We start from the raw sequence: 69,223 nt of genomic DNA, 5'->3' as shown, positions 1-69,223 counted from the left end.
GGCCGCCGCGGGCGCCTTCCTCTTCTTGGCATTGGCGTCCCTCATGGCTGACGCCGGGTCAGACACCGACGACGCCTCCCGGGAGCCGGCGAACTCGCCGTTGCTCGCGGCGGGCGCCGGCGGCGGCAGCCCGAAGAGCCCCGCGGCGGCCGCGGCGGCGCCGGCGAAGCGCTGCCCGCTGAAGCTGGACAGCCGCGCCGCGCGCTCCGCGAACCCCGGGTCGCCGCAGAACCTCTCGAGACAGTCCTCCCCGCCGTCGGCCCCCGCCGCGGCGCTGTCGAGCATCGCCGGCACGGCTCCGAGCGCGCCGAAGTCGAGCCTCGGCGCCGAGCTCAGCAGGCTGGCAATGTAGTCCCTACCACCGCCGGCCCTGCCCTCCATCGCGGCCGCAAGAAAGAGCAGACTAGAGTAGAGTAGACTGGCCGGAACGGGAACACCGTCCGAGGAGCGGGTCCTCCCTTTCTCGGCGGTGGATTTGGGGAAAGGCGCCTCCTTTAGGTGGCGAATCGGAGGCAGAGGAGATTTTATAGGGGAGGGGAGGTGGGGGATGGATGCTTGGGGGATTGGGCAATGGGCTGGATGGAGGTCAAAGCGTGGTGGTGAACTGGTGATGCCCCGCTGCAGCTGGAGCTGGAAGTGGAAGCTTTTCGGTTTGGGGTGGGAAGGAGGATGCCTTTTCAGGCTGCGCCATTGCTCTGCTCCCTTTTCAGCCTCTCTCCCGCCGGCGCCGTAACAGGTACTAGGAAGTAAAAAACACCTCGACCCCGGTGGCTATCAACCTCAATCTTACCGTGTGGTAGATTTTGATTTTCTTTTCTCGAATTTTTTTTATATGGACAATCCGGAGTTTGGTTTCCTGAACTTTAGGAGAATTTGACTCATGTAATTTGTCACTTGGACACCAGAAAATGTTAGAATTCATTGCTTAACGCACAAACTTTTTGATTTATGGGCACAACAAAATTCAGTGCAAATCTTCCATAGATATAACATGATTGGCAGTGTCACCGTGAATTTTCAGGACTAAGCAATTACCAGCTATATTCGTTATTGCAAAATCCATTAGCTAAGAATCCGTGGCTTTTTTGGAGCCGCTATATCTTGCAACAGTTGATACTGTTTGATACCTTTGAAGTGAGACCTTTTCATCGATACTAATGATATTAGAAACTTTTTCATTTGCGGCGAGGATAGCCACGGGTGCCTGGTAGGATGCCGATCGATGATGAGATGATAATAATTGTGACAAAGAGAGGAAGTGAAAAAAAAGAGAGAGATGGTTTTGTGTGAGTCTGACAAGACTATTCACCACATGTCAATTTTGATTGATACATGGAGCCCATTTGTCGAGTTCTTGTGGGTTTTATGAGTACTTTGCTAGTCAGCCTAAGCAGATTTGACACCTTATCCTACTTAGGTCAAGCCCCTTCACATGTGGCTTTGTGTTGTAGGTGAAAAGGATGCCCCCCTATTTTGAGTAATTTGAGCTCTTTAACAAATGCCTTATGCCCTCATATACCTCTTATGCACATTCAAAAGTAGGGTGCCCATTGGAAACTCTTGTGCCTAAATCCATAGCATAAACCAAACTTCTTCTTCTTTTGCTTTATGATGCACTGCTCCAAATTTTCTAATGAAAGTTGCAGTCATATGCAAGACTATGTGGATGCATACCGGTAGGCAATAGGCAACAGGCATTGATGCACGCTAATCGGGGGCACTAGGCCATAGTCCCTGCTCTCAAGGATAAGGCTTGTTCAGTCGAGAAATTGGATGAGCTCTGGATGCCTACTGCCTAATTGCTTACCCAAAAACGGCAATGGCGATTACTTCTGCAGAGCCAGCTGCGTGCGTGGGCCCACATCCTCCAGAGAGATTATCCTCGTGGGATAATCCGAGCTGCCTAACACTTCATCGCCATTTCCGGCTGGCTCCTTCCTGCTGAAGAGATCGACGTTCCCGTGCTTGCATGGTGTTCAGATTCAGAGACCTGCCGAGATCACTTCCACAACGGGAACAGAGAGGCCAAAGCCGGGGCCCCATGCTTGCTTGATCGATGTCACTGCTGCAACCACTTCCTTGAGCTCACAAGCTGAATTCATGAGTTCATCCATGGCATGGGGCTTCAATGCAAGCTAGCCAAATCTGCAGAGACAGGATGCTGCACTACCAACTTGCCATGAATGTACTTCATCGCTCAAAACGGTGAGCATTCCTTCGGCTTCAAAGGTACTCCTATCCTATGAGTTGTAATTCTAGAGGCCTGCAATGTGTTGTGGATTTGAAGTGAGATTCAGGATGTTTTAAAAATTGCCAGAACTGCGCGTTCAAACCAAGTTTAGCTGTAGGCGTTACATACGCGAAACTAGCAAGAATTTGACAGCTCACAAGTGGCGTGCATTTGAATATTTGTCCCTCGAGGCATCGCATACACATTCTCTTCTTCGTCAACGGGCGCAATGAAATGAAGAGAGAGCCGGAAGAATAAACATATGGACTGACAAGTAGAATAATCTGGCTGCCAAGCCAATCAACGGTTTTCTCCAATCAGAGCTCGCATTATTCTAGCTAATCCCTGGCTGTATCTCTGAACAATCTCCTCGGCCGACCCCATTTTATTCTACTCGCCTCGGGATCGCCGCGACGCTCACATGCATCACGTCGTTAAACAACTCTCTCCAACTCTAGCCGTGTTCTCATCTGCAGTATTCCGCCAGAAATCCGAAAAAAAAGTTAGTTCATGACCATCATCAAAGAAAAGAAAGTTAAGGGAATGGTCGGCGTCGAGCTATACATAGAATTTGGCGGATTTTGAAGAAAAAACTCCAAACTCAATTCTACCGTTTCTGCAAGATCATACAAATAACCTTAGCCTGAACTTGGAACATTTTATAATATGAATAATTCAATGTAATAGGAATAACTCAATGTCACCGGCAGATTCATGGATAGCATTATAGCCGGTCCGTGTTTGTGCACAACCGTGTGGCAAAATTTCTACCACCAGCTACTATACTGCCAGTGCCAGAACCAACAAAAGACTGTCTCGCATTGCTCGTTGCTGCTGCCTGCCTTCTCAGCAACTACCCGTCGACAAAGCTGGACGACGAGTAGGTGAAGTGAAGCCTGCAAAGCACACACGGTTCTTGACCATAACTCTCTCTCTCGCTCAACGGACTTGATGATGATCTCTCTCTCTCATAATCGCGTCTCCGGGGACAGAATTAACCACCGAGGCGTACGAATGGACAGATCTTCTAGGAATATAGAGCAATAAAAGAGTAGATTAGGTGGTGGCGACAGTACTGCTACAACATCTATTAAGGGTTAGTTTAGTACAAGCAGGATGTACTTGTTTATTCGTGGAGCTATGGAGAAAAAGGGCTGGCTGGCCCTAGGGTTTTTAAAACTTCCCGTCTTCTTCGTCAGGGCTCAATCATTTGAGCAGGAAAGGGGAATCCATCGGCGTCCATCCAAGAAGTGTCTCCGAATTCATTTTCTTTTTCAGGTGAGTTTTTCGGTGCAGCGACGCGGCAATGGCGACACGGCGTGGACCCTTCCTACGTGGCGGCCGACGTGTGGGCCTTGTCAGTGACTGGAGGGAGAGCCACGCTGGTTGCCACGTCGGATGAACCTGCTTGTGTAATCTCCAGCGGCCGTGTTGCTTTAGGAAGGGTGATTGTTTTGTATAGTTGATTAGTTGTTGGATCTGAACTTACAGCATAAGTTTGGTGGATCTGAACGTATAGAAAAATCAAGGGGCTCGTTGTTGTTGCCTCTGCCTCTCGTAGAGATATTCTCCTTCCTGGGGTCAATCATTGCTGCTATTTCTAACCTATCCCGGCGCTTACTTTCCGGTTCTTCTGTCGGGCTCATGAACTGACCATTATCTCTGCATACTGTGCACCGTGCCGTTAGTTAATCCCAACACATTCTTGATTCCTGTCATCTTTACTCAGATAACAAACGTCTCTGCCTTCCAATCACACTTTTGCAGATGTGGTGCTTGAATTGCACGTAGAGTATCGATCGATCACAAGGCAAACACTTGAAGGATGATGCTACGCTCTACTTGAGCAGTTATACGCTGCTGCCTTGCCCGATCGGTTCATCAGCAAAGGTTTAGCGGCAGTGGCAGCAGGTAGGCTTGGCCTTGTTCGTCCCCGGCACGGCGGCGTGAATGCGCGGCGTTTTTAGGGCGGCCGCTAGGACTAGGAGGAGCACGGTAGATTCTGATCGATGGCCGGCCTTGACTTTCGCTGCCGAGTCCGTCTGTCCGTGCGCCGCGCGGGTCGTCAGATTCAGATCACCGCCGAGACGAGGAGAGAGATTGGGAGAAAAATTCGCCGCCGTAGACGTCAACTTCGTTCCCGGGTACGGGAAAAGGATGAGCGGACGGCGTGGGTTAAAGCCAAGTAAAGGTCACCTGCTACGTGCTAGCCTAAAAGTTACTGCTAGTGCTAGGAAGAAATTGGTGCCTCGCCATAGGAAGTTACATCATATGCATGTGTGCGTCGTCGTAGGATAAGGCAGGTAAATCCAATCATAGAACTGTTTAACAAGTTAACAAAAGATTGCAAGGTGATGTCGGTTAACCGGTTAAACAGGTCGCTTATACTTTGACCAGATCAAGGTGATGCCTCGGAAATGTCGCTTCTTGTTCTGAAGAAAAGGTACGTAACGAAGCTACCGGTTAAGTCCGGTAAACAGCAGTGTGTATTTTTAGGCTGATGAGCAGCGCTACCACTTACAGTACATAATTGAACAGCTTTACAAGCGAATTCCGCACTAGTCTCTTTGTTGGTAGCTAAAAGCCTCGACGCACACGGACTGGTCATCTTCTCTCGTTGTGCTCGGCGGAATCCCAAGCAGCTGAGGTGCTCCATGCATGGCCGGACGGAGCTTTGAAGCGAAGCTTGGAACAATGAACAGTTCGGAGACTTTGGGGGGTTCGGGTCACAAGGTTAAAAGCGCGGCGAACAAAGGGGAGAAGAGAGAGAGAGAGTTGGGTAGCTTCGAGTGCAGCACCGGCACTGTGCGGCTAGGGAGGGATGGGTCACTTTGTACGATGGAGAAGGAGCGACGCTGTAGTGTGCGTGTGGCCGGCTTTACAAGTGTACGCTGTAGCATCCGCGGGACGCGTCCGATCGATAGGTGGGGTGGGGTGGTGGGGGAAAAGCTCGCCGACCTAACCAACCTGCAACCGACGAGCGAGGGGATTCTTGCCGTGGTGGAACAGTGGCGCCGGCCCGGCCGGCACTGTGCGTGAGCCCTTGGACTGGAGGGTGGTGGACCGCCTGACGGGTGACAGGCCGAGGCCGGTGGCGAGACACACAGACGGAGAGAGACGGGGGAGGGGACGGCGGCGGAGAGGAGAGCTCTCAGCCCCTGGACTGGGCCACTGGGGGAAGAAGGGTCGACCGAGCCATGGACTACCATTGCACAGAGTCCGGCAACGGTTACTCCTCGTTGGGCCAGAAAGAAAGCTGACCAAGACCCAAAAGGCCTGAAGGCCATCTCGACTTGCATATTGAATCCACAAGGCCGAGTGTTTCGGCCCATGAAGCTCAGTTGCTAGTTACTGGGCCGTGGAAAGCGCAAACCTAAGCACAAAACTGAACTGCCAGCAGCGGAGTTGTTCCATCTCCTCTCCCGGTTCTAGTTCTACAAGCTCTTGCCGCTCACAGGAGCACATCTCCTACGATCATCAGCATACTAAAGGAAAGGACACATCGCAAGATGATCTTTCAGAACCTAAAGAGTAAAGACAACCTGTTAATCGTTTTTTTACAGAGCCTACTGCTTGTAGACAAAAGAGGAAAGAAGGCATCATTTTGCGTAAAGATACACACAATAGCCGTATGCTTGGCTTTGGCTCTATGATTTGGTCGTGTTGGTGGGTTGTTTCAATGCACACACACCGTAATGCTTTCTTTATTTCAAGTCTTTAAACACGATGAATATTGGAGACGTACGACGTCAAGCAAAAAATATTGGAGTAATAACATGTCACCGCACAAGAAAGAGTACAATTCAAACAAATTCAGCATAGAGGGGGCTTAAGTCCATTCAAAAATGAAAATCTGTTTAGGGGCATGTGCCCCACGAGGGCTTTCCTGTGTACCCCATGACTAGAGCTTGCGGAGAAAAAGGATCATAACGCTATGACACCAAAAACTTGTCATTATCTTTCTTTGTGGATAAATGAATTTAACAACAAATCTGTTTGATTCAAAAGGAAGTGAACCAGCAGTGTAAAGACTCTTCCTTCCATCATAGCCCTGAGACTTGTCACCACATGCTCTAGCTAGTTTTGATTATGAGATAACTTAGGACAAAATTGTAAAAGTACTAAATGCACATCCTAGTACATGCAGAAACATTTCTAGAATTTATGGTTGAAGAAAAATTAGAGATAATATATAAATAGGATGTTCAAGGCGTACCCCTTTGGTTTGGTTTGCTGGCAAAGTTCAAATGTCCATATAGGTTCCTCACACAATATTGATTTGGAAGTTTATTTTCGCAACATTGTTCTAAAATCACGCCGATAAAATTTCTTTTGTCGAACTAAGTTGTCGAACTTAAATTGATTTGGAATATTTGTCGAACTAAGTTTGGCTCAATTACAAGTACAATGCTCTCATAAAAAATATAAATCTACCTAGTTTACTAACAAGTGTTGCACACACCAAGTTAAAAAAAATGAGGCACATATTAATAAGCGCATTGCGACATTGATGTTACTATGTTACAATTCCAAAATACTCGTGACAGACAAACCATCTGATACGAGCTCCCATGTAGCAATTTAACACTTAACAACAGGTTCATGGCCCCAACAGGACATGTTATGGTGTGATGATAGCAAGGGAACCGAGACGCTGATAGCACGCCGCCCAACCTCCGCCCAGGAATCATGCCAGAAGGAGGAGGTGGTCAGCCCGTCGCCGATGGCGACCGTGGTGAGCGCGCGATACTCGGGGATGAGGCGCTTGAAGGCGGTCCAGCAGGGAGTGTCTTCGTCGGCGTAGCCCCCATCATACCATAGTCCGCCCACGGATTCCTGTCGTCGGTGAACAACTTGTGGACGTGCTTCAGGAGGAAGCTCTTGTTGAGGGTGGCGAGGTGCTTAACCCCGATACCGCCATCGTCGCAGGAACGGTAAGCCAATTCCCATGCCACCTGACAGTCCCCGCCACTGCATGCATTTGGTCTTGCCCTTCCAGAAGAGCCCCTTGCGCAGTAGGTCCAGCCGCTCAATGGTCCCCCGGGTCCTATCTTCAGAGCCGCCCAGATGTGCAGCATTAGGTCCGTGGATTAGTGACACGTTGCGGAGAGAAATAGAGAATGAGTATGTCAATTCGGAAGAAAATTCGGTGCAGCCCGGATGCAAAAGCATCCGGTGCACACCCGTCCGCTCGGCCTCCACGCGTCAGCCGCTTCAAATCCAATGGAAGCAATCGCGCATCTGGTCCAGCGGCTCGGCTCCGACGCGGTTCGGCTCCAGGATATGACAAAGCTCGGGTTAATGGCTCCAGCGACACGAACACGGACTCTGCGCCGTCAAGGGTTTGGGGAACGCAACGCAGTTGCCGCCGCCGTCTCCTCCTCCATCTGACCCGCCGCTACCGTGATCTCGATGCACCACCGGCGACCTTCCGCGGCGTGCGACCTTCCGCGAACCGCGACCTTCCGCTGGAAACGGGTATACGAGAGGGCAGCGGCGACATCAAACAGGTCCCACCAAGACCACCGCTCCTCGCTTGGTTTCGAGCTGCTGCTCGCCTTGTCGCCGCCGCCGGCGTCTTGCTGTTCGTCCAGCTTGAGGCTCGCCTTGTCGTCTCCGCCGGCGTCTTGCTGTTCGTCCAGCTTGAGGTAGTGCAAGCCTCCCACGCAGAAGTCGCCCTTGTACTCGCTCCACTCTAGCAGCGACCTGTTCTCGATCACATACAGCATTGTTCCCGATGGGCACGGTGGCCTCGATACGGTGCTGGCGAACACCTTCGGGGAGATCAGGAATGATGTCCAGCGCCGCCGTCCGGGTGTCGAAGGTGAGGGTGTCAGCTTCATCGCAGGTATCGTACATGGACCGCTGTTGCTGTTGCCTGGGAACTGCGGCGGCAACTGCGTCGCGTTCCCCAAACCCTCGACGGCGCAGAGTCCGTGTCCGTGTCGCTGGAGCCATTAACCCAAGCTTTGTCATATCCTGGAGCTGAACCGCGTCGGAGCCGAGCCGCTGGACCAGACGCGCGATTGCTTCCGTTGGATTTGAAGCGGCTGACGCGTGGAGGCCGAGCGGACGGGTGTGCACCGGATGCGCTTTGCATCCGGGCTGCACTGAATTTTCTTCCGTCAATTCGCCCCGTGCTTTTTTGGACCCTTGCACATGCATGCGGTGGGCGGACCCACAGAGGGCGCGTGCATAGGCGACGATGCCGGCCGCCGGGAACAGCAGGAGTAATTTTTTTTAAGCAGGAACAAGAGTACTACTGGCAAAACAACCTGCATCGTGAAATTTCTGTGAATATTTTGCTTGCACAAAAAAACGTGCAACGACGTATTTGTTCTATACTATATACATTTTCATATATTTGATTTTGGAGAACACTGGTTCATACAAAAGTATGTGTATCATAAAAAGTTTATTTACTAATCTATTAAATTTTATGATAAGATGCACGTACTTATGTTCACGTGCTATTGCACAAATGAAAACTTGAATGACAATGAACTTTTTAAAAATTTTGCAATGTTCATTTTCTTCAATATAAGATGCATGACATATTTTTAATTTTGTGATGTTAGGTGCATAAGAAGGTGTGCATCTTCGTGCATAAACCACATTTGAGTTCTGTTGTTTTCGAAAAGTATGTGGTTGGATATTTGCTTCATCTGTTATTAGACATTTGTTGTAACATTTATGGAAGCATTTTCAAGGATCATTTTTTAACAAATTTTGATCTGTGCATTGCGATCTGTGCGGGAAGAACGAACAGCTATGGAGTGGAGATGAGGGCCGGGGAACACGAGTTCCGGAGTTGATTTAGGTGTGTTTTCAGTTCCATCAGATATTAATTAGGAAGACTAAATATGAGCTAATTATAAAATTAATTGCACAAATGGAGGCTAATTCACGAGACGAATCTATTAAACCTAATTAGTGTATGATTTAACAATGTGATGCTACAATAAATATGTGCTAATCATGACTTAATTAGGCTTAATAGATTCGTCTCGTGAATTAGCCTTCATCTGTGTAATTGGTTTTATAATTAATATAAGCATTCGATGTGACAGGAACTAAACTTTAGTCCATGAAACCAAACACCCCCTTAACCTCGTAAAGGCCCACCGATCGAGTAAGTGTACAACGGCTCGCTCGAAGCATTTTGCATAGATTCCTGGGGGTGGAGGCAGGACGAAGACGAAGACAGTTCCGTTCCAATTAATCCATAAGACAATTCCCTATTTGACATCAGAAAAGTTACTCGTTTCTTTATTGGCTCTTAACATTTTTTCGTTCCCTATTTAACACCAGGTATAACTTTGGTTCCTTTTACGACACTGTTAGATTTTCCATCCGATCGCCGTTAAATACCCTGTGAAAAGATAATTTTGCTCCTCTGGAAGAATGTAGGTCCCACCGCAGCCACCCTCCTTCCTCTCCTCCCCTTCCCTCTGGATATTGGATTGCGTGGGGTAGGAAATTTTGGATGCCCAAACTTTCTTAACACAGGCAACAAGCTAGCTGCCAGTAGCGCTTCGTCATGGCTGGCAGTCGAACTAGCCAAGCTGCGCATGGAGTTTGGCCTTCGAACGGGACGCCGATGGGAGCTCGCTGCCTCAGCACATGGAGCATCGCTGCCCACATCAGCAGGGGAGGCGCGGCGGCGTGGAGCGGTGTGGTAGGCAGTTGGAGAGAGGAGGAGGAGGAGAAGAAGGGCAGTTGTGGTGGGGCCTACATTTTTTCAGAGGGGCAAAATCATCTTTTCGCATGACATTTAATGGTGATTGGATGGAAAATCTAACAGTGTCATATAAAAACCAGAGTTATACCCGGTGTCAACTAGGGAATTTTCCATTCCAATTAATCCATTTTCAGTTTGTACCAAAGAACTGAAAACGGGCATCGGCATGTTGCGATCAATTAATGTGCAACTCTCATTCCATACTAACCCTTTTTGTGATGTGCTAGACTGCTAGCGTTTGAACGTGGATCTGGATTGAATTAATCTACCTACCCTCACAAGTCACGATCACAAATCACGAGGAAGGGAAAAGCAAGCTCCATCCCACTCTTTTGGCACAAGAAGTTTGAACAAAGTCCACGCATTTGTGGGATGGGTCCGCAGCTGAGGTGAGGTGGCGTGCAGTGCCAGTGTGGCATGCAGCTGTTTCCTGATGTGGCCTTGGCAGCTCTGTCAGTGTCAGAAGCCCAGGGAATCCTCTCTTTTCGCACAAGAGTGGTAAAGCAGCAGGCCAGCAGCTCGCGAGGCAGGCGTTGCGTGCTGCCGCGGTGCAGATTGAAGAGATAGATGCATTGATCCATTGATCCCAACCAAAACTGATGGAAAAGGAAGCGTGCGACGCGGGACAAGCACGGCGCCAGGCCGATGCTCGGCGGTGCGTCCAGTACACCCGGAACGGTAGGTTCGAAAACCGGCCGATCGGGACACAATCACACAAGTTAGCTGGATCCGGCTCGGTGAGCTGCTTGTTAATCGCAACGGGGACTGGAATTGCATTTTAGATTAACATAGATTTTTCTCTAGGTAAAGCTTTTACATTTTTTCCTTTTCTTTAGTTAAACAAAAAGCTCTAGCTGTTCTTTTTTAAAAAAATTTACTACGGTACTCTAAAATGATCATGAACCGTATATCTAACTGCAAGATATATGTAGTACGAGTAAAACTAGCTTCCGGCAATGTGATCAACTTTCAGTGAGCAGATCCCTTACCGCATTACCCTCAACGAGGAAAGAGCTCCCTCTAACTTCCAACCTCTAACTTTGAGTCAGTCATGCGATCCAAATTTAGTGGAGCGCACATGTCAGTGACTCAAAGATAGAAACCTCATGTGACTTAACCTCCCTCTAACGTACTTATGCTGATCCAATTTCTCTACTATTCACCCTCCTTAGAAATTAACTTTCCATATATTCTCCCACCGTGTACTCAAATTAGGCAGGTGCATCGTGCATGCATGTTGTTACGCCGGCACATGCATCGGTGATTCGTAGTCTTTTACTTTCAAATTCGTAGTGTATTGGAAAAACCATAAAAATAATTATATTTGTGGACTAAGTAGCAATCAACAGAACTGTCTTCCTTCTATCTCTCACGCATGGACGTGGATCGTGTTTCTTGTGTGGGTTATATAGCTTGCACAGGCTTTGCTTCAATGAAGTGTTGGTTTATTTGCAAAAGTATGAACATCTCTTTTTGTTGGATTAATGATCAGACGGCCAGAGGAAGTGTAATCCTTTGAACTAGATCCAACATGACATTTCAAATTGCTCGGGGGGAAATGCAACAGAGCCAGCAGAAGGTGGTCAGCTGGCGAAGCAAGATCACGAAATTGATGTGGATGCCGTGCACTGTAATGCTCGAACGAAATGCTTCCAAATGACTGCTTGTGTTATACCTTGTTTGGTTCTAAACTGAACGAGGATTTGCATGGTTAGAAAAGGATTATATCGACAGCCCTCTCTGGAGAAAAAGCTAAGATAACACTCTAAAAGATGTGCACTTGTAGCAGTTCCCCGCTCTTAACCATCCGATCTATGCAATCGAGTTGCTAAGCCAAAGTGACATTCATGCCTGCCCCCTGCAGCAAAGGAAACTACAAGAAATTTGCCATTGCTGCTTGCTTAATTCAAAGATTGACAAAGTTTGAAACCATGCCTCGTTGCTTCCTTAATTCAAAGATAACATCTGATTCAGATTTGAGTGTGATGCATGGTCATAACTTGCCAACAGATAAGATTATCGAATAGTAGTTGATATAGTAGCATAGTACATTAGCGACTGGTAGTGAGATAGTAGCAATTATGGAGAAGATTTCTGTTGAAATATGCAATGCATACTTGGAATATTCTAGAAGATTGTGGAGATCTTAAGAGACTAACCTTACCATGTATAAGGATAAGATCATGGTAAGGTAAAAAGGTTCTAGAAAAACTAGAGAGAATGCCTGAGCCATAGTTGCCATGCTTCATGGTGAAGTGTAGATACTCTAGAACTAGATATTTTAGTATGGTAGAAATATTAGAAACTAGATAAGGATGATGAGTGTTCTAGAGTTAGGATATTTTGTATGGAAGAGTGTGAAAATTGCCACATGGCAACACCACAATGATCATGAGCACCTATAAATAGAGGTGCTCCCCTCCCTCCTAGCCATACCATGGCATAGAGTGGCATGTGATCCATAGGTGAAGAGATGGCAAGGTTGCCATGTAGTGTAGTGGTGTCATGGTAGCGTAGCCACATAAAGAGTGTAAGAGTGAGTGTTGTATCAAGTTGTGAGTAGGTGAATAAAAGATTTGGATTCCCTTGTAGAAAGTTGGTCTCATGTGTTGGTGTCGGTGTGAAATTCTCCTCAGCGTAGTGTGGGTATAAGGTCCACAAAAGAAGTGGTGTCACACCACTTTGGTGCCACTTCTAGGGAGTTGGTGAGGCGCACAACATCAACTTTAGTCATGCTTATTTCTTCTTCACACTCTTGGTTTTCATTTCAAGCATGTAAAAAGATGAGATGTCAGTGAGACACACTAATAAATCAGATGCGAATAATCCTAGTGACCAATTAGTTACTATCCATTCGCAATAATTTCAACAAATTCATATAGTCTAACTAGTTAAATCAAAGCATGGTCAAGTACAAGAGTTGTAAAAAAGGCAGCTAACTTAGAATGAGAAAATAGTATAAATCAACAACTGCGAAGAACGAGGAACTTGTGATTCAGACATGAAACAAGAAGAACAAGTAGTTTAGGATATGACAAAACTAAACCATAACAAAAACGCATGTATTGTATGTTCCAATGATATTTAGCTAGTTCAGCAATTTTAGGCATAGCTCACATCATTGCATATCAATATCCCTTGAAGTAAGTCAACCCAGCATAGCCCAGCTGTTCCGAACACAGAGACAATATCAGAGTAGAATGTACAGGAGGAACATGACGTGTGCTCTTCAGGCTTAGTAGGAAAAGGGAGGAGCACCTCAGTCTGAATCCACTGGCCGGCGGCAGGGCCGGATGAGAACCACTTGAAAAGGGTGACTTTGCTTGAGGGGCGGCCTCGTTGTTTTTTGAGCACGAGCTCAGCGAGGATAAACTCTTCGGGCAGATCGCCGCAGCTCTGGATAGCGACCCCAGTCCTATTGCCAATGTGGGAGAACATGGACATGGATCCGGATGGCAGCTGTGGGATCACGGCGATTGAGTTTGCCCAGACATTGTACGCGAGATAAAAACCCCGCAGACTGAGGTAGGGGCAGTAAGGACCAACACATAGGGCGAGCATGTTTCAGTCGGCGCTCGAAATGAAGGTACCAAGTGGGAAGCTGTACAAGGAAGAGTAACGTGGCTATGACACTTGAAGAGCCAGGGCGGTCACCTCGTGCGGGTGGGCAACCTGGATGAAATGGGGTTCGATGCCCTGCAGCGCCTGATCGTACAAGACAGGATCATCGCCGCCGTGAAGACCACCGGGACCTTCTTCGTGGCATTGGGACAGTAGAGTTTGCGCTCGCAAAGGGCATCCTCCGCCTGCTTCTCCACCATTTCCCGATAATGCAATATTTCACGCTACATCATGGTCTACCCCTTCGACGACGGGATGCCCTCGAGAGTTGCATCCATGATGCTCTCCAGCGACAGGAGTCCTTGTTCTTCGAGGAACTCCGCTATCTCATCCTTGAACTGCTCGGAGCGAGACAACAACACTTCACCAGGAAGATGGCTTCCGCCACGCACTTCACCTGGTGGATGGCTTGCGCTTGTGCCAGCCTCCATGGGGATTGGGGTTAGAGTTGGGGGTGGACGGCGGGCGAGGGAAGGAAAGAAGGAGGCGGCGGACGGTGCGCCGGTGGCGACTTGCGAGGAAGGGGATTAGATCGCGAAGCGCGAGAGGCGGTGCTGGGGCAAAGAGGATTCTTCGTTCTGCGAGGATTGAGAAACCAACCCAGGCCAGCGCAGAAGGGATGGAGAGGTGATTGGGGCGCTGATTGGACGGTCTGGATGCGTTAGAGCAACTCCAAGAGTCTTTTAAAAAAATCTTCCCCAAAACTATTTATTGGGAGCTCTACTAAAAATTTATTTCCTCAAAATCGTGTTATCCCACAGTAGATCCTTAATAATAAACTTTCCAAAACTTCAAGACTAGCCATGTTAGCACATGTGGGCCCTTTGTTGGGCTGCCATCAACTCCTCAACCCCACCCACCCCTCCTCACGATCTATTCTGATCAAAGTCCTGGCACCGCCGCCACTTCGCTCCTCCCGGGCGCCTCTTCTTTTGCTGTCACTCCTGCCCAATAAATTTGTTGTTGCGTTGTGCAATTGCAATTGGAGATAGATAAAATGGAATCGTCATGAGCCGACGAAGCCATTTCATGCAACTGGTGCTGGATTCGATCATGCGCGCGGGAAAGGAAGCACTGGGGGTGATTGGGGGAGGAGAGAGATCGCGCAAATATGCGGGGCGCTGGGGTCGCGATTCGCATTGGCGAAAATATGCGGCAGGTTTTGGGGACTGTTGGATAGGTTTTTTTTTTCTCCTTTTCTCCATAATTAGGCTATTAGGGGTGATTTAAGGGATCATTTGAAGTTCCTCTTAGTGTTACCCACTCCACCAAGTGCGTGAGGAGCAGCGGCTTGTGGGATGTGCGTGAGTGCAGCGGTTTGTGGCTGTGCGTGAGTGCGTTGTAGACTGGCAAATCGATCTCCAGCCCAACCTGATAGATCCCCATGCGCTCGGATCAGGTGTTCAGAGAGGTGCTCCAGCCGGCGGCAAATCAACAAGGTCACAGTTAGGGGTGGTAAAGGCCCCTCTAATTTAGCCTAGCAAGTTTAAGGATCGGGCTCAATACGGCCGGGCTATAAAATTATATGATTTTTGAACTAAAAATAGATAGGACTGAGTTTGATTGTGAAGAAGGCATGAGAGTCATGATCCATTACCGCTCCATTCACACTCATTCGGTACTTGTCTAAAAGCCTCCATTTGTCGCTCTGGCCCGATGGGTAGCTGAAAAATGTTCAAAACTCCACATGGCCTCATTAAGAACCCACGCACCATGCATGATTGATTAATGAACGCCGGCGACGTGACCGCAGCAACTAAACAAAGCTTCTTCTATCTAACTACTAACCACCAATGCAAATATGCAATTGAAGTGCTAGCTAGCCGTCAAGCTTCAGGGTGCCGATTCCCCCCAGCGGAGATCTCCTCGGAGCTGACGGCTTGCCCGATGGCGACGTTCTTCGTCTTCTCGTAGTTGAGCTTGAACTGATGTTTGCAGTTACAGGAGTCGAACATGCTTGCACTCATGTTTGCGGTAGCTGGACGAATGAGGTTGCCTAGGACTGGGAGCAGCAGTGCATGTGCATCTCAGTGTATATATAGAGTGCTACTGCTTACTACTAGGATGTGAAAAGATGGGTGGTGTATATGGACGGGGTCTATGGGTGGTGTAGTATCGTGTACTACATCTGTACAGACTACAGGAAGATGAGCCTCAACGCTTGGAGTTCCGAGTCGCGGAAGAGATCGATCGTCGCAGGAACAAGAAACGAAGTTGTTGGGATCGGTACTAGCGCTTCAAATTTGACGGTACATTCAACGTGCGATAAAGAGATCGAGGGGATCAAGTGATCGTCGCCTCGCATCCTTTTCACAATTGAGTAGACACGCGAACCAAACTTTCTCTCTGATATTATTATCGTTGATGCGTCACACGGGAAGATGACCGAGATTCGTGTCGACTTCGTGTAACGTACTCCCTGCTTCAATCCGTGGTCATCCATGAATCCATCAAATGATGATCCCACTCTAGCCTGCAGGTTGCTGCGATGTTCAACGAACTGACCCCATTCATGGCTTCTGACTCGCTCGAACTCGAATAAGTCCTTATCGGTTGATCAGTCAGTGTCAGTGTATAATTTCATAGCACACAGTTACAAAAGTTGAGAATTTGGTAACTGTGCATATTAGGTTTTATGGTGATAAAACTCCTCTTATATATAATGAAACTATCTCTCTAACTTTGTCACATCATGCTGACGTGACATGTTATTCAATGATCATGAAGCTCTTGACGAGACTAACCTTGTTGCACCTGCCCTCATTGTTTTCTGTGAACGAAGGACACGCCGTTTCTGGGTTCGCGCGTGCGTTCCCCAAGCGGAAGACGAGATGCATGGCAGCCATCGGAAGATCCTTGGTTCTCTTCTCGAGGAGTCAAGTTTCAGCAGACAGCACCAGGATACCGTGCATGGTGATACTCAGGTGTGGCCGCGTGTCGTCAGATGGAGAGGAGAGGAGAGATCGCCTTCTGCTTTGTACACACCGTTATTTTCATTTGTTTTTCCCCAAGCTCGAGCAGAATTGCAGAAATGGTCAGCAAGGAAAGTCAACATAAAATCTATCTTATGTGCAGTTCTAAGCCATTTCTTTAACGACATTTCTACACATCTTTCTGTTGTTTCCCCCCAACAATTTCTAGGGCAAAGGCAAACGCCAAGAAAGTAAGAAGAGAGACGCGCAGGGTCACGCAAGCAATTGACCATTGACCAAAAAGACAACTAGGTGCAACAAAATCCGATATCACGTCGCTGGGCGAGTTCTAAGTCCTCGCTTGTTGGGTAGGTCGGCGAAGTCGATCTCACGAACGGGGTCACCGATCGAGTACCGCGTCAAGGGATGGAGCTGAGCGACGCACTAGTCCTCGCGGAAGAGCCGTTTGCAGCTGGCGCTGTGTGCCTGTGTACCGTGTCCGGCGCCTCTGCTTGGCCTGGGAGGTGGTGGGAGTTGGAAAGTTTGGAGCCGTGCATCGCCTGGGATCGATAACAGACGCTGCCGTCGTGACGTCGTGTGCACTTGGTAGCAGGTATGCTTGCACCAGCGCGGTGGGAGGCACCGGATCGGAGGGACGTGGCTGGACGGTGATCTCAGCAACAGGAGGCCGGAGCCAACGTGCCGCGCGGTGGATGGTGATCGCGCGAACCCACGCATCGTCTCGTGTCCCCACTCCTCGCATGCACGCATGCGGAAACGAAACTAACCGCGCAACAGATGCGACGGCGTTGACACCTGACCGGCGTGTAGCTAGACTTTGATGCGTCCATGCCGGCCACGTGTAACATTATTACGCTACATCCAAAGTAGCACAATGTTCCTATCTAGGGAGTTCGTCCGCTGCGGGTATCACGTTGTCGAGCTCAACGTGCCCGTATAAGAAAACCCGCCATGATTGATCAATGACGGGCAGGTCGATCTGCCCCAGGAGGACCGCCTTCCTGTCATTTTTACCTTACTACTCCAGTTCATGGGCTTCTTTAAAGCACCGGCAGCCGGTACCCGGTAGGGAGGGCATAAGGGCAAGGTCCATGCCATTGCATTTGGCATCTCTCTTTATCCCTGCAACTCAGAGAAGCACAATTAGCTCTGTGAAACTAATACCTGGTAAAACATAATATAAGCTATAAGATAATATAGATTATCACCTGGAGATCCAGCACATATATGAGATGGTGGTACCGGCCGGCTGAATCTCTCCTAGTCCTGGGTAATCTTGCATTGGCATGACGCGTCCTGTGCACAGAGACGTAAAACTACACATGGACAGTAAAACTGACACACGAAACTCACTTGTTATATCTATTTTTGCAGGGGGGGTTTTCGCAAAAATAACGCATGACAGTTACTCTGGCTGGTATTTGCCATCCAAGCTTATGCCTCTTTGGTATCTAATAGCATGAGGATATCATGCGGGATGCATTTCAGCATTCAAGTATTCTCAAAACCATCTTTGATTTCTCAAACATATAAATTGTTGAATTTTGTTTCAGGAGCTTGCTAGACCTTGATTTAGTCCATTTCTGTGTGGTAGTTTAGATTACCTTTCACATGTGAGATTCCAATTGCTACATTTTGTACAGCCAGTATCATCAGGTCTAAAATTTGAAATTCCTGATGTTTGGTTACAGATAAGAATGTTTTTTTAACAGCCTAAAGGTCTCAATATGGATGTTGACAATTGTAGAATTGCAATACCTATTTACTAAACTACATTATTATCAATTAAGTTTCTCATGTTGTACTCAGCAAAATTTAAGATATGTGGGTGAGCACTTGGTTGCCTAGGATCGAGAGTGGAAATCAGGAAGCCCCTGTATTAGTCTCTTATGAGCAAAGTGCACTGTCACTCCGCTAACATGGCAACGAGTGTCATTCAGATCTCTCAACTCTCAAAATGCACACATAGCTACAACAACTAGCCTAGATGTCAACACACATCCAAACAAGTTTGGACCAGATACGACTACGGACGTGGCATGGCACAATGGGCCCCACATGCCCAAAGGTGGGAGTTTTGCCACCATTCTTCATTCGACTTCTTGCAAATACCCCTCTGAAGTATATAATGCTATATTGCTATAGATAAGATCCTAGCACTAAAATTATTATGTCCCAAATCCCTTTTTTGCGATTGCCAACATCATAGTTGGAACCCTAGCCCCCACGCACCAGATCCCGATGGCGCCATCCCAGCCCGATTAATCGCCGGTCTTGTGCAATGAGCCTTCAATTTTCCATTTCTACTTTGAGCTCAGGCACCATCATGGATGGGAGCTCTAGTTCAGTCCTGACCGGGCAGAAGGGAAGGGGTAACCTTCCTCTCATTTATATGCACTGATTGCAACTGCAGGAAGGTCGGGGTGCTAAACCAGATCACTATTCACCTTTAGTCAAACCGGTTTCGCTGACTGGATGGTTGTTTTGCTGACTAATGACTCCACATGGGCAGTCCAACGTGGCAAAAGGAATCGAGCCCACTTGAGCTCCTGCCGCCATCAGGCAAGGGCTCGAACCAACGCATCGCCCCTGCTCGGCCCCGCCGGCGCTCCCCTGCTCCTTCCTGTTCCATGGCGCCCGCCCTAGGCCCCGGCCACCGGCGCTCACCCTTCTCGATCCAGTCCGCCGGCGCTCCCCTGCTGGTTCATGTCTGATGGCGCCCGCCCTGCTCGGCCCCGCCCGCCAGCGCTCCCCTACTCGATCCAATCCGCCGGCGCCCCTGCTCCGTCCCGTCCGCCGGCCCTGCTCATCGCGCGGGATCACATGGCCGTGCGGCGTGGTCGAGGTACTACACATGCCCAAGGGCCTTGGTAAGCACTGAATTTGGTCAATTCGGCTATTATTTGGCTCTATTTGTGGTTCGATTTTGATCTGGTGCTGTGCGCTCTATGGATTTTGGTTAGGTTGGAGGATGCAAGCTTTACCGATGGCATGTGGTGAACTTAATTGTTTTTTTTATGTAGCGAGTTCTCAAGTGATATGCATTGGGTTCTGTCAATTTGCTTCTGAACTTGCTGCCGCTGCCGTTCTCCATCCAAAAGATTCAGCGATGTGGCTGCTCTTCCTCCTGGATCAGCTGGTCCCTCCTGCTAGTCCCCATGATGTTGTGGCCCCTGGTTGAGCTGCAGCCACGGCCGGGCCTCTCGCCGGCGGCTACCCGTCGGCACCACACCACGATAGCGGAAGCGAAGGCCCAGGCAGGCGAGCACGGCACAACATCCAGGCGTGGTGCATGGCTCCAACGTATGGGCGGAGACGACGCGCGGCACTTGGTAGTGTTGGACGATGACATCCGAGCCGTCATGGCGGCGCAGTGGGCGGCGGCGAGGTGCTCGGCGATGACGGAGGGTCGGAGGTGGCCAATATCTCGAGGATAGAAGACCGAGCACACCTGAGTCGGGCTGGATCGGGGGGGTTATGTGCACTTCATTTTTTTATTGCCACGTTGGATGGTCCGCGTGTCGCCATTAAACAGCAAACCGGCATCCTAGTCAGCAAAACCGGGATTCAATATGGTGAACAGTAAGCTGGTTTAAGAATCAAAGGGTTACTCATAGTTCAGGGTAGTGATGCTGTATGGGCGGCGCAACTAAGCGTGGCAGATCAATCAAAAGTGGCACATTGTTTGACGAGATTCACTCGTGGAGCAGTGAGGGACGCGCGGCCCTTGCAAAGGGAAATTGGCACGAGGGGGATGCCGGCGGGAGAGAAGTTGAGAGAGACCCGAAGAAACGGTGGCGATTAGTGCCTTGGTGCTCATGATAGATCTGGTTTTGGGCACGCGGAAATTTTAGGTATGAGGTTGGACAACTGTTGGGAGCACTATTTTTCACTTTTGATCCCAAAACTAGTTGTTGGGAGGATTTATCGGTCACTCTTGGAGATGCTCTAAGAACACATTCCACATGTAAACTTCCATAACTAGATTCTACAATCTAGATCACAGGTATATCAGCAACTGCATGCAAAAGACAGGTCCAAATAACATGCAGATAATTCAGATAGGAAGGTAACAGTAGAATTTGCCACATTAGAGCCGCTACTTGACAGCAAAAAGGTTGGCATAACAGGTAACCTCGGTAGTAACACTGACACAAAGCAGAGTTTCCTACAGCAGGGAAAGACTAGAGCCAACAGTCGTACTGACGAGTAACCCAGCCTACTCGTCCTCCTGGCTGCGGATCCTGGCGAGCTTGTTGGTGACCACGATGTCGAGCTGAGCAGCGCGCTCAACGATCTCCTTGCGCTTCCTTGTTGAGACGTTGTGGGCAATCTCAGCGCAGTAGGTCCTGCATAAGGGAAGGGCATTGCATCAGTAAAAGGAACTACAAACAGCTTTTGATCATACAGGCAAACAGGTCGGAATGAGAACACATGTTAACTTCTACAGTCAGCTTTGGTAAATTCATACCTGTTGTGCATCATGAGCAACTCCAGCTCAGAGACATTGTGCACCACAAACTTCTTGAATTTGTTGGGGAGGTAGTGCCTGGTGGACTTGTCAGAGCCGTACCCAATGTTGGGCATCAAGGTGCATCCCTTGAACTTCCTCCTAACACGGGAGTCAATACCCTTTGGCCTGCGCCAGCTTGGCTGCACAATAAATGATGGGAAATTAGACTTGCAAAAGATACGGTACGATTAGCAGGTAGAGATTAATACAAAGATACGAGGTAAAGAAATCACACTAGACAGAGATCTGCGTGTAACACTCAGATACAGTAACACATCAATAACCCCACTCCCAGGTGAAGTAATAAGCTAGCAACACAGCCAGCCAAATAGTAAGAAATCAAGTTAAACATGACTCAGGCCATGCCATAATCAAAATTGCTAACGAATTAAACAGGTTCATTCATGACAACACTGGACCCACTATTTCCAGGAGATTAATATACAAAATTAGAAGTGAGCTAAATGGACAGAACAAATGGTTATACAGAGCCAATGAAAGGAATCCCTATTTTTCAATCTCCAATGTGACAACAGTAATCTTATATTCAGTGAAAGATCAAAATGGTGCTCTCTAAACCACCCTCACCTCAAATGAAAACCACAAAATATTTCAATCCAGCTATTGAAACTTGTAATCAAAGACATTCAAATGATAAGACTTTCAGAAGAGGAGTTCACTGCACAGGTCAATGAGCACAGCAGCATTGAATGGCACAAAATTACCAGGATATAATGTATTTTCCGTACATATCAAGAGATAAATAACACGTTCACTATCTATTGCCACCCCAAAATGCAAGTGGATACTAACTATTCTTGTACATGGTATCGAGCAAATGTGTAAAATTTGATTGCACACGGGGAAAACAATGTGCTCAGGACAGTATCCATGATGCAATATGAATACCAGTGGGAGCCCAAATAAACTTCCTAAACCAAACAAACAGACCAGTGAGGCAGATTCAAACTTCCAACCGGCTCAAAAGGCAATTGTTTAGAGCACGCTACCACTGACTTCTAAAAATCAAAGGGAATCATCATGCTGTTTTGTAAACTGCTTAACCAGAGCTACTTTTTTTAGATCAACCAGAGCTACTAGAATCGGGGTGGATCTAGGTAGAATTAAACAAGCGCACGTATTGATAAAACAACACATCCATGTGATAAGGAAAGCATCCATCCATCAGGAGCTGAACGAACCAGTAAGCTTCTACAGAGGAAACTCAACCAAGCACACAGATCCGGTAGCCAAGAACGAAGCACAAGGCAAGAGATTCCATTTCAGCGATCGATCAAAGGAGGTTAAAAGCTTCGCACCTTGAGGCACTTGTAGCGGTCGAGATGGGGCCTCTTGAACTGCTTGACCCGCTTCTTCACGATCTTCTTCGTCAGCAGCGGCACCGCCATCTCTGCTCCATCATCGACCACCGACAAAACAAACATCAGACAAACAGGCAAACGTGAGGCGAGGTCGACGAGCAGAGGAATAGGAAAACCAGCGGGGAAATTTTCGCCGGCGAGGCGGCGCACCTTCGGATCGGGAGCACGCCGGGAGGGGAGTAAGCGAGAGGGCGAAGCGCGAGGCGGCGGAGGCGGGGGTTCGGGGGTGGCGAGGGGGCTCTTATACGGGCTAAAACCCTAGCGAGGAGAGGCTGGTCGGATGGACGGCTAGGATGCGGGCAGTTGCGGCCGGACGGTGGGATTGGGTTGGACGGGATCGTCTGGTGTTGGGCCTCCGTTTGGTTAAAAATGTGACGGCCCAAGTTTGTTCGGCGACCGAAAAAAGCGAGGAAGAGGGCACTGGGCTGGATCTGTTTTAAGTATGCACCCGTTTGGGTATTGCAGGTAGCGTAAATTGGCCTGGATCCGCACGAAATTGTTCTGAGGCCAACCCAAAAGAAAAGGGAGGAAGAGGGCTGCTCATTCATTGCTGAGCTGGCTGGATCTGCTTTAAATATGCTCCCTTTTGGGGGTTTTGCAGGTAGCGTAAATTGGCCTGGTTCCGCACGAAATTGTTTTGAGGCCGAGAGGCCTTTGCATTTTTATTGGGTGCAGACTAAAACCAGCCCAGCCCAAACCACCACACCCTGCTCGCTAAAGCTGGAAACTCAGAAGAAGAAAAAAAGGGGGGGGGGGGAGGGACAAATTTATGAAGTCACTTGTAAATTTTTAGGCAAAATAGACGATTTGAACCTTTAACTTTGGTTTGAGGGGCAGGTTCGTCCTTTAACTGCCGGGTTGGTCAATCTAGTCCCTCAACTTTGATTTTTGATCAAAGTCGTCCAAATACTCATGTGGTGCTCCATACTAATGTGAAAAATCACTTTTGCCCTTGGCTCCTTCCCCCCCTAATTTCTGTCAGCACTATGATGGACTGTGAGTATTCTTGCGGTACTGTGAAGCTCGCCATGGTATCAATGGAGGTAGAGAGGGACTGGTGTGGCAAATTGACTATGAGCAAGGATTGTAAACTGCTGATTTGTCTGGGTCTTTAAAAAGGACATGTTGTTGCTAGTGGCTTACTTGAGGAGAGAAATTGGATAGCGAGCAGCTGCTGCCTTGTTTGACGATCGGTGCTTGTGCTTTGTATTTGTTTCTTGCTTGCTTTGACGTAGAAGGGGTAAAGGGAGCTAGTTGATATGAAGCTCAAATCGAAGAGAAATGAGATGGCAGCTGCTGCACTTATACCTCGCCTGCTCAGTGGTGCTACAAGCAGATAAAGGAGATGAGAGCTAGGATGGCTATCTAGGTTCGCTCGATTAGATTGTGGCATCATGACCTTGTATAGTGCAAATGGTGATGACGGAAATTGAGAAGGGGGAGAAGGAGCTAACGGCAAAAAGGACTTTTCGCATTAATCTTATGCAAATATGGAGTGTTATATCACTATAAGGACGAGTTTAACTCAAAAATAAAAGGTGAAGGACTAGATTGACCAATTAAAAATTATGGGACGAAATCGACCCTCGGAGCATACCAAAACATCTATTTTGCCAAATTTCCTTCGGCCACTCTCACCCACGTTTCTGAACTTTCAGAGGCTACGAAACGAACAAATTATCCGATCATGCTGCAGAACGATATTTTCCATGTCGAAATAAAACTTTCTTCATCTATAAATATCCAGCATGTACTGCATCTGTAATGTACATGGCCTCGTATTCCTAGTATCTGTGGGATTAATCATACAGAAAATACAAAAATCGCTCAAATCCCTATCAGATAACATTTGGGGAGAGGGAGCTACCTGTACGCCGGCGGCCATGAATGCAACCTGTCAAGACTGCCGCACCGGCCAGACCACAGACCAGACCAAGGTTTGTGCAAGGCTGGCGCGCACGGCGCACCGCGCAGCATCCGGACAGAGAGACAGGGTTCACCGGTTCAGGCTCGGCCCCACCAGCCGTCGCCCCGGCCCCGAAGACCGACGGCGAAGACGACGACGCCGACACGCGCAGCGGCGGGCGGCATGTGCACCCATACGCACGCATAGAGGCACAGACACGCGGTAATTTCCCCGTCCGCACGCAGACATTTTCCCGCCGGCAACTGTGCCAGCCATGTGCCCTGCGCGCGGCGCTGGGGTTCTCGGTTTCGCAGGCTAGGAACCGAACGCACCATGGGTTGCCGGTGGCGGCGGCTGCTCTCTCTGGCCCGACCTCGCTCTGCCCGTGACTCATCTAGGCACGGCAGGAGCGCAGCGATGCTCCATTGCTCCAGCGGAAAAGAGCTCAATCATATCCCGGTCGACCGCCACCTACCGCGCGGAGCCCCTGCCGGCCGGCGTCCTCTCGGCGGTTACCCTTTCCTTTCCAACTAGCGGGCTGCCTGCCTGCCGCCTTTCCCCTTGGGTCACACACCCTGCAGCAGGTTATGTTAAAAAAAAAAACACCCTGCAGCTGCACTGCAGGCTGCAATTGGTGTAGCCCCCCATGCAATCAACGCCACTGATTTCTCTCGCGCTTTGCTTGCATTGCATGGTTAGGTTTGGTTTGGATTGGATTTGAGAGTTGGCGCATCGCATGCGTGCTGTAATGGCGTAGTGCGCTGTTCTTCCCATCATGCGGCGCCTGCTCTTCATCAGGGAATGATGAGCTGAGCTGAACAGAGCAGGGCTTATCGAGTTAGGCACAGAGCAGGCCATCATCTTTCGGAGGAAACGGGACGGGAACAGAGTGATCAATCACTCCCAACAACATGTGCTGAAAAGATGTTAATCGACGTTCCCATCCATGGATCGATCGATACTTGCGCCGCACAGAATAGTTCCGCGAAGCTAGCTTAGCTCCTTTGATCAGATCATGGCCAGCTGTAAGGTGTTGGCCCTGAGATGGTGACATCGCTGCCATCGCACTGTTCTCCCGGGCCCTTTAACACCGGGACGCCATGGAAGGAAAACACTGACGAATCCATGCGTCGCCGGCGATCATGTGCGCAAGAGGGTTACCAGAGGATTAGGCAAGGCATCGTCCTACCAAACGCTTGTACTGCATCATCTGCAGACAACTCTGCTGCTACAACGACAACACCACCACCCAGAGATTCATCAGAAACAGAGCGCTGCGGCAAGAAAGAACTAGGGCCATGTGACCGGATGAATGACATGTCTCCAACTACAGTAAATCGCTATGCTAATGCTACCAAACAACAGCTCAACATTCAACAACCAACAAGTACAGCAACAATGTTTATTTCCTCCCCCAGCCAAAAAAAAGCCCAGCAAAAATAGCGCAATACTTCCTCTCCTGCCCACCGCCGCCGCCACCTTCGCTGATGAATGATGCTTGGTAGAATCCATCTACCGCCATCATCATACCGTCACCAAGAAACCCACCAGCGCCATCATCAGGAGCGCCGGCGCGGACACACCGGCCGCGGTGAGCGCAGCGGCGTTAGGGCTCTTCCCCGCGGACGGCGCCATGGACGACGCCGCGCCGCTGTCGGTGCCGCTGCCGGACGCGGACGGGCCGCCGGCCTCGGGCGCGGGGACGGGCGAGAGGGAAGGGGAGCCCGCGGCGGCGGCCTTGCTGCCGGCGAGGACGAGCTTGGCCTTGGCGGAGAGGTTGTCGGCCCCGAACGCGTGCTTGTCGGGTGCCCCGCCGGTGACGGAGGACCCCACCTGCCACACCTGGTTCACGGCCTTCATCCCCTTGCGCAGCTGCAGCTTCCCGTACACCCGGATCATGCCCCCGCTGCCGCCGGCGTCCGCGGCGAGCTCGGTGGCCGGGAACTCGAGCGGGGACGACGCGCCCAGCCCGTAGCCTGAGATGTTGTACGTCTTCACGGTGGGGGCCCCGGACCCGGACCCCTTGAGCGCCACAAGCGCCTGCGCGCCGGCCATGCCCTCGCCGGTCGGGTTGAGCCCCCACGCCACCCACCCGCCGGGCGCCGCCGGCGCGGCCACGAACGCCACGGAGAGCGAGCTCTTGGACGCGTCGTAGGTCCAGTGCAGCGACGCGCCGAGCTTGGGGAGGTCCTCGCACGTCGCGTACGCCCGCCCCGCCGGGAACTTCTCGCTCGCGCAGGCGGCGGAGGCCAGCCGCGTGGCCGCCGGCGACGCCAGCAGGAGGAACAGGAGCAGCATTGCGGAGGCGGCCATGTGGGGTTTGGGCTGGCTGGCGGTCGCTCACTGCTTCGGTGTGCGTGGGCTTTGCTGTTCTTGGAGTGGAGCTGTGTGGGAGTGTGAGCAGGGGCAGAGAATTTATAAGGGGAGGAGTGGGATTGATTGGCAATTATGAGCGTTATTAGGGGGGTTTCCGCATTTGGAGGGCTTGATTAGGCTTTAAAAATACTGTTTATTGCGTGTGGTAGCCACGAGTGAGTGAGTGACCGAGTACCGTGCCAACTGCTGACAAAACTAGGCTACGGTAATGTGCTGAAAGTAGTATGAACAATCTTTGGCGCGTACAAAGTACAAACCCCCTTTTGAGTTTTGACCTTTTCAAGATCGAGCGGAATTAAAAAAATCGCGCCTCCCGAACAAGTCTTTAAGCATACAAGATCATACTAGTAGTGATTTCAAAACGTAATCGAGTAGACATATACTATGAATTTCATAGGCGCGCTTTTTTACATGGTGTGGGTTTGAACATAATTCTACCTGTTATATTCATGCATCAAATGATGCTAAGGTCAGTAAGAACTTACTCTCTCCAATACAAATTACTATTCATTTTGTTTTTTCAGACATGACTTCGATATGCATATATAATAAAAATTAGGTATCTAAAAAATCAAAACGAACAGTATTTTCGGGTGGAAGGAGTAGTTAAATTTTGAGCCATAAATGATATGAAAATTGAGTAATTGCTAATCAAAGTCCTGTCCTAATGAACCACAATACGACTTATATTTTGAGATGGAACGGGTCCGCAAAGCCTCTCTTGATTTTCGCAAAACCTAGCCGATTCCGCGTCAAAAATCCCTGCAATCCTGGTGGGCAAAGGAGTCGTCAACCGTACTATGAATGGATTTCTGAAAAGGAATGCGAAACGAGCCGCTCTTTACTGCTAATTGCATCCCTCGATCCAGAACGTGCCGAGGACGCGCGGCCACCGCCACACGCGGCGCTCCGAGGCGGGCGAGCAGAGCTAGATGCGATTCGTCGCCGCTGGGCCTAAACCAGGACGGGGCACAGATGCCAAACCACAAGTAACCAACCGGAAGAGAACCAGCACGGCGTGGACGAGACGGGCGTGGCAGGCGCTGGAAAGGCAGGGCCGCGCACATGGCGCCGAGCCCCAGCGCGTTAGGAGCCTTGCCAATGCCACCCACCACTCAGCGGCGATTAGGCGGCCATTCTCTGGTCAGACCACTGCCTGCCAACCTCGAAGCTCCGAACCCAATCCAATGGTAAATGATGGTCCATGCATGATGCATCTCTGGGAGGGACCTGACCAAACTTCCTTTCCGTCGCAAACTCTTGGAGGTCCATGTGGTGGGAGCCGATGCGTGGCGTGCGTGATCCCAACGGCAGTGGCGAGAGGAGACGAACGGAACTGCCTGTTACTTCTCCGGATCCAGACTTCAGAGTTCAGACAGGTCGCCGGCGAGGTGTGGACAGTGGACACTGGCGACGAGCTTGAAGGATGAAGTGTCCGTCACTCCATTGATCCCTGATCTTCCTTCGCCTTCGTTCGTTCGTCAGAGCAGCTGACCGCCGAACACATCGCTGCAGGAGTAACTCGTCCCTGCCCACACTGACTTTCCCGCGAGACGGGCGTTGCGTTCTTACCTCACTCACATGCAGGGTCAAATTGTCAACGGTATAACGAGTGGTCTACGAGTCCAAGTAGCAGTAGCAGTAGCCGTTCTTGAATGGAGCCTGCCTGCCCTTGGTCGTATTGATCTCAGAAATTCAGAGGCGCGCGAGGATCCATGCCATGTTCGGCACCGTGCGCCGTGCCCTGCGCGCATTAGATGCAGGGCAACTGGTTGGCGTTGAAGATTGACCCGTGATTCACGACGGAATTGGCCGATGACGAAGGGGGTGACCGACTGATGATGCAACCTTGATCCTCAGGTAGCATCGTCCATTTGCAAAAATCTTTAGGTTCCTTCTGAATTGGATGAACTAGTAGTAGTAGTAGGACAGCAAGCAAGCGTCTGATTGTATGATTGAGCTCACATGTTCCGGAATGAAGTAACGTGTATGCAGGAGATTGGGTTGATTCGAAACATAGGCATGTGGGAGCAGATTAGTCGCGATTGTGCATTTTTTTTTTCAGTCTGAATGGATCTGGAAGATCTACAAACCAGTTAAAAACACGCCCTTGAGCTCCAATGTTCTTTTCAGTCTTTACTACCAGACCAGACCATATATTACGATTTACGAACGTGTTCAGATACGTTGGAGCCGTCTTAGGCGGCCACCATCGGCCAATGGCAGCTCTGAATCTTTCACCCTTTTTGCACCTCTCTGAAAGACTGAAACCCACCCACACACACACTCCTGTTGTCTGCTTGTCTCTTCACTTGTGAACCTGCATCGCCGTCCGGTACCTAGCAAAGCATACCCAAGGTAGCATTAATCTACCATATCTTCTCTCTGCAAATTGCACCGGCCGGAAGGATTAACGAACGGGCAAGAGAACAAGCTCAGCAACTGCGCATCTGGGTATCCTGGACGCGAGACGGTTGCACCCGTGATCACTGCTGATTCCGCTTGCCGCACGCCCTGCCAAATGTTCAGCTCGGCAGTCAGATCATAGCAGCAATACAAAACTCCAGGCAAGGCATCGTACCCATCCACGCGTCAAGGATTGGGAGATGCAGAAAGCAGGCTGCTGCATTTGGATTTGATTATTGCTTGCAAGCATGGCTATGCAGGCAAGGGCGAGAGGAAGAGCCAAAACGGGCAGGATTGGGCCTGTTATATTATACAGGCCAAAAGTTCAGAGGTCCCTGTCGTAGTGTCATTGCGGTCTGTGTTTTAGCAGTACGAGAACGTTGTGTATAAGCAACTCAATGATCGAGGTATAGATCATTGAGTCGCATGTGATGATGGTCTCTGAAACACTTCTGGCCATGGCCGTGCCGGCGGGGCAACGCCTTATTCTATCTCTGCTCGTCTCTGACAGGGAGTACATCCCAATTGGAGCTTAAAAAAGTACTCTTAAGGGTTATGTTTTCGGATTAGGTAAGGGGCTATGCACGCACGCCTAGTATTATCTCTTCAAATAGTTTTGTCTTGCATACCATACCACTTTACACAAGTCTACATGCTGATGGACTGGAGAGTGAAAAGACCTCTGAACTTTATTGTACAGTCTCTCAATTTCTGGCCTTTCTTCCTCCTGAAAAAAGAAGAGGCAGATGGAAAGCTGCTGCACGGACGATGCTTTCAGGTGCGAGATCATCCTTTTCCAGATCGATGGATTCCCCCATCTTGTTGGGTGGTTAGGTTTCACGGCAGTTGACGTTCACACCTAGCCGCTAATTAGGTGTACGTGCGCCGGTGTGATCCCAGCTTTCAGGTCCGATCAGGACACAGGAGTAGTCCCTTCCTGCTTGGTAGCTAGGGCCGCTCTGAAGACCTGGAAAGAGGCTTCTTCTTCTTTTTTCTTTTTTTTTTTGCCCATTTTGTAATCTTTTTGAAGAGAAGTCAGTAGGTTAACTACCAGTATGTACTAATAGAGAAAGTGTCCATTTTCAGTCTGAATTCCTACGCTAAGGACTTAAATTGTACAATTTATCACGATTTTGGTAAGCATTTTATACTTCACATGCTGCTTCTTAAGCTGTCTGCTTGATTAGTTTGGCTTGTGTCCAACGATAACAGAAATAGTAATTGGACCAGGTTCATTCGCCGGCTAGCCCGTTGGGTTTCAGCCGAACAGAGCACAGGTCGATCGGGTCAAGCGAGCGTGGTTGAAGGGCACAGTCCAAGAGCCGAATTCCCTGTAAGAAAGCTCGGAAAATCTAGCAAATTGTTTCCCATCCCACCAACCATGCCCATTTTCTCCGAGTACTGACACGGAGTCAACACTTGACTTCACCCCTAGATTTTGAGAGTACTCTCTCCGTCCTATAATATAGCAACGTTTAGGCCCCGTTTGGATCATTGGAATTGAATTCCATCCTAATAATCATAATTTAGACACAAATTAATTAAGCTAATATAATTGTATGTGGAATATAGTTGTATATTATAGTTGGTGATATGGGAGAGATACTTGTATGCTGCACTTCTACTATAGAGAAGCGAGTCTAAGAGCGTGCTATAAGAATTGAATTCCATCTAATAACCATAATCTATAGAATCAATTTCCATCTCCCACCCCATGAATTTAAGATAGGCTTATATCTAAACTTTGGAAAGTTGTGGAATGCCACATTCCAACATAAATTAGCCTACTCCATTAAATAGATTCCAATTCCTTGGACCCAAACGGGGCCTTAGAGAATTTGAAATAGATTAAGGAATCGTGTAAAAGGTCTAATTTGCCCCTAGACCTCAACACGTACGTACCAACCGCAACTTGTCCTGGAAAACTGCTACGCCGTGCAGGCCGGCCGGGATGGAATGTGAAACCGTGACTAGCAACTAGCAAGGCCGGCCTGCCTACTTTAATTTGCATTGCATGAGTGTACTGGGTACCTGCCGTTCAACCGTATTGCATTGCCATCGGCCGGCGTCAAAGCTTGGTGGGTTTGAGTGTTTGACAACGTACTAGGGCCGTGTTTCAACGATACCGACGTACACTCGGATTCGCACGATCGGCAGTCTTGAAAAAATTAGTTTAGTAAAGAATCGGGCTTCCTTTTTCGTGCTGAGAATACGGTCACGTGGCGACGAAGCATAAAAGGTGCTACTGCGGATTACGTAAGAGTGGTAAGAACACGCGAGGGGGTCGAAGAGGTGAATGGGTTGACAGCGCAGGGCGGCAGGGCAGGGCGGCGGCGGCGTGAGCTCGCCGGAGCCATTGGGCAGACCGCACGATGCAAGTGCTTGCAGAAGCTCATAAACTTTTTTGTGGACGAAGCTGAGATTTTCCACGAGAAGATTCAGCAGCTTTTGCTGTATCAGGAATGCTTCCTTGTCCGGAACGGAGGGTCGCCGGACCGAGCAGACCAGCTCCATTTCGGCCGCGTAGCCCCGAGATCCCGACACGAGCGACGCCGACTTTTTGCGTGGCTGGCTGGCCGGAGTTTCTGAGCGTCCTTTTTTTGCGAACCTGAATTTCTGAGCGTTGATGTCAGTAGCCTCTGAATTTCTGAATTTTTTTCTTTGCAAGAGGTCGTTATTTGGAAATTGCACTTCGTACATTGTTCGCACGCGAATGCGTCACGCACGGCGGATGTTCATGCATGCTTGGGGATCGCCGTAACCTGATCGATATGGCGTTGATTGTTGTTGGTGGCCGATTTTCCCATCATGCGATTTCCCGTCCTGAACTTTTGCTGCAGTCTTGCAGACTTCGCTCCTGAACCTTTTCTCTGCTGCAGGCACCGTACATTTCATGGCGCGGACAAAACTAGTGGCGATTTTCGGTGGCTTTGTCAACCTGCTGATCCAGTCCGTGCCAACAAGGCAGCAAGAGCACAGCCGCCATCTCATCTCCCTGTGCTGCAGCCTGCAGGCACGGGCGCGGCTTCGGCTTGGCTTGGCTACGGCAGTGGAAGCCCGTGGTACGTCATGCGGCCGTCACGGTGGCGTCAGAGGGGCCCCGTCGCTATCCACCGCGGTACCAAAGGCACACACACCGGTCACCAGCCACCCGCCGTCCTTTTCGGGGGCCTCGGCCGCATGGAAATTGGAATCGCGCGGCGTCGCCACGCGCCAACCCGAGCCCCCGTCGTCGCCTGGCTCCCGTCGTTTTCCTTTCCCCATCCGTGATCCCTCTCGTGGTCGTGGCCGCAGTGCACGAACAGAGCAACCTCCAGATTTGGCGACCTGGATGTGAAATTGCGAATTGGCTCGGCACGCTGGTCTGAACGGTCGGGGCGGCGACGCCCGTGCGGGTGCGGCAGCTTACCAACACGATGCGATAGGTGCGTGCCGATCCTGCCGCCTCCCGACCAGTCTAGGTCTTCGTCGGTTCGATTAACTCATCGGCGTGAGACCGACGGGTGCTTCGCCGTGCCGGAGTTGCAGCCATCGAAGTTCGAAGCGTACGAATGGATGATTCGGTAGGATATCGTCTATACCCACTAATGGAAAACTCCCGAGACTCAGTACCGGTTGCATTTTACCCCGGTACTAATGTGATAATCAGTACCGGACTTCACGACTAAGTCACCGAGAAACCCCTCGTGACCCCCTTTAGTACCGGGTGGTGGCTTCACCGATACTAAAGGGCACCCATTAGTACCGGTTGAACCTCCAACCGTACTAATGTGCCTGAGGGCCTTTAGTACCAGGTGAAGGCTTCACCCGGTAGTAATGGGTGGCCTTTAGTACCGGGTGAAGTCTCCACCTGATATACTAAATGGTAGCCTCATCCTCCGCCTTCCTCTATCCGCGTGCAAGCCTTATCCATTCGCCTCCCTCCTTCCCCCGCACAAGCCTTATCCTCCGCCTCCCTCCGTCTGCACCGGCCGGCCCCCTTGCTCGAGGAGGTGTCGACCCGGCCCCTCCCTCCCCCTCCACCGACCCTTCCCTCCCTTCGCCACTGCCGACCCTCTCACTACCTTCCTCCCCGGCCTCCCCTCCCCTCCCCTCTTTGCTCGCCCCTCACCTCGTGCCTGAGGTGAGGAGCGGCAGCGGTGGCCATCGGGGCACGGAGCGGCAGCGGCTAGCGGGCTCGACGCGACAGGATGGAGCGGCGACGATGGGATCCGGGGGTGGTGGTGGGATCCGGCAGATGGAGCGGTGACAACGGGATCCGGCTCGAGTGGGGTGCGGCTTGGGCGGTCGGGCCGGCGGGGTGCAGCTCAGGTGGGGTGCGGCTCGAGCTCAAACCGGTGGAATTTCCTTTTTTTTTTCTTTTTTTAATACATTTTATACCGAAGTAGCAATACTGGTTACATAATCGATACTAAAGGGAGTTAGAAACGGGTACTGAAGACGCTTTTCCAAGCAGTGACCGTCTCTGCTTTTTTTTCTTTCACGAATCTGGTGGTTGCGACACCCGAATTGGATCCTCCGTCGCGTCCATACTCCATGGGACGTACGGGGCGCCCTCATCACAGCAGGTATCGTCTTCACGAGGCGGCAAGACGACCACAGACACGCACGCACACCGGTGGGTGTTGAACACTCGTCTCGATCGCACGCGTCATTCCTTCCCCTTGAATGCGAGCTGTAATAGTGTGCACGCGAAAGAAGCGCGAACTTGGGCGCACGTACGCTAGCCAGGAAAAGGAGGGACACCCGGGTGGGAACGGACGAAAGCGACGGGCCGATCGATCGGTCGATCGCGGTCATTACGCTGGTGACCTACACGCCCAACCGTTTCGTGGTCCGCGCCGATCGGCGCACAGGGGCGACAAACCTCGCTCGAGAACCAAAGTAGCAGCCGACGGCCGGCGGCAGGCAGCAAGCAAACAAGCAAGCAACGCGGTGTTTTTTTCCGCGCCCCCTGACGTGCGTTCCGGGCCGTTGAACGGACGCTGGTGCGTACGGCGCACTCGCCGTCGCCCCCAAAGCTCACAGCACAGGTACGACCGCACAGACGGGAGTTCCCGGTTTCCAACGATTCCGGCAGGAGCAGGACAGCCCCAAGTTCCACAACGTGGCGCGCGTCACGGCTTGCGCGAGCCCGCGTTGTGTTTTCTCCCCAAACCACGTTGCCTAGAACCACATGGTGCTCAGGTGTCAGGTCAGCAGCTGAGCTGAGTGAGCCTCCCGATCAGGTAAAACGGCGACTCTATCCCACCGTCCCAGTATCCCACCACCAAAGTCACCAACCCTCCGCGCCTGCACCTGCCGCGAACGCGCGTCACCGCGCCGCGCCGTGGTCGGACTTGGGAGAGGGGAGACTGCGGCTGGGATCGAGCCGCGCGGCGCGTGGGAACGCTCGGAACACGAGAGGACAGTCAGGACACGGACGACCGCGACCGGGCGTGCCGTGGGCGCCGCGGCGAGCGCATTTCCGCGCGGCTGCCGGCTGCCGGCCGCGGACGCGTCCCTGCCGTGGCTGGCGCTGCTGCCAAACTCTGGACCCGGAAGCGTAACTGCGAGCCGGTGAGGCCGGCCGTCCGTGGCACGGGTGGACACCCCCGCCGCGCAGGCTCAGATGCAAGCGATCAAAGCGCGCCATGCGGTCCATGGCATGTGCTCAGATTCGTCCTAGACTCCTAGTTCCGCCACCACCTTCCTTGGTTGCAACCCCACAAGACGGGGCAGCGGCGTTAAGCACGCGTTGACCTGGTCCAGGATGCATGCATGCATGCATGGCGTTGTTCTGGAAGCATTTTACTACTGTTTCCGGGGGATGCATGGCGCTGATCCCTGCATCGTGCGTGGGACAGATCATCTCGGCCTCGATGTCACGCGTGATGTGGCCGCCAGGCGCCACCCAGCCTCTGGGCTGGGTTCATTAAAGATAGGAGGCGGCTGCGATTACGGAAGGGTGACGATGACGGTGACGCCTTGCGTTTCGATGCTGTTGTGATATCGTGGACTTGTGGTTGCTCGGGCAAGCTACTAGCTAGAGTGCCAGAGGATATCTTTCCGAAAAAAAAGTGCCAGAGGATATCTTTCACAAAAAAAAATTGCTAGAGGATTGTAGGCAACAAAAAAAGAAACGTTTCAAACCAAATTGCCACCATAGGTGGCGCACGTCCCTCGTTACAGTTGGTTGGAAGCTCTTCCTGTCCCTGAACACCAGCGGACGATTGACGACGGCCTGTGGGGGTGGAAGCACACCTTTTCAGTCTAGCTAAGATTTCGCCTCCCTCATCTCTGAACTGTGAACTGTGCGTGCTTTTTTAGACCATCCTTATCTAACATTTCAATAAAACGTCAATACTACACATTGTTTGGTTCTCTACCACAAATCTATGTAGAGAACAATATGGAATTTTTAGCTTGCACCTACAGCAAATGCTGAAGAAGAAGTGGTAGTGCATCAACCATGTCATTTCTTCGAGAACATTGCATTGCTTAATTGTGGCGATCAAATTCAATAGCATTTCTCTGCCTAGAGCACAAGATGCGATTACTGAGCTCAAGGTGAAGCCATGAAGTTGGTCATCGCAAAAGAGGAACACTATGTCCTCTGCTACTAAGAAACCACAAATAACATTGAAATTGTGCATTTTATGACCCTCTCTTGGCAATTGTGCATACTTATGGAATGAATCATCAGTTTACCATGCTACATTTACTTCGGATCCTCCATAAGTTACTACTACCACGGATTAAAGAGGAAACCTCAAACGATCCATGCATGACAATGGCGCAGTACTCGTAGCGTGTAAAAAACCTTTCCAAAGCGAGTCACCGGCCCTCTGACCGCGTCAATCCGGGCCCAATCGCAGGCCGCCACGTGTCCAACGTGTCCTCCGCCTCGCCTTATTAACCGCGCCCCTCCCCTCCCCCTGCCGCCCCACCACCCACTGCATCCGAGCTCCAACTCCGCACCCAAAAATCCGCAGCCTTTCTGCGGTTTCCCCACACGAGATTCCTTCCCCCTCCTTGGAGCCTAGTGCGCGCAAGAACGCCCGCGGCGTCCGGCCATGTCCTTCCCGCGGCTCCTCGTCCTCTTCGTCCTCGCCGTGGCGGTGGCCCCGCGCCGTGCGGCCGCCGCCTGCGGGGCGGAGAAGTTCTCGGCCAACCGGGTGTTCGCGGCGTGCGCCGACCTGCCCCGCCTGGGCGCGTCCGTGCACTGGACCTACGACGCTGCGGCGTCGTCCCTCTCCGTGGCGTTCCTGGCCGCCCCGCCCTCCGGCGGGTGGGTGGCCTGGGGGCTCAACCCGACCGGCGAGGGCATGATCGGCACGCAGGCGCTCGTCGCCGTGCCCAAGGGAGGCGGGTACGAGGTGCAGACGTACAGCATATCCGGGTTATCTCTCGGCTCCCCGGGGCCCCTTTCCTACAAGACGTCCGATCTCACCGCCGAGAGCGGCGGCGACGGCCGCGTCCGGATTTTCGGGACCCTCCAGCTCCAGAACGGCACCGGGGAGGTGAACCAGGTCTGGCAGGTAGGCCCATTCTCCGGCGGGGCCATCGGTATGCACTCAACGACTAATTCCGACAACCTGAACTCCAAGGGGAAGCTGAACCTCCTCACCGGGGCCAGCACCGCCGCCAGCGGAGGGGGGAACATCCTCAGGAAGAGAAATGTGAGTTGCTCCATTTCACGCCTTAAAGATTTGATTTTACCTTTATCTGTTCGTATTGGGTGGTTTGCTTGTTTCTTGAATCCTTGTGCTTTTGGTGCCCGTTTCAAGTTCATCCGGAAAAACACAGAACTCTAATTCAATTTTTTGCGTAAAGAATTCACCTTTTTTTTTGGATTAAAGCTCTTCCATTTGGCCTTGTTCTGGAAACGAGTTACTTTGTTTTATATGAAGCGTTACTGCTACAAGCAAGATAATTCCCCGCGCCCCACCTAAAAAAGGGGAAAAAATCAAATTAAGCTTGTTGCATGATGATGTAGTGGCAAGAGCGTGGAAATCTATCAATTTTAATTTTAGGCTTAGAATGTAGGAGTATGTATGAAGGTGACAAGAAAAAAAAAGGAACTCGTGGCAGTGGTTATGTGAAATGTTCTACGATTGTCCTCACTAATTCGTCCTGCTCCATTGAATCGATTCAAACCTGCTAATCAACTGTACTTGTCCTGTACGGCGGACGGCATTTGTTGACTGTATGTTCATGTGTGGCATACCAGCAATAGGTTCTTCTCTTATCCGTACACTTCGAATTTGGATGCATCGGTGCTGCAATTTTCAAGTCCAGTCAGTTTTTATCCTTCCCTGGTGGACTTCAGCACTTCAGCTTGGATTATTCCAACCCTTGGTGGCTAGAAACGCATGTTCTTAAGCATTCAAAAGCACAAAGACATGTGCTGCTAACATGCATCAATCCTATGCAATCGAGACAATCGTTGACATGGATTTCTCAATATTATTTTACTAGCTGTGACGGTAGTGCCTAGGTAGGTGCCTACTGAGTTGTGACAACTGAAGTCTTCAATAAGAAAGTAGTGTTTCCATTTCCATTAAAAAAAATATCATTATGGTCATTTAGCACCGAACAGCTGTTACCTTCTGAGTTTGCTTTGGGTACACTGTCCAGTCCTGCTGGTTTTATTAAAACATTTCTCATTTCTCCAATTGTTTGTGTAGACCCATGGAGTCCTGAATGCTGTAAGCTGGGGTCTTCTGTTGCCCATGGGAGCCATTTTTGCGAGATACCTCAAGACATTCAAATCAGCCGATCCCGCATGGTTCTACCTCCACGTAGCTTGCCAGCTGATCGGCTATGGCGTCGGAGTGTCTGGATGGGCAACTGGGATTCATCTTGGAAACTTGTCCAAGGGAATCACCTATTCAGTTCACAGGAACATTGGGATCACAGTATTTTCTCTTGGTACTCTGCAGGTACATACACCATGTTCTTCTCACGATGCTCATTTACCTGTTGAAATCCGAATCCCCTGCTAATAGTTTTTTATGCGCGTTTGTTTTTCCCATTCAGATCTTTGCGCTCTTCTTGAGGCCGAAGAAGGATCACAAGTACCGGTTCTACTGGAACGTTTACCACCACTCGATCGGTTACACCATCATCATACTGGGCATCATCAACATCTTCAAGGGCATGTCGATCCTGAGCGTGGACCAGAAATGGAAGACGGCCTACATCATCGCGATCTGCATCCTGGGCGCCATCGCCCTGATTCTGGAAGTCGTTACATGGGGCATCGTCTTGAAGCGGAGGAAAGAGGACAACAAGACCTACAATGGCAACGGGAACGGCCACTTGCCGCTATCTATGTAATAGAGCTCCATAGTCAGGGTCCTTTGGCCTCTATTTATCTTCAGTGTTTGTGTTGGTGTGCAGATGTAGGGGGGGATAGGTCCTGTGATCTTAGTATCTCTCTTAGTATCTCTCTTTTTTTGTATGATAGATGTGTGTATACTTGCACAATTATACCGGAGATGAGTGATACTAGTGGCATTGGTCATTGCCTGCTTTTTGTTCTCTTGTGAATGCTGAGCTGATCATGCACTTGTGTTCTGGAGTCATGCCGTTTGCTCCCTTTTGCGAAAAAGGGTGACGAGCTGTCGAGGTGTGCCACCCAGTGGTTGGTGAGCAGTCTGAAGCTGAGAAGAGGAGATACACGTATAAACCCCACTAGTGGAAGCATGATCCTTCTGGAAAAGAAAAGTGAAACATCTAGAAAACGTCGAGTGTACTGCTTGCTAAATCTTGTGTGTATTTTACTGTTCTCCGATGGTGGTAAAAAGTGAGGCAAGAGATACCACTTTCACTCAGTGTGATGGTTGTTTTTGTTTTTCTTTTTCAAGAACGGCGTCATGCTTCTAGAACGCAAAAATTGCAAGTGCCAACCTATCTCGCCGTGCGATTTGCTGATCTTGTGTTGCTGCAAATGCGTTGTGTTTAGTTCTCATTTTCCCCTATCAGCTTACGCTTTTGTCGTATATGCGCAAGTGTGACTTCAGGGAGAAGTGTGGCGTGTGTGGCTAGCTTGGGTTCACTCCAGCAATGAGAACTGGAGGAAAGTTTGTGGCGCTTGCTCAATCCAGTGGCGAGTCGGTCGGCAACCTTTTTCCTTGGTGGAGGAAAAAGGCCGTGGCAAGCCACAGGAAAAACTGTCGGAAAGCGGCCTGTCCGACGAGGAAAAATCCACGAAGCGTGTGACCAGCGCAAAGCCGTCGCAGCAAGGAGGCCTTCAGCCCCACGCCTCGTGCAGATTCGCCAGCCGCGGGAGCCGCCACGGCCACACGAGCCGCCGCCGCGCAGCGGGCGCGACGCACGCCGCCGCGCCTCCAGCTCGGGAGCCGGCCGGTCGGCCGGGTGGGTGGGTGGGTGTGCTGCGGCCGTACAAGCTAAGACATCTTAGCCTGAATTTGCATGTCCCGGCATAGCATACAGCTCACAGAATGAAACCATATGTACTCTAGCTTTTGATGAAACCAAGCCACCAACTAGAACAATGATGATACACTTTGCATGTTCTCATGTTGATGGCATGATGACTATAGGATTAGCTAGGTGGTTCACGCACGGAAGCAGCACTTGGCCATCCAATGCCGGAGCCTGAAACGGAAACACAGCCCTCCTGCCAATCTGCTACTCTGTTCTAAACATTGAGAGCAGTTGTAATGGGTGCAATCAACAGTAGTTGTACTTGTGATTGTGCCTCCACTTGATCCTTCTGCTTGCATCATAAAAATGATGTTACGTTCTGCAGATGTAACTGAACTTTTTGTTTAGGGATAAACAAGATGATATACTAATATATGATCATGGCGTGCAAACTAGTTCCACAAGCCTTATTTTCCAGATGGTAGGAGGCTCCCTTGACCCTTGTAATCTCCTGCCAACTCAAACCTTTTTCAAATTCTAAAAGTTTTCTGTGTTAGTGGATCCGCAACCCAAGTGCCTGATCATTGGAGTCGAGTTCAGTGAGCTTTGGCCAAACCCAACCACTAGTACCTCAAATGAGATGCAGTTTTTCTGACTGGTGTACACCAAATTCTGACCAGATCAGTCGACAGATTTGACCTAACCTAACTGCTCACGAGGATCTCTCCTATTCTATTTCAATTGCCATCATCTGTCAACCTGTCAAGTACAAACTTCAAGCCAAAGCTGTTCGGCTGTCAAGACTGCTGAACAATCTGGTTATGTGAGTACGACCCATCATTCAATGGGGAGTTGCAAAGTTTGTTTGGCTTGCACTTGGCTCAACTTCTATCCACCCCAAACATAAAACATTCTAGTGGTCACCTTCAGTTGGCGTGTTGGTGGGTAGAAGGATTTGAAAACTGAGTTTTCAGACCAACTCTGAAGCAATTTGCATGTCATACGTAGGAGGTGAGGTGTAGTGCCTGACAAAGTTCAGTTGAAGTGACTACCAAGCATCAAACGACTTATGATGAGTGCGACGGCCAAAAAATTTCTGGCTTTGTTATAGGAGCAGCTCAGCAGCTGTGCGTGTGTGCAGTAGGAGCAAAGCATCAGCTCACTCGATGCAACTCGACAGCAACAGCAGACAGCTTGGATGCTGCTTTCTGGTTCCCAAACGTTCATAACCGAAAGCCCAGTACTTGTTGAGCGTGAGCTGTAATTGGGCCTTGTGGGATTGAGAGAGAAAAATGAACATTGTTGGTATTGGTTCTGTTCTGCACCAAAGAAAGAAGAAAGAAATCCCATTAACCAATGAGAATGTCCTGTAAGAGTTACATGTATGGCCTTTGTGTAGAAACCACTACGGCGATTCAATGAAGTAATTTATACAGACTGTTAATCAGTCAGAACTCACAACTTCCTTTTTACAATTACATTCCACCCTCTAACAACATAATTTTAACTCCGCATGTACTACTTCAAAAGCAAAAGGTAAACTCAAATTTAACTACAGGTAACTGCTAGTAACTATTCATCCCTTCTTTGTTTTATCCTTTTTTTTTTGCTACACAAAGAATGGTGAGGCATATGTACCGAACAGGATGACGAGCAGAGCCACTTCTCCCCCAACTTAGGCAAGAAATCTAAGACTCCACCGGGGGCAAAAACACTTGACAGAACAACTACAACACCAAAAGAAAGAAACTGGACTCAATTTTACATGTTCCGCTTTCGCACACCGCACAAATCATGCACCTCTGAGCTGCCAAAGTTTGCAAAGTCAGAACGTTGTAAGTGATTCGACTGGTGATTCTTGGAACCTGACACAACATCACTGGGTTTGTCGGTAATGGAGTGTGGGTTAACGGGTGGGGGAGCTGAATGCACTGGGCAGCAATGCTGGACATTGATCTTGTGTGTGATGGTCTCAGTCGAGGCGCTGCCAGTGACATTAACCAAAAGAACAGCCCCCATGCCTCTGGTGGCTTCGCACCATGAGTTTTGCTGTACTCCATCGACAAATTCTTCCTTTGTGAAGAATTCTTCATGATGCACAGAAACTTCCATTGTTTCTCCTGGTTCAATGAGACCGACTGATGGTTGAACCTATTTAACATTACAGGGTCAGATAAGAATTTATTGTTATGCATAAAAGTCAGGTAAAGTGCAATAAGATAGTAGAACAGTAGAAACAGAAAAAGGGAAAATTCTTTCTATAAATATAAAATACTGTATTTGCATAGTTGTTTGGTTCAATGGTATATCTTTGCAAAAAAAATTATTCAAATAAAATGGTACTAACTTAGAGCATCTCGATAACTGTTTTGGTACAAGTTGATATGATTTGTCTTTGATCAGATTTTGCTTCACTTAGGAAGAGAAAAGTCATGAATAGTTCCCAAGAGAGCATCAGTTAGCAAAATATGCCTCATATAAGTGGAAAGCATGTTCCATTGTTCTACAACAAATTTTGTGTTTCTAGAATACTACATCCCCTATAACTAAGAATGGCCTTCAGAATGGAATGACTAATGGGCACAATAACTTCCTACAAGCAAAAGAACGATCATCAATCTAGGTGGAAATACAACACATTTAATAGAGGTGGCACACTGTTCTTCTGGAAGAACTATGAACCTAACTTTTGTATTTTTTTTCCTAATGAATACAGGAAAAGTGTCACAGGTACCCTGCAGGCTAAATGTTGTGTGAACCTAACTTTATAATTTAAGATATGCTTCGACTACCAGGGTTCCTATTAAAATGCCATGCAGCTGAAGCTATGGTATATGATGTCTAGAGTAGCAATTGTGGTATGACACAAGGAGGTTTGTAGGACCAAACAAAATAAAAAGTAGGAAAAAACATCAATGTACATACAGAGAAAATAGATCAGTTCTACCTCGAGCCAAAATGGAAAGCCAAAGGAAGCCCTTGGAGGAAGCTCAGATTTAGTTCCATCCTGCTTTGTGATTGATTGGCCTTCGCACAGGATTTCAAAAGCAGCCTTACTTGTTTCACAATTGTTACTTATTCGAAGGATAACATCTTCTTGATTTTCCAATATAATGTTGTTTGTGCTGACGATAGTGTCTGGAATAATATGTGACTCGTGGAGCAAAGAGCGCACTTTTTCATTAGATTCGATTATTTTTCCAAACTCTTGTCTTCTTGTCAGCTCATCTACTCTTGCAATATCAACGCTAAATGTACACCTCACTGGCTTATGATCACTATCTGTGACATCCATGCAAGCTTCGTACCTATCAAAGGAGCAAAAACAACATATCAAGTTTGGAGGAATATACTACAGAAGGATCACATAAGCCCTGTAACTCTCTCTCTACCTCAAAACAAAATTAAAAAAACGAATACAAAGGCCAGGTTCTGCAAAATCTTACGCTGTAACTGCAGCAACAACAGGACAGTCTAATGAGCATTCAGCTATTGATACAGGACGGCTATCTCGATACAGTATCCTATCACACCAAGCAGGTATTCTCTTCTTCTCGCTCGAATCATACCCTACATGGAGTTGGTGGAATAAGTTCAACTCAGAAGTATTCTAGAGAAAAATTCAACTCTGAAGTAGCTGTATGAATCAACTGGGACAAAAGAAGAAAACATTTGGGACTTCCCATGTAACAAGAATGGAACTTTCTAACTAGCAAGTACTTAAAGCATCAAAGAGAATACCTGAGAGACCCGGTTGGTTTCTTTGGAATTTGTAAGTTGGAGGAAATCTGATTGGACCTTCACGCATTCCTTGAAACACATTTCCTGCCCTCATTTCTGCTCGAAGTTGATCCCTTTCTCTAAGCCAGTCAAAGCTCCTCTGAGAGACCATATCCCTTGCTTCATCGTAGGTGATGCCATCAAGTCGGTAGTTTAAATCACCAAGAAACACAACCATATCAGCTTCTGCCAGCTCAGGTATATCTTCATCAGCTTGATTTCCATTGGCCTGCCATTATTAAAATATGCATACATAAATACACTTAATTTCCACAAGAACACCTAGTCGGTTCTGTAACAGTTTGATGATCACATACACTCACTGCTTTATGCAACTGGACAGATGTAGCAGAAGCTGTAGTATAACAATAAAGAAAACGTGTTATAAATGTCATGTGTAGTAAAGTAATAAACCACAGTAATTTTAAGAGGAAATTTGACAAGAAAATACCTGTAGATCCATGTGGTTTGTTAAAAGACATTGTCCGATAGATGTGGTTGAAGTCATCATTACGGCGGCTAACATTTCCTTGATGTGCAGCAAAATGATTGCTCACGAAGCATATCCTGCGATCATGGACTCTTATTCTTAATCCCACACCACCCTGCAAGAAGCATCACCTGTTATTTATACAATGCCAAATTCAGACGAAATTTGGAGTCAGATGTGGAAATGAATAAGCAACTACTGGTTTCCAATATATCATTAACTTGTCGGGAGAGTTTTCTGCTGATTGCTGAGATTTCAACCTTCAAAATCTAAGCATCAGTTGAATTCTTTCGTCCTAACACATGCAGAAAGATTGCTCTCCATTGTACGAGTACAGAAGGAGCACAATTTTATTCTTTAGCTGAAACATATTCCATCACTCAAATAAATACTTGTAGACAGTTACTGCTTTCCCTTTTCTGGCAGAACCATTTGTTATTTGATGTTACACAGAAGGAAGAGCTACAGGTTGGCGAGTGCTAATAGACACATGAAAAAAAAGGTAACTGGTACCTTCAAAGACAAAAAAAGTGAAGATGCCTCGACAATCACTTACCTTGTTGCCAATAGCATGTCCAAAGCCACATGGCACTGCAGCAGCATCAACATCACCAACATGTGGCTTAAGGTCATTCCTAGCCCTTCAGATAGTCATACATAAAATCCATAAAGATCAGATAACAACAGTATGAAAGTACAAATATACAATAATCATGTGAACAGAAATTTACTATGCCTTATTAAGAAATGATTCCATGAATAGTAAGTACCATGCAGCAATAAGTAATCCAGCCAGCTGCCTCGACCCGACTCGGTGGAAGGATATCCCCTCATCAAGTGTCTTGCCAATATTGTCTATCCACCACTGCCCATTGGCACTGCCCTCAAGCCCTACCTAAGGCCATAAGCAAGATATTTTTGAATCAAATATTCACCTTAGAGAATTTATACCCAAAAGAGCAATAAACATACTACACTAAACGGTAGTAGTTGGTAATGTTCACATTTCTAAATTGGACTGAAAGCAGCAGGAAAAAGATCAACATATAGTAAATAATAATGCATAGGGAAATTGTACAATCCCAACTTCCCAAGTGCATAGTAATAGACAAGTCTATGAACTAGAGTTTGGTGATGAAACCTCATGCTTTGGAAAGTACAATATTCCTTCCTATTGGCAACATTAGAAACATAAACTCTAGATAAACACTTAAGAGAAGAATGCAAAATAACACGGTAAAAACGGTAGGGTGTTATTGGATTGTGGTACAAACAATCCATTTCATAATATGGCGTAGACAAAAGAAATACTTAAGTGAATTAATGGTATTAGGTGGAATGTATTAACCAAATAGTGCCTCTATTTTTAAAGAGGCCATATATTTTTTAACAAGGAAAGAGGAAGTACCCTGCCTTGGAATATGAAACAGATGGAGTACAGCAATTTAAAATTCTTAAACACAGAACCTTTTTTCAGTTTTTACTTGCAACCTTTGCCTACCTGAATAAAATATTCCTGCTTGATTGAACTGAAATGCATAACAAGAAATGAGATGACCAAGTTGAGGTAAAGTAATCTTACACTTTCTTTGGCGGCAGCCATGGCAAGAACTCCAGCACCCATCTCGACCTCTTGCAAGCCAACAACCACTAACCCAACATCAGACAACGCACTACCCAACCATGACCTAAGTGATTCAAAAGAAGCTTTCTCCTGTGCCACATTCCAAGTTCCAACCAGTATTTTAATGTTCTCTAGCCTTGTATATGACAGCTCCCTGTTAGCCAATTCAGTCCGTAGAATGTCATCAAGAGGGCTTGGGGAAGTTAGAGGCCATCCTCGAACACCACCATGATGTGCTAGAGTAAAGATGAAAGAACCACCAATTGCCATCTTTATGACTGGGCAACTATGTCCGGTCCATCCTGCCAGAAGGTTACCTTCAACATCCATGACTTGAATAGTGCCACTGGCATAACCCACCCACACCCTTTCTCCAAGTGCCTTTATGCATTGAACTGAAGAACTATGATAATGAAATTCTTGCAGTTTATTCCCACTTCCATCCCACACAATGATAGATCCATTTGTGCAACCTGACCAAATTGTCCCGTCCATTGCTTGGGTTACTGCTTCTGTTTGCCGGTTATCTTCCACAAATGTCCCTTTTGTTGCAACTCTGCGCACAGCATCGGCTGCCCCCATCAAGGCATTCCTAGATTTCTGGAAAAATGTGAAAGAACCTTGTGGTTTCTCCTTCTTTGTGGCTTTTACTTTAATCTCTTCCTCTATGAACTGTTCTGGCATCACATGGGCCTCTAGCCGAGCTAGGTCGACTTGACCATCGATGCCAAATACTTTTAACAGCTCCCTAGTCCTAGCATCCCTGTAAAAGCATAAGAAAATAACTATGGGCAAATGAACTTGAGACAACTGTTTAAATATATCTATACTTATCAAAGCATACCAAAGAGCAAATGTCATGCTTGTTATACTCCAAACTTTCGCTCGGCAATGATCCACAAGCATGTGTTTCACATCAGCAGCAGGCAACGAGCACACGTTACTGACTGTAGCGTGGTTCCTAAGGTCAATATAAGATTTTTCCACCAGCAAGGAAGCCATATGTTTTTCTTCTGATGTCAGAGAGAGAGATTTAGCAATGGCTCCCCAAGGCCATGCCTTTATGATACCTCCTTCGGATCCTGACCATATTTCACCTGTTTCAAAGAGATTAGTGAAACAACTAATTTGGATAACTTTCAGCCCCTCTTAATCTCCATCCATATTAAGCAGCAGAGATGAATAAATATCAAACAGAAAACATCTAGTGATTCAGCCATTGATGGATAGTGATTGAATGCTAAAGGAAAGCATCCAAACAGAACTGAGAAGATAAGCTTTACTGTCAATTAACTGTCATTTTTAAAAAGAAAAGGTTCGTTGCAGGTAGGCTCCAGAGTCCAGAGTAAATAGTTTTTGGTCAAGAATCATATAGATCATGGAACACATCACAGAATATCTTAGCAACAAAAAGGACTTATTTGGCTTGTGCAAATTAGTTGTCTACGATATGAGAATTCAAGATTTCACAGGCTAATTCATTTGAGTAGGCTGTCAAAATCTTAGCAACAAAAAGACACCACAAAGGTTACTAGTACCTACCAAAACTGCTCCAGCTAGTAAGAGGTGCCAAATGTGCTAAATCCATGCATATTCACCTACAAAAGACAAGGGAATGGCAGCATTCGAGAATAACTTCTAGCACTAGTATTCTATATGTAGATGTCCCCAACTCATACAAAGCAACAAAGCTTGGCCATAAAGTATTCGGCAACTATATCTAAGGTTTTAACGGTGGAAACATGTGACAGTCTAAATTGGGTTCAAAATCCTCATTAGCAACCTGGTCAATAACAATTGACTAGCAAGTCCCAGAACGTCTTCGCTACCCTACCACCATTCACTCACGTGAAATCAGCTAGTAAAATCGAGCATTTCCAATTACCGGCACACCTTTTGTTACTGAAAAAGTGGCACTGACTAATTGCTAGAAGCAGTCAATAAAAAGCAAAATCAAACGAGATGATCAAGCAAGAAAAGCTTCTCACCATACGACGTGACGACAATGGCGAGCACCGGCGTGCGGCCGTACGCCTGCCACGCGAGGGCCTCCTTGAACAAGTGCGCATTGCCGCCGCCGACCCCAGCGGCCGTGGCGAGGTCCATGCGCCACGCCCTGATCCTGCCGTCCTTGTGCCCCGTCCACACCAGCCGGTTCGCGCCGTCCACCGCGGCGCAGAGCGCGGGCGGCGTCGGCACGGACTCCCTGAACGGCGCGCTCTCCTCGTCGCCGCGGCACCGCGCCGCGCCGCCCGGCCACCCGCCGAACACCTCGTCGAGGCCCCACACCCGGACCCCGGACTCGGCGCCCGCCCACAGCTGCCGCCGCCGCGGGTCGCACGCCAGCGTCCGCAGGAACGCGCCCACCTGCGTCTCCCGTAGCGGGTGGGGCCGCACCTCGAGCGGCGGCGGGCGGTCCGGGTGCATCGCCGCGCGGAGCGGCACGCGGAAGATGCCCTCGCCCCCGCCGGCGCCGACGAATTCCGGCAGCGCCCTGCCGCCGCCGCCGCCGTACTCTGACAAGCCCCGCTCCAGCACCGCCGACGCCGAGCCGCCGCCGACGCCGGGCCAGGCGCAGAAGGAGGCCGCGGGGGCGTGCGCCGGCTCGCCGTGGCGCTGGGGGAACGTCGCGCAGCGCGCGGGGTCGTGGCGCTGCGCCGAGGCGGGGGAGGCGACGGGTTCGTCACCGAAGCTGTGTACGAGCGGCGCGGCGTAGGGAGCGTACGCGGGGGCGGACGCGGGAGCGGGCACGGGCTCCGAGGCGCGCGGAAGCGACTGGCCGTACGATCCGACGCCCTTCCGCCGCGCCGCCGCGTCGTCGTCCGGTTCCATGCCGGCGCGCTGCTGCGGAGGAGATTGGAGCTAGAATTCGGGTAGGGATTTGGGAGTGAGGCGGAGACGGCGAGGGGGGCAGGAGTGGGAGGCGAGCGCCGGAGATGGAGGCGATGGCCAGATGTGGGGGGAGTCGGAACGGAGGCCACCCGTTGCGGGCCGGGAGCGGAAGGGGAAGCAGGGGCGGGGCCGTGCAGCGTGCAGGGGAGGGAACTGTGAGAGCGTGGACGGAGGCATGGGTTTATATGGGTGGATGCCTCGTGGACCGGGACCACGGCCAAATGGCAAGGGTCCCCGCCCGCCCGGCGCGGCCGTAGCGGTGTCAAGGTTTTGAGCACGCAATCCATGCCCTGTTTTCGCCGTGATGGTGGAAGGCGTGTAACGCGAGATGGAGCCATGGAGGAGTTGGCAATTGTTACTTTGTTTGCCGGAAAGCTGCTCTTCTTTGAATCAGTTTGAGGTGTGAAATGTCACTTTGTGTTCTGAATATAACTTCAAAAAATCCATTCCATATGGCCGTATGTAATTCACATTCAAACATCCCAACTGATATAGAAGTATTGTGATATTACTATTTTCTTAATTGCACTGGGTGCCTTTCTTTCTTTCTTTCTGAGGTAGGAGACGAGAAATGTTTAAATCATCCCCGATGGCGTGAAACTTGATGAACGCTACAGTTATGGTACAAGAACAACGTGAAACTGTTGTAGCTGCTACAGCTCTGTGACGAACCAACCAAGTAACACCTAATTTTTATGGAAGCCTCTCACATGCGGCTAGCGTAAAGTCTGACGAGCAAGTAAACACTCCTTTAAGTCTCACTCTTCTAGTATAGAAGTTGAGAGACCATTATTATTGTCTAGTATCTAATATCAATATGATTAAAGTTTCATGTAAATAAGATTTTATAAGAGTACTATCAGGCTGGATAGTTCACATGACAATATCGATACGATATTCACACGGCAATAGCATGCGTACTTTAATAGTGCAAACTATGTCAAATCCTACAACTACTTTTGTCATCACCTGTGTTATGCAACTCTAATGATGGGATATCGATAACCCATTACACTAAGAGATAACGCAATGACATACACATAGAACAAGAATTCGATGGCCAATATCACTTTCGTTCTCTCCTCCAAATCTCGCCAAACCTAACCGCGCCGAGCTCTCTTATCCCTACCCTTTACAAGCACCTAGCAATGCCTAGCAATCTGCCCGGTCCATATCACGGTTCTAGACCATGTCCACCGAAATCCCATAGCAGCGAGACCGGGCACGCCCGGCGCCCCCACTTGTGTTGTGTGGTTTCCACATCGGCAACGCCGGCGATTTCACCTTTCCGCCTCCCGGCCTCTCGCTTTCGGTTGCCCACGAATCCGGCTAAACGAACCGGATCCTGACAGTTGGCCATCATCGCCTCCCTTGTTGTTCTCCCGGGGCGGGGCTCTGAATAATCCGAAAAACCAGGTTGCTGTCAGGTCAGCCTCGTCGGCTAAAATGGAAACTATGCAGGTGCCGACCGTCATTAAGGAGATGACGGAGCCACGACTTCTGGCCCTCGGCGTGACCCTCAGCGTCGGTCATTGGCTGCCTGACCTCCCTCCACGGTCGAGCAGGGGCGGCGGGTTTCGCCGGAAAGGGACGCCGCTTTCATCGTACGTACAAGGGGGCGGAGCACCACTGCAGCGGCAATGGCGGTGGCGCTGGCGTCCTTGCCATCATAGGCGTGCGGCGAGTGGGCGGCGGCGGCCGGATCCTTTGCCTCGAGCGCACTCGCGTCGGCTTTGGAGGGCCAACCAGTGGTGGCTGTCAGCCGGCCATCGATGAGTGCGAGTGAAAAAAGTCTTTGGGAAGATCGTGGAGCTGTGGACCTGGGGGCGGGCGCTTTTGATCTATCTTTTCCGATCTGGCGGTGACGTTGGATTGGCATAAGGATGCTGCTGCACACTCCACACTGCCACAGCACAGATGGCCTGTCGACAGGCCGAGGGCCCTGCAAATTATTGGGAGATGATTTCTATGTGCTCATACAGTACAGTGCTCGCTTCAGATCAATCATGCAGGAAATGTTATCTTAGGGAATAATTGCTCCCTCCCCAACCGTTCGAACGATACACAATTCTCTTATTTGTTTGTGCATATTCAGAAAACTAAAGCCTGCCCGTACACACACAAAATGGGCGAGGACATGACAGTACCGACGAGTCCACGTGAGGAGGCACAATCTTTTTCAGCTGGAAGCAACCTTCTGTCCCTACGATCCTACCTGCGTGCCCAAAAGAAAGGAAAAAGGACGAGCTAGGCCCGCCGAGCTGTGCGGCTAGTCGGCTACCAACCACTAGAACTCGACCACACGCGCCACCAGCCTTCACTCCACTCGACCTACAGTTAAAAACAAACAAAGACAAAAAAAAAAGAGAGAGATGAAGCTTCGCTACTACTCCAGGAAGAACCAGTTGTATGTGATGTAGGCCGAAAGCCGGGGTGCCAGCGTCGCAACCCCTAGCCGTATCCTAGTCGCCGGCCCGGTCCGTGTAGCCGCGACTAGACCCCGCACGTCGCAGCAGAGGGGAACGGAACGGAGGAGAGCTTTCCACCGCGCGCGGTGTGGCCGCGCAGGTCAACCCGAGCACGCCGGGAGCCGCGCGGACGTGTCGCCGCGACGCGCCCCGCGCTCCCCCAAAGCGGGGCGACGGGTCGCGGACGCAGGCAACGGCATACGGCAGCGCAACCGCGTCGCTGTCTGTGCCTGGCTCGCGCAGCCGAGGAAACGGCCGGCGTGGGAGCGGGAGTACGGGACGGGACGGGAGAGATGACGGGCCGGGATGGCATGGCCGGGTAGGTGGAGCGGCCCCCAACTACCGGCGCCACCTGGCTCCGCGCGGGCCAATCGCCCTCGCCGCCCCGCGCCGGTGGGGTCCGGCTCGTCGTGGGCATGGGCAACGGCGTAACGGCTCGGCGCTTCCATGTCTCTGTCCCGCAGGGTCAGCGGATCCGACGGGGGGGTGGTGATCTCAGCGAGGAGGAGACGAGGGGAGGCCGGAGCCGACGTGCCGCGCGGCGGGTGGTGCTCCGCGCCTCCACGCGTGCCGCCGCCGGCTTTGTTTTTATCAAGCGCGCCTCGCCCCGGCCTGCCCCCGTCCGTGACGTATGCGGGTGCAGAAAGCCAGAAACTAACCCTGCTACCACAAATGCGACGGGCGTTGACACTTGACCGTGGAGACCTGATGATGCGTCCAGGCCACGTGTGACAAATTTACGTGCTACAGGAGCTCGAGGGAGAGGCAGCACGAGTTGACCGGATCATCGGTGTATAGCCCTGTTAATTGGGTTGGGTTTATTGGTTTTATTAGTTTGGTTTCTATAATGAGCTCATTTGGATTGATTTGTAATGGGTTCGCCTAATAGATGGTTTGGTTTGGGTTAGGTTTTACAAACAGATAGTTTGGAGGGTGTTTGGGAGTCTAGTATTGTTTTGGGGTCCAAAAGGCTCTCAACCCGTTAAGAATTCAAAAGCCTAGAGCCTCGCCTCTCAAGAGTCGGATCCTAAAGTTAAAACCTCGTGTTTACACCTTGAAATTTTAGAGAAATTGACCAAAATTTGTTGCAATTGAATTAGCTTGACAGTCCGCTACTTTGTGCAAAGTAGTGCGGTTGGACTTATATGTGGGTCCCGCGTCAAAGAGTCGGACTCTAAAACTAAAACCTCGCGTTCACACCTTCAAATTTTAGAGAAATTGACCAAAACTTGTTGCAGATGAATTAGTTTGACAATCCGCTACTTTGTGCAAAATAGTGTGGCTAGATTTACTTGTGGACCCTGCGTCAAGAGTCGCATACAAACTCAAACAAAAGAACTACCTAATGAGTTTTTATTGGGTACCTAATGGGTTCTTATTGAGTTGTAACCATATTTGACAAGCAGTTTGTATAACTTAAACAATGGAAAGTTTGGGGTGGTGTGGTGTGTGATGGTGGAGGTTTGGTTTGAGGTGGGTTATATTTATTTTCTTGTGAGAATGGATTGGTGGGGTTATAACTTGGGTTACAACCCAATTAGCAGGACTATGTATCAGAGCTGACGCGGAAGGAGGAGATGATTACGTGCACTCAACCAACGCGATCCTGATTAGCACCCGCAAATAGCATCCGCGGAGTCAAATACACACGGCCAAGATTCGGTCGTGGGGTGCGAACAACCCGCAACAAGAAAGATCAGATCCAGAGAGACGGTGCAATCCTACTGCGTATCGATCATGACGTTCAACGTCAAACGAGATTACAATACAATCCCTGAGGACTAATTGCTCGAAACACTCACGAATACCTCGTAACCACATCATTGTTGAGTTAACTCGGCGAGCGTGTTGACTTAACTCATGAGCAACTGAATTTTAGCATCTCTTTACATGTTGGAACTCAAATTGTTCTATCCTTGACATATACTCCCTTGCATCAGCAATCCATGAAGCTAAACTTGATCGATCCCTTTCACCCAACATCAAGCTTCTTATACATATGCTGTTATCTTGATTCCAGGATAATTGGACCTTGGCACCATTGCACAGCCAGCCTTAAACCTTCACAAGAAGCTGCAAATTCAGCCTCTTCTACGGATTGACAGTCAAAAAAACAAAAGCCAGGTTGAAATCACAACATCCCCATTGTGGTTCCTTACCACACCTGTACTTGCATGCCTGGTGGTATCTATAAAACTTGCATCCGCATTTAATTTTAGCCATCCTTGCTCAAGTGGATTCCAAATAAGTACTGACCGTGATGCTCTTGCAATCTCATTTATTGCTATCTCTTTAGCCCTCGGTTCACCGATGACCCGCTTACCCTTTACGTCTTCCAAGAACACATAGAATGTTGGATTGACATATTATTCAACATTGATTCAATTATTCTCACTGAACCTGCAATAGAGAAATATGTGTCTCCATGTGTGAGATTATTACGTACCGACCAATTTCTGCAGAGAGACAATATTAAAGCAGGCTTAGCATTTTACGACGCATTGTTAAGTGTGAGCAAAAACCACTACGGTATGGTGTACTGCAGATTTCTGTCAGCAGAGCTTTGGCACGCGTGCATCCTGCTACTGCATATGCTGCATCTTCAGGCTCAAGTCCGCAGATTCATTACAAGAAATGTGTTCATTTATGACGAAAATTTTATGACACATTTGTTCTCGTCATAGATCTATAACGTTTCTAGCTGAAAACGTCATAAAGTTTCATATCCGAGCAAATTTAGTAACAAAATTACGGAACATCATAAAAGTTATCATTATAGCCAAAAAGAAATCGTCATTTGCTGTTGCATGGTGGTTTTGTGACGATATAAGGTCCGCGAAAACATCATTAAGAACCCACGTAACAGAGGCGTAGCTGAAAAATGTTCAAAACTCTCATTAAGAACCCACGCACCATGCATGATTGATTAATGAAGGCCGGCGACGTGACCACTGCAACTAAACAAAGCTTCTTCTAACTACTAACCACCAATGCAAATATGCAATGGAAGTGCTAGCTAGCCGTCAAGCTTCAGGGTGCCGATTCCAAATATCCAATATGAGAATGACTGGATGAGTGGTGGCGCTGCTTGCTCACACCATTCAACCAACAAGCGGATCTGTGATGTTCCTTGCTTCTTTAATTGGAGCGGATTTGATTGGCAGGGATGGTGCTTTGTGCTCATCCGCGGCAGTATTTGCGTTCGTGATGTCACTCTTCCTGTCCTATAGTACATTTGCGACCACATGACATGAGGGTGCAGTTTTTTTTATTAGGTGTAACCATTTTATGTAGAAATTCCTTGAAGCACACTGATAAACTATTTTTTACTTTTTTTTTGGGAAGAAACGGGAAGGAAGGATGATTGAGAAATTATTTGCGTAGTGCAAGTGGTGGTACATACACAAGCAAGAGAGAACGTTGTTCAACCACACAGGCTGCGGCCCAGCGTCTCTATCAGTGAGCAGGCGGCCCAAGAAAATCTGGTAAAGTCACAGAAGGTCCCCGGCCTGCTACGTCATGCTGGCCTGCTACGATTCCAGTTCATCTCATGTTCTCAGCAGACAGACAGACTAGAGACTCAGAGTTTGCAACTTTGCAAGCAGGCTTTAACTTTGCTCTGCAAACAAACACAATATAGCATACAAAAAAATTCATTGAGAAAACAGACATGGAAGTATACGAAGATTATGGAGTTCCACTTTGGCAGTTGGCACAAAGAGAATTAGACGCAACAAAGCCTTCATCAGTTATCGAATTGTTAACTGAATATAGTAAAAACTTCTTACGATAGAACCAGTACTAGAGGAGGGTCCACTAGTACCTGTTGTTCCGGTTGAGATAATCAGTAAAAAAAATTAAAAAGAGAGAGAGAACCTCCCCTCAGCCCCGCCCTCAGCCCCGCCGCCCCTCCCCGCCGGCCCCGACCTTTTCACAAGTGCGATAAAGAGATCGAGGGGATCGAAGTGATCATCGCCTTGCATCCTTTTCACAAGTGAGTAGACACGCGAACCAAACTTTCTCTCTGATGTCATTGTCATTGATGCGTCACACGGGAAGATGACCGAGGTTCGTGTCGACTTCGTGTAACACGTACTCTATGCTTCAATCCGTGGCATGAATCCATCAAATGATGATCCCACTCCAGCCTGCTGGTCGCTACGACGTTCAACGAACTGACCCCATTCAATAGCTCATAACTCGATCGAACTTGTAGAAGTCCTTCTCGGTTGATTAGGTGCGGAGGGGCAGCGGCCTGACCAGAGGCTTTGCCTTTGGCTGTGGCTAGGCATGCGGGCGTGGACTGGCAAGCAGGGTCTTTGCTGCTGCCGTGTGGTTGTGCCGGCTAGCCGGCCGTGGAAATGGCCGGCGGCCTCGGTGGCTCGGTCCCGTGACGCCACAAGGCCACGCGCGGCCAGGAGTGTCACGGCGTGCCGCCAGTCATGGCGTGGTGGTGCCGTGTGCAGTGCAAGTAGCCGGCAGCGAAGGCCGGGGCTGAGAGAGGGGGAAAGAGAGGCGGCGGCGCTTACGGCAGGGTGAGGAAGGAATGGTCGATGTGTTGAAGGCGGTGGCGAGCTTGCGGTTCTCCTCAGCACGGACGACAGCGGCTTGTTGTCCTCCTCAGCTTCGGCCTCCTCCCCACGGCGCGTCAACGGCGTGCGGTACCTGCTTCGCTGACGGTGGCTTCTCCTCCCTCCCTTCCCTCCTTCCCTTCTTCTCTTCTTCTCTTCTCCTGTTCCCCTCTATTCCTTTCGGCTGGTGGTGGCGGTGAAGGGGGGAAGCCCCAAAGGTTGTGGATGGCGAGGGAGGCTGCTGGCTGGGGCTATTTATAGCCCGCGGTCGGGGGCTAGGGCAACGGTGCGGGGCATGGGCTAGCGCAGTCGTCCATCCTCGGCGTCCGCGCCCGAGGATGGTGTGGTGGCCATCCAACGGCTCGGAGGCTAGGGTTTAGGGGTCGCGAAGGCGCGAGCCGGCGGGAGCGGCAGGGGCAAGGCGGGGAATGCCTCACTTTGGAAGGGTTGCGGGAAGGTGTGCGCGGGCGCTCCTCGTGTTGTCGCGGAGCAGGGAGGGCACACGGGCGCGGTACTAGCGAGGCAGCGGCGGCGGAGGAAGAGAAGAGGGTCGGCGGGAGATAGGGGATAACGCTGATGGGTGGGTCCCACCTGTCAGCGGGAGAGAAGAGAAGGGTGAGGTGGTGTGGTGGTTTGGCGGGTCAGCCGGGCTAGCTAGCAAGCCGGTGCAGAAGAGGTAGAGGGATAGGTTAGCGGGCTAGGCCGGTGGGGTCGCGGGCTGCCCTTGGCTAGTTAAGTTAGTTTAGGTTTTTGTTTTATATTTAGTTTGAATTTCGGGTTAGTTAAGTTAGTTTAGATTTTTGTTTTATATTCACAATGAGATTTGAAAGCCAAATAAAATTCAAAAAGAACCAAAACAAACTAGCACACAAGTTTGAAATTGATTTGAGATTTAGTTATTAAAGAGTTTTCATATGAGAATAGCATTTGACTTCCAATTTTTTAAATGAGCACACAATTCAAACAAAAAGTTTTAAATTTTTAAAATTTCACTCAATTTAATATTTGTAAGTTTTAAAGGAATATTACAATACGTGTCGCATTCGCATTCATATGTGGATTGCAATGGACGGGTGCGACGCGTTGAAATGGGTTTTTTAACGAGAACTATCTTCACATGTTTACGAGACGATCGATCATTTCCTCTCCTTGGCAATTGTGTGCGATAGTACCAACAATATATCGTTCCTTCTTCCACAGTTAAATGAACAAAGCAACGATCTCTTCCCCTTCTTTATCTGAACCCAAAAGGGCCTTTCAAATTCTAGATTGGCATGGTCCGTCCCACACTCGCAGTGTTCAGTCCGGCGGGCTATCATATACAGAGGTGTCCAATTTTAATGGTGCACAATTTCACTTGCTCTACAAATAATCAAGGGATATGGATACCTCATGGGTCCCTACCAATCAAAATACTGACTGGACCTAACAAGTGGGTCCGCCCGATCAGGGCATGCGGACTAAGGACATGAAGTTAATTGGAGTGCACGTCAAGGCAACTAGACTGTTCAAATTTACCAGGATACCGTGGGACGCGTATTGTAATCCGACTTAAATTACCTTCCATGTAATACGGAGTAGAATTCAAATCGACTTGTAACTTTTGGTTATCAGACTATATAAGGCAACCAAGGGTGCCCCCGACAACGAACAATAGATCATCAGATCAATCTTGAGCAATCTTTGGAGGTCTGAATCTGTCTAAAAACCTAACCCGTGTCCGCTTCGTGTTCTCGTGATCACTTTCGAGTTCTTGGTGTCGTAATCGCTCTCACCTACAAATCAATCACTTGGGTAACCACAGGTGGACTGCCGTGCTCATAACTCCGATAGCAAGTTACCTGTTCGTGTCAAGATGTCAGACTCTGCAGGTTTCCTCGAGTTCAAACTTGACTACTCAGGATGCAAGAACCTCGCTATCGGCGAGGCTGTCTACTCCAAGAACATCTCCGCCGGAGGGCACGTCTGGAGGATCAGATGCTACCCGCGTGGATCCGTGAAAGAGGACAATGGAGAGTACTTATCCATTTACCTTGAGCTCATGAGCGAATCAAGAAACGTCAAAGCTATCTTCGATGTCTTCGCGATGGAAAGAGACGGCGCGCCATCGTCGTCCCACGCAAGGAGGTGCGTGAAGGTTTATCCACCCGAGGGCTACAGGGCGTGTGGATTTTTGCAGTTCGTGAAGCGAAGCGATCTTGAGTCGCTCTATGTTGCCAATGGCTGGGCGAGGATTATGTGCGTGGTCATAGTCGTGCGAGATGATGACCCCCTGGACGTCCCGCCCTCTGACATCGGGAGCCATCTCGGCCACCTGCTCGATTGCCCGGAGACCTCCGACGTTTCATTCGTCGTCAACGGCGAGGCATTCCCATCTCACCGGGCGGTGCTCGCCGCCCGCTCCCCGGTCTTCAAAGCACAGCTCTTCGGCTCCATGAAGGAAGCTGCAATGTCATCCATCACCCTGCATGACATCGCGCCCGCGACGTTCAAGGTCATGCTTCGGTTCATGTACACGGATTCGTTGGCAGGAGAAGATGATGAGCTCGGGGACTCTGCAACAGAGAACGAGAAGTTCCAGGATCTGCTCGCTGCGGCTGATCGCTATGCGTTGGACCGCCTGAAGCTTCTGTGTGCCAGCAAGCTGTGGGATAGCGTGTCGGTGGATACGGTTGCTGCTACTCTCGCCTGTGCCGAGACATACAACTGCCCGAAGCTGAAAACGAAGTGCATGGGCTTCTTTGCAGAGGAGAAGAACTTCAAGAAAGCTGTGTTAACTGATGGTTTTGTTCAGCTGGTGCAAAAGTTCCCGTCTATTGTTGCTGAGCTGAGAGAGGTGGTTAATGGGGAATAGAGGCATGCATGCGGGCACACTTGCCAACCTATGCATACTTCAGGCGTTTGAAGCACAACTATTTTGAGACGCGAATTCTATCTGTATCTGTTAAATTCCTCGTATTTATGGACTTCAATTGTGTCGTCCTATTGTGCGAACTTTTTACTATCCATTTAACAATTCGATAAATGAAGTCGTTGTTGCATCTGATTTTCTTTGTGCCACTAGCACGGTGCAAGACTTCTTCATATACTTCTTTGTTTATATGCGATTCTCTGTTTATACAAGCGTGAAGTCTGCTTGCAAACTTGCAGTCTCACTCAGCCTGAGGACAGAAAATAGAAACTTGAATCGTATAGCAGGCCGGGACCTTCTCCGTCCTCGGCCTTTCAGAGGCTGGCTGCGCGCCCTTCGTCGCCCTTCGTGGTGGCCCATGAAAGTGAGGCTGCTGAGCGGGCGACCCACCGCAGCCTGTTTTTCTTGCGGCACCGAGCCCCGCTAAGGCCAAGCTGGGTTCCGTGCACCTTACCAACCAAGAGTGCGATTTATGCTAAGTTTGGCGGTTAAATTCGTCTCAAGAAGTTTGTAACTCTTATAATTCTGTTGATGAATAAAGATTCATGTCCCCGTAAAAAAAACCAACCAACCACACGGAAAGCTGGTCCCAAGCACTGTGGGTTTGTGACCGTCGTGAACACCTTGATTCAGCTGATAAACGCGCCGGGGATTACAACTTTTGTTTTCCCTACAAGTGAGAGCGATGCAGCTGACGGAAGCATGTAGCATCGGTTTGGACACCGTAATCTTTTCCCTGTTACCGGGCCGTGATGGCATGGCCGGGTAGGTGGAGCGGCCCCCCACCAACGCCAGCCACCTGGCTCGCTCGACACGGGCCCATCGCCACCCGCCCGCGCCGGTAGCTAGGCCCGTCGTTGAGGCGCTTGGCCCGTCTGCGCTGTCGGAAACTTTTTTATTTTTTCTTTTATAATTTTGCAGAAATAAATAGCTGATTAGAAAATTGTAGAAATAGATCGCTACCGCCAAATGGCGGAAGCATGCTACTGCTAGTAACTTCCCTCCTCTGGAAAGTACACTTTAAAAAACTCATAACTAATTCATATTAATTTGGATTGAGATAAATTTTATATGAAAATTGTAGATCTCGACGAGATCTATAACTTTGTAGTTGAGCTACAATTTTTATGTAAAACTTATCTCTATCCGAATTCATATAAATTAGTTATGATTTTTTGAATGTGTGTTGTCCATTTTCGGATCTAAAATTTGAATTTTAGATCTGAAACTTATATCGATTATTTGAGCATCAAGATGATATCAAATGAAAAAAGTTTGAACTACAAAGTCGTACATCTCGTCGAGATCTACAATTTTTATATAAAATTTATCTCCATCTAAATTCATATAAATTAGTTATGATTTTTTGAAAGTAGAAATTACCGCCGATTCAACTGGCGGTAGTTTGCTTCCGCTATTAGATGCGGCGGTACAAATCTTTGGATCGATTATTTATTTCTACAAAATCATAAAATAAAAATAAAAAAATAAAAAAGTTCACGCTGTCGCATCGCCGGTGGATTACGGGCGTGTGCTTCTCTCAGGTCAGCAAATCCGACGCAAATCCGATGCGGGTGGCCGCATCTCACCGGCAGGAGGCCGCCGGAGCCGACGCCCCCGCGCGCGGTGGTTGGTGCGCCCTGACGCACGCGATGTGCTGGAAACTAACCGTGCCCAAAACGCCACGGCGTTGACTTGCCCATGTGCGTCCAGGCAGGCCACGTGTGACATCCCAATTGGCACAGCCGACGTGAGAGTTCTCCTGTATCATCACAAGTTGGTCTCCTGGCTGCTTACCCGAATAAAGCTAGCCATGCAGCACAAGTTGACCAAATCATCACCGTATCACCACGTTGGGCTCCTGGCTGCTTACCCGAATAAGAAACCCGCCATGATTGACTAGTGAAGGTCGGCGACGTGCAATCGGAGAAGACAACGCAACTGCCCTCATTTTTTTTATTGCCTCGGCCGGGAACATCTTCGCCGGAGGACACGTCTGGAGGATAACTAACTGGTATATATGGTACCGAGTTGCTTCAAAAGATTTTTTTGTCAACGTGGAATTCAGACCTTGCGTATAGAAAAAATATTGCAAGGATAATGTGGCTTCACTAAGAAAATCCCGAAGATGAACGTCCATCCATAATAATCGGTCAACAATAAGTTGGTGGCACCATTTATATCACAGTATTCAGAGCTGCTTGACTTTATTGTAATGGTCGTTATTTCATAAATACACAAAGAAGAATAACAAAATATATTAGTACTATTCTAGTGTTAAAAAAAGCCACGATGTTCACCAAGAGGGAGAGAGAGCCTATAAATACGGCATTAAAAGTATAAAAGAATATACACCACTGATTTTTTATAATGATCCAATGGTACAAAATGCCAAAGCCAAAGCTATCTTTGATGTTTTTGTGATGATGGGAATAGATGATGCGCTATATTCGCCCCACCTCACACGGTAAAGAGTATAGCAAAGGCAGAGCTAGTACCATGTTGCTTCAAAATTTTTTCTCAACGTGGAGTTAAGGTGTAGAAAAAAAAAAGATTGGAAGGATAATGTTGGCTTCACTAGGAAAATACCCAAAATAAACGTCAATCCATAATAATCTGTCAACAACGTGATGATGCCATCATATATATTGCAGTATGCAGATCAACTTGACTTATTTACCATACAGTTACTTCCTAAATACACACAGAAGAATAATAAAAATCTGTTATCCACCATGTAGTGTTAAAAGAAGCCACCATGTTCGCTAAGAGAACCTTAAATTACCGTATTAATAAAAAATTATAAAAGAATATACGTATATTTTTTTAATAATGATCCAATGGTACAAAATATCAAAAGCCAAAGCTATCTTAATTTGATGTCTTCGTGATGATGGGAAGAGATGGCGCACCTTATTCGCCCACCTCACATGGAAAAGAGTATAAGAAAGGCAGAACTAGTACCATGTTGCTTCAAAATATTTTCTCAACGTGGAGTACATGTATGGAAAAAAGATTGGAAGGATAATGTGGCTTCACTAGGAAAAGGCTGAAAATAAACGTCCATCCACAATAATCCGTCAACAAATGAGTTGATATGATGCATGCCATCATATATATTGCAATATGCAGAGCAACTTGATATGGTTATATGATTATTCTGACATGTACTTTCGGAATATGCGCTATCGATAGCATTGTGAGGCATTGGGAAGAGATTTTGCAAATTGCATCTAGCTACCACCAGGTTCATAGATGGGGAGGATACAAGAGCATTTGGCAGTATAAGAGAATATACATAATTTTTTTAATAATGATCCAATGGTACAGAAATACTGCTCTTGTCATCCCCCTCTGTGTAGGAACTATGCCCGGTGTAGCACGTACCTGGGGAGGAACACAGAAACCGGCTGCTGATGGAGGTACGGTTGGTATGCTACGTCGTTGATCTGATCAGCGAAAAGGACAGAATAGTTATATCGTTGATGGGACGCTCCGAGAAATTAAAAGGGATGATCGTTAGTCCGCGATGAGATTCGGCTACTCGAAGTCACGAACAGTAATGTTGAACCAGGTTAGCTGCTCTACCTCTTCTTTTGTTTTGCTCCATGCCTCCTGACCTTTTTAATCGCATGCATGGTTTCTATTCCTTGTACCATTCTCGGTGGGAGTTTCATTCTCATTAAGGGGATGTTTGGATACTAGGGGCTAGACTTTAACAATGTCATATCGGATGTTCGGATGCTAATTAGGAGGACTAAATATGATCTAATTATAAAACTAATTGCAGAACCTTGTGCTAATTCGCGAGACGAATCTATTAAGCCTAATTAATCCGTCATTAGCAAATGGTTACTGTAGCACCAAATTGTCAAATCATGGACTAATTAGGCTTAATAGATTCGTCTCGCGAATTAGACTCCATCTGTGCAATTAGTTTTGTAATTAGCCTATGTTTAATACTCCTAATTAGCATCCAAACATCCGATGTGATAGGTGTTAAACTTTAGTGGGGTGTATCCAAATACCTCCTAAATAAAGTGACACGCCAGCGTTTTTATGATGTGGCAAAGAATTAATGAAGAAAGAGGTGAAATGAGTTTCATCACCATGAAACTTTGCATACACTGTTCCAAGATACATATGCATGTGTCTTGCATGTAGCCTTGGAAACAATAAGAAAACAAAATTTTATATTATGTGGAGCTATTCCAACTGTGAATTAAATGATATCTTGCTTACGTGGTATTTTTGGAAACACAAATATGAAATGTCCATTGAGAATGATCTTAGATGACACCGGTAGAAATATTTTAGTTTGTGCTCTGCTCCCACACCCCGTTACCACGCGTGAAACTCCAATCACGTTAGCTAGCAACGTGCCATCGAAAGTCGTTCCCGTCGACGTTACGTACATGATCCATATTGCAACGTGAATCAATGAGAAATAGACTCGCTGCCCCTTCCAGATTAGCTATTATTTTATGCAGAGCTCATGTTTGGACAAGTAATAGACAATGTACATTTTCAACAAGCCAACAAGGTACACGTTACTTCACAGAGGCAAATTTTTCCAACCCACGAAATTAAATAATAAATGTGAAAACAATAATACATGTAGTAGCACACACACGAAATTACAGAGAGACGAAATTCCTTGGCACGTGGTATCGATCATCCACAAGCACTGCACACTTCACGTTGCAACGAGACGAGAAGGCCTCGATCTCCATCCACCAAATGCATGGTGCTCTACCATTTTTTAGCAGGAAGAGGAGGGATGCTCTGCTCGTTCCGGAAGAAATCGAAAGGATCCACCTTGCTCTTCACGGCTGCCAACCTCTTGAAATTACCTTTGAAATACTTCTCTCCCCAAACCCTAGCCTTCGCGTAGCTGGTGACACCACCCTCCAACTCGTTCGTCCCTAGGTCCAGGTCCCTGTAGTTCACGTACACAGCTCTAGGGTTCTTGGACACGTACGGCGTCAGATCCTCGTACACTCCCCTGACCCAGCTCATCCTCTTCTCCAGCGCCGCCGTCCCGTTCTCGAACCAGAACGAGAAGAACTGGAGCTGGTAGAGGTAGTTCCGGTGCGGGAACGGCGTCGCCGACGGCGAGATGCTGCCCATGACGCCGCCGTAGGGGTCGAGCATGACCAGCGCCGCCTCGGGCTTCTCGAGCCACTTCGACCACAAGCTCTCCCACGCCTGCCTTGGCATGGGTTCCTGCACGTGGTCGGACTTGACCTTGAGGAAGTAGTCTGCGTTGCTCCTGTTCAGGAGCACCTCGTTTGGGATGTTGGCCGTGTTGAAGAAGAAGAAGACGGTGGACTTGACCCAGCTCATCTCCTGGCAGTCCCGTTCCGCCATTCCTAGGTCAGGGAAGTGAGCTCGCATGGTGTCGACGAGGCGGTCGCACCGGCCGAGGAACAGGGCGACGAAGGCCGCTTGCTGGTTCTGCACGAGCACGCGGAGGTAGAGATCCCTGGGAAGGGCCGGCGCGATCGCCTGCCATTTGGTTATGAGATCGACGGCGGACTGGTTCCGTGACCGGCGGATGCTGAACACGGTGACGGTCTCCGGCACGGCCACCAGCCGCACCTTCCACGACAGGACGACTCCGAAGCTCTCGCCGCCACCGCCGCGGATGGCCCAGAAGAGGTCCTTCCCCATGGTGCTCCTGTTCAGCAGCCTCCCCTCGGCGTCTACCACGACGGCGTCGAGGACGTTGTCGGCGGAGAGGCCGTACTTGCGCGACAGGGCGCCGAACCCGCCGCCGCTCAGGTGGCCGCCGACGCCGACGGTGGGGCAGTTGCCCGCGGGGAACCCGAACGTTTGGTTGGCGGCGGCGGCGGCGTAGTAGAGCTCGCCGAGCGTGGCGCCGGACCCGACCCAGGCCTCGGCTCTCGACGCGTCGATGTGGATGGCGCGGAGCTCGCCGAGGTCGAGCACAGCGAAGTGCTCGTGGGGGTCGACGGAGGCGTAGGAGAGGCCCTCGTAGTCGTGGCCGCCGCTGCGAGTGCGGATGCGAACGCTATGCCGGCGGCCACAGACCACGGTGGTCTGTACATGAGCAGGCTCGGTGGCCGCAACGATCACGAACGGCCTCGTCGTGCCCGGCAAGACGTAGCGGAGGTTGCGGACGGAGGACATCAGGAGTTCAGAGTAGGAGTTGGTTGCTGGGGTCTTGATGAGGGAAGGCGGAATGGCCGCGGAGAGGCAGCCGAGGAATGCATCGACATCGCTGGAAGCTGAAGAGGATGCTGTTTTGCTGGAGAGGATGAAAAGGGTTACGAGAAGAAGGTGCAAGATCATTGGTGTTCTTGCCATGATTGATGCGTCAGTGGCAACTGTGTGTGGAGGGCTTGGAGCGCTAGAGATGTATATATAGACAGTTTGCGTTGAACTTCATCTGTGGCTCTCTTCATTTCAGAATATAAAACATTTTTTTCTTTTTTATAGGGAAAATGACCAAAGCTGATAAGTATACTCTAAAACGAGCACACGCCATTCTAGTTTTTTCTAAGTCAAATCATCTTAAGTTTGACCATATTTATATAAAAAATACCAAGTTTTACACGCCATTCAAATATAACTAGATTTACCATGAAATATATTTTTATAGTGTGCCTATTTGATATAATAATTTTGTATACTCTTCTACATATAAATTAGTTAAACTTAAGATAATTTACAGTTCTTCTGGGATAGAGGGTAGACATGGAAGTTATAACTGTAAATATATAAACCATGATTGAATCTATTGAAGCGTTGATTTATATGTTGATTGATTTGATTCAGTTCGGCATCAGAATTAACTTTAGCAACTAATTTCTCTTGCCTTACATTGCCCATCTTTACAGTTGATTACTAGTGCTTAGATGAGCTAAGCCAACAAAAAAAAAAGAAATTCTCGATACTAGCTCCAAGAAAGCAAATTAGCATTCTAACCCCAAACAGAGAAACATCTTAATATTTAGTTTAGATGACTCGGACTGCAAGAGTACATAGTAACTTTTCATAACTGTTTCTTTGCAAGTGCCAAACAGTTTATTTAAAAGTCTAGTATACTTAGGTAACCAGGTACTATAATCGGGGGTAATACGTTTTTTTTTGCCTAATATTTGGTAGAACTGTTGTGAAGTATAAGATCATATCATGAACACTATCGGGTAATGACGGATCCAGCCGCCTTGGAGTTCAGGGGGGTTCCTCTTCCTTCCCTTTATCTTCCTTCTTTCCTCTCAAAAATGGAGGGGGGTTAAGGGGTATCCATTCTTGATTCGCCCTGCTATCGGCACCTCAATTTAGAAAAATGCTAAAAAGAAGGTCACCTAGACTGTTATGGGCACGCATAAAAAAATGCAGAAAGATATAACTTGGAGCGTACCAAAGTCATCAGTCTTTTCTGTTCGCAGAGAATTTGACACGTCTGTTAGGTAGCAATAGCTAGAGTCTGAATTGGACACTATATCTTACCTTGAAACGTAATCTCGTCAGTAAAAGAGCCGTCTACAACAAGAAGTACCCTTCCATGGCCCCGGTACATATGCATCTGCTAATAACAGAACATGCCATCAATGTGCAGGTCAAGTTTATCTATATGCAGCTGACACACCTGCCACGTTTTTTTTAAAAAAAGCTAGACTTCGAATTGGAAACAAACCTCTTTGGTACACTGCTGAGGACCGGATCGAGGAGCCTACCCGAAAGAGCTTAATGCCTGCAGCCGAAGCTGACAGGTGACAAGTGGGAAACGGACAGCAATGCCCCCCATAAAAAGGGGCCCGCAACTAACGAGGGTAATAAGAGATATGTCGATAATGTTTGATGGATTAAAATGAGAGATTTTGTGTTTCCAACCATGTGGGCCCACACTCTAGGCCCTAGGCTCCCCACTACTGATCAGGGTATCGATATGGAGGCCTTGTTGGTCAATTGATATCCTTGCACCATGGATATTCTCTAAAGATTTATGCTTCTAACGTTGAAAAATCCATTGCATGGAAGTTGAAGATAAGCCTTCTCGTAAAAATATTGTACTATGCAAGAATTCAACTTTCAGCACGTGGAGGATAAATGTCAAGCTACCGTTTTGTACAAGAAAAATTAGGTGTGAAAGTGTGTGGTTGACTGAGACTCCACCAAAATTCTAACTGTATCCCCTAAAGTCCTTGTATTTGCCGGACCACAATCGTGTCGTCCTATCTCCTCAAGTCCTTGGAGTACTACATGTACAATTAATTAACAATTCGATAGATGAAGTCGTTATTTCATGTGATTCTCATTGTGCTAGCACCACGATGCAACTCCGTAGTCCTTTTTTTTTGTACGGCAACTCCGTAGTCTTCGTATACGTACCTGTTTTCTCATTCTTTTGTGTACACACTTTAGCAGGCCAACATGAAGTTGCGGGCTCGGGACCCGAGATTTTCTTGTCTTCTCATGAGCCTGCCGGGCTGCATTCGCCTCGATACAGACGCTGGGCGCAGCCCACACCACGCGACGAGTGTGGGAGAATTTTACACGCCCGGTGGCCACTTTAGTCCCTGAAAAGAGCCTAGGCGAGTCGGCGACGAGCGGGCGGCGGCAGGAGTCGGGGACTTGTCGTGGAGCCACGACAACCCACTTCCGTCGCCGGCGAGGCGAGGCCAGAGGCCGGAGTAGCCACTACGCCCATCCACTCACCACCACGGCACCAGCTCGTCCTCATTGCGAAGGTGAGTATCCTCGTGTGCGTGCTCTTAGGTTTTCTCAAAATTGATGGTCTGTTTCTTTCTTTCTTTCTTTTTTGGCTGGTACATGGTATGTTTCTGCTTGCTTGGTAATGTAATTGACGTTAATAATTTTGTCTGCAGTCGTATGAGAGGCCATTAGATTGGGACCCTTCAGAAGTAATTTGATATTATATTCTTTCACAACAAATCTATGAAGATGATCCTATTGAGTCTGGAGTCTGGACTAGTTCAATCTATTTTTCTTCTTACACTTTAGACATCCAGATTCATACTTTCTAATTCTAGAAGACAAGATAATAAGACCTCCTTGCTTCACAAATTGAATAGAGAAACTAAAAGATTCAGACATCACATCAGCATATGAACGTTCATGTTGGACGAGAACAGAAAATTTGCTTTTGCTTAAACCGGGATACAATGTCAAGTTGCTGATGCAAAGTACCAAATCCCAAGCGGATCACAAGCTCATGGTGTTACACAATTACACTGATGATTGATCACACACATCTCCCCTAGCAAGCTGGCAACAAGCATTCGCACGCAGAGACCTAATATGAGCTTTTGGAAGAAACGGAGAATAAGTATATCACTAATGGTGCATTTCTTTGGGAAATCGTGATTTAATTGCCAGGAGTAGGAGAATTTCATTCGGTCTGTGATTTGAGCGTATTCTTCCTTTTATGTTTTTGACGCAGTGCTGGCAAGATGCTGGATGCTCGTTTTCTCAAGTTGAAGCTCGACTATACGGAGATCAAGGACCTCGCCGTTGGCGAACCATGTCAGCTCCGAAGATATCTCCGTCGGGGGCCTAGTCTGGAGGGTTAACTGCTACCCTCATAGGTACAGCAAAGAGTTCGCTCCACAGCACTTGTCTATCTACCTCCGCCTTGTGAGCGAATCCGAGAATGTCAAAGCTATCTTTGAGGCTTTTGTGATGGACAAGAATGGCAAGCCATCGTCGTCATCTCATCCATGGAGGCGGGGTTTGCTGGTTTACACACCATCGAAGGAGTGGGGCTGGCATCAGTTCATGAAAGGGACTGATATTGAGTCGATCTACGTGACGGACGGCTCGGTCACCATAGTGTGCGGGGTCATCATCACACACGACGACGACCCTCTCGACGTGCCACCATCCGACATGGGAAGCCACCTCGGCCGCCTCCTGAATTCCAACGACGGTTCCGATGTTTCCTTCATCATCAAAGGTGAGACGTTTCTCGCTCACCGCGCCTTGCTCGCGGCCCGCTCGCCGGTCTTCAAGGCGCAGCTCCTCGGCTCCATGGCGGATGCCAAGATGACATCCATCACCATGCACGACATATCGGCCGCAACGTTCAAGGCCATGCTTCGGTTCATGTACACGGACACCTTGCCTGCGGACGACGAGCTCGGAGCTTCCCCATTAACCGAGGTGTTTCAAGATCTGCTCGCCATGGCCGACCGGTACGCGTTGGATCGGTTGAAGCTTATATGTGCCAGGAAGCTGTGGGAGAACCTGTCGACAGAAAATGTTGGTGCTACCTTAGCCTGTGCAGAGACGTATAATTGCCCGGAGCTGAAAAGGAAGTGCATCACCTTCGTGGCCAAGGATGAAAACTTGAAGAAGACCGTGCTAACCGATGGTTTTCTTCAGTTAGTGCAGAAGTACCCATCGATTGTTGCAGAGATGAGAGAGAAGTTCGGGGAATAGAGGCATGGATTATACCAACATACTGCTCCATGCACCATACAAGGGTATATGTTGGCACACAAAACACATACTAGGGTTTCAGGCATCTAATAACGATAGCTTTCTACTAGCTGTATTATGTTATCTGTTTGGGATCCTTGAAATGCTAGATGAGTCAATTCAAGTCGTGTACTCGTATTTTCGTACCATGGGTCATGTTGCGCCGCGCCTACTTTAACTTTACTGCTGCATGCAAATGTTTTGTGGTTCATCCACTTGATAAGCTAATTTACTACTCCGTAGTCCATGCAACATATATAACCGATGCATTAACCATACTAATCAGTTCATGGATTTGGCTACTAGGAAGCTCTTTCGATACCAAAATATTATTTTTTGAACATCATTAGCACGAGGAACTGAGTATATATATGTAATGTAATCAACATGAATACTAATCTAAGGTGGAATTTCACTGATGATGTTTTGGAGTAGCAACCAACAGCTCCTTGGGTTGTTGAGTACTTGACAGTCAAACTCGGTTGGCGAAGCAACTAAGTTCATTATGATGGTGGCACTGACCGGTCACTATTAT

At 48.8% G+C, this 69,223-nt stretch overlaps 7 protein-coding genes and 1 pseudogene across 8 annotated transcripts in view; 3 read left to right on the top strand and 5 right to left on the bottom strand.

Annotated features, from left to right (window-relative positions):
- LOC101769938 (transcription factor bHLH78) overlaps nt 1-677 on the bottom strand; it is a 2,489-nt gene extending 1,812 nt beyond the window's left edge. Inside the window, exon 1 of the mRNA XM_004973876.3 lies at nt 1-677. This exon is cut by the window's left edge and continues 30 nt beyond it. Within this exon, the coding sequence (XP_004973933.1) occupies nt 1-381 (381 nt within the window). The 5' untranslated portion in view covers nt 382-677.
- A 19,816-nt stretch (nt 678-20,493) lies between these two features.
- LOC101770346 (60S ribosomal protein L32-1) lies at nt 20,494-22,672 on the bottom strand. The gene is made up of 4 exons (XM_004973877.3): nt 22,571-22,672; nt 22,358-22,449; nt 20,997-21,178; nt 20,494-20,874 (listed from the first exon to the last, which is right to left on the bottom strand). The coding sequence occupies exons 2-4, from the start codon at nt 22,445-22,447 to the stop codon at nt 20,745-20,747; spliced, it is 402 nt and encodes a 133-aa protein (XP_004973934.1). The 5' UTR covers nt 22,448-22,449; nt 22,571-22,672; the 3' UTR covers nt 20,494-20,744.
- Nucleotides 22,673-25,522: 2,850 nt separating this feature from the next.
- Nucleotides 25,523-26,731, bottom strand: LOC101770753 (auxin-induced in root cultures protein 12). The gene has a single exon (XM_004973878.2). The coding sequence runs from the start codon at nt 26,637-26,639 to the stop codon at nt 25,851-25,853; it is 789 nt and encodes a 262-aa protein (XP_004973935.1). The 5' UTR covers nt 26,640-26,731; the 3' UTR covers nt 25,523-25,850.
- A 9,305-nt stretch (nt 26,732-36,036) lies between these two features.
- On the top strand, nt 36,037-38,633 carry LOC101771141 (cytochrome b561 and DOMON domain-containing protein At3g25290). The gene is made up of 3 exons (XM_004973879.3): nt 36,037-36,769; nt 37,778-38,032; nt 38,130-38,633. Exons 1-3 carry the CDS (start codon nt 36,164-36,166, stop codon nt 38,427-38,429), a joined length of 1,161 nt encoding a protein of 386 aa, XP_004973936.1. The 5' UTR covers nt 36,037-36,163; the 3' UTR covers nt 38,430-38,633.
- A 2,176-nt stretch (nt 38,634-40,809) lies between these two features.
- Nucleotides 40,810-48,426, bottom strand: LOC101771540 (type II inositol polyphosphate 5-phosphatase 15). 2 transcript variants are annotated; one of them, XM_022827518.1, is made up of 11 exons: nt 47,365-48,426; nt 46,221-46,473; nt 45,335-46,139; nt 44,523-44,647; nt 44,309-44,393; nt 43,714-43,867; nt 43,586-43,617; nt 43,224-43,491; nt 42,929-43,052; nt 42,430-42,790; nt 40,810-41,633 (listed from the first exon to the last, which is right to left on the bottom strand). In XM_022827518.1, exons 1-11 carry the CDS (start codon nt 48,206-48,208, stop codon nt 41,244-41,246), a joined length of 3,441 nt encoding a protein of 1,146 aa, XP_022683253.1. In that variant the 5' UTR covers nt 48,209-48,426; the 3' UTR covers nt 40,810-41,243. The 2 variants fall into 2 exon arrangements, with proteins under 2 accessions (XP_022683253.1, XP_004973937.2); XM_004973880.4 differs by having other exon boundaries at nt 43,580-43,617; nt 47,365-48,425.
- Nucleotides 48,427-57,162: 8,736 nt separating this feature from the next.
- Nucleotides 57,163-58,161, top strand: LOC101759118 (BTB/POZ and MATH domain-containing protein 1). The gene has a single exon (XM_014805380.1). It carries the CDS (start codon nt 57,163-57,165, stop codon nt 58,159-58,161), a length of 999 nt encoding a protein of 332 aa, XP_014660866.1.
- Nucleotides 58,162-62,699: 4,538 nt separating this feature from the next.
- On the bottom strand, nt 62,700-64,558 carry LOC101771937 (berberine bridge enzyme-like 18). The gene has a single exon (XM_004973881.4). The coding sequence runs from the start codon at nt 64,546-64,548 to the stop codon at nt 62,971-62,973; it is 1,578 nt and encodes a 525-aa protein (XP_004973938.1). The 5' UTR covers nt 64,549-64,558; the 3' UTR covers nt 62,700-62,970.
- A 3,103-nt stretch (nt 64,559-67,661) lies between these two features.
- Nucleotides 67,662-68,649, top strand: LOC101758714 (annotated as a pseudogene).
- The last annotated feature ends 574 nt before the right edge of the window (nt 68,650-69,223 follow it).

The sequence above is a fragment of the Setaria italica genome, chromosome VI (assembly GCF_000263155.2).
Source record: "Setaria italica strain Yugu1 chromosome VI, Setaria_italica_v2.0, whole genome shotgun sequence".
In the NCBI taxonomy this organism is placed as follows: domain Eukaryota; kingdom Viridiplantae; phylum Streptophyta; class Magnoliopsida; order Poales; family Poaceae; genus Setaria; species Setaria italica.
The sequence above is the reverse complement of the archived record's forward strand: the minus strand, read 5'-3'. Positions and strand labels throughout refer to the sequence as shown.

Bases quoted from the DNA above. Each gene is read 5' to 3' on its own strand.
- LOC101771937 (XM_004973881.4), bottom strand. From the start codon at position 64,548: ATGGCAAGAACACCAATGATCTTGCACCTTCTTCTCGTAACCCTTTTC.
- LOC101771141 (XM_004973879.3), top strand. From the start codon at position 36,164: ATGTCCTTCCCGCGGCTCCTCGTCCTCTTCGTCCTCGCCGTGGCGGTG. The intron at 36,770-37,777 runs GTGAGTTGCTCC...TTGTTTGTGTAG, and splicing joins ACATCCTCAGGAAGAGAAAT to ACCCATGGAGTCCTGAATGC. The intron at 38,033-38,129 runs GTACATACACCA...TTTCCCATTCAG, and splicing joins TTTCTCTTGGTACTCTGCAG to ATCTTTGCGCTCTTCTTGAG.
- LOC101759118 (XM_014805380.1), top strand. From the start codon at position 57,163: ATGTCAGACTCTGCAGGTTTCCTCGAGTTCAAACTTGACTACTCAGGA.
- LOC101771540 (XM_004973880.4), bottom strand. From the start codon at position 48,208: ATGGAACCGGACGACGACGCGGCGGCGCGGCGGAAGGGCGTCGGATCG. The intron at 46,474-47,364 runs GTGAGAAGCTTT...TCTTTGAAACAG, and splicing joins CATTGTCGTCACGTCGTATG to GTGAAATATGGTCAGGATCC. The intron at 44,394-44,522 runs GTACTTACTATT...GACTATCTGAAG, and splicing joins GGATTACTTATTGCTGCATG to GGCTAGGAATGACCTTAAGC.
- LOC101770346 (XM_004973877.3), bottom strand. From the start codon at position 22,447: ATGGCGGTGCCGCTGCTGACGAAGAAGATCGTGAAGAAGCGGGTCAAG. The intron at 21,179-22,357 runs GTGCGAAGCTTT...TTTATTGTGCAG, and splicing joins ACCGCTACAAGTGCCTCAAG to CCAAGCTGGCGCAGGCCAAA. The intron at 20,875-20,996 runs GTATGAATTTAC...TCCCTTATGCAG, and splicing joins TTGCTCATGATGCACAACAG to GACCTACTGCGCTGAGATTG.
- LOC101770753 (XM_004973878.2), bottom strand. From the start codon at position 26,639: ATGGCCGCCTCCGCAATGCTGCTCCTGTTCCTCCTGCTGGCGTCGCCG.